The sequence below is a fragment of the Triticum aestivum genome, chromosome 1A (assembly GCF_018294505.1).
Source record: "Triticum aestivum cultivar Chinese Spring chromosome 1A, IWGSC CS RefSeq v2.1, whole genome shotgun sequence".
NCBI lineage: Eukaryota > Viridiplantae > Streptophyta > Magnoliopsida > Poales > Poaceae > Triticum > Triticum aestivum.
The window spans coordinates 350,784,703-350,856,791 of record NC_057794.1 but is presented as its reverse complement, the minus strand read 5'-3'; the positions used below and the strand labels follow the sequence as shown (position 1 = coordinate 350,856,791).

General features: G+C 45.1%; 1 long non-coding RNA gene across 1 annotated transcript; it reads left to right on the top strand.

Annotated features, from left to right (window-relative positions):
* The first annotated feature begins 19,192 nt into the window (after positions 1-19,192).
* LOC123127539 (uncharacterized) lies at positions 19,193-22,103 on the top strand. The gene is made up of 3 exons (XR_006462625.1): positions 19,193-19,540; positions 19,668-19,803; positions 21,765-22,103. It is a non-coding gene; the product is annotated as an uncharacterized lncRNA (long non-coding RNA).
* The last annotated feature ends 49,986 nt before the right edge of the window (positions 22,104-72,089 follow it).

Genomic DNA, 72,089 nt, shown 5'->3' with positions numbered 1-72,089 from the left:
AATCGAAGCTCTTCACTTGAACTTTCAGTTTGGATCTTTTCTTTTGGTTTTACCTTTGCATCTTATGATTTAGTGCTTATGTATGCTATTGTTTGTTCACGATAGAGTGTCGAGAGTGCGAGGCTTGCTACTAGGAATCTCTAGGGTTTTCTGATCGTCAGCAAGGCAAGTAACACTTTGATCATACTCCCTTTATTACCTAGTTTTTATGCATTAGTTTCAACCCTCAAACATTGCATGAGTAGGATTTCATAACATGCGGGTATTGGGAAGTAGTTGATGAGGTATGAACCTATTGTCTTATATTCAAACCTTGGGTGTTACTACGTTATGCTTATACTGCTATGCTATGCTTGTAGATGATACGTCTCCAACGTATCTATAATTTTTGATTGCTCCATGCTATATTATCTTCTGTTTTGGATGTTTATGGGCTTTATTATACACTTCTATATCATTTTTGGGACTAACCTATTAACCCAGAGCCCAGTGCCAGTTTCTGTTTTTTCCTTGATTTAGAGTATCGCAGAAAAGGAAAATCAAACAGAGTCCAATTGACCTAAAACTTCACGGAACTTATTTTTGGAAGGAAAGCAACCCGGGAGACTTGGAGTCCACGTAAGGGAAGCAACAAGAAGCCACGAGGCAAGGGGGCGCGCCCACCCCCTGGGCGCGCCCTCCACCCTCATGGGCCCCGCGTGGCTCCCCTGACGTACCTCTTCCTCCTATATATACCCATATACCCTAAAACGATCGGGTAGCACAATAGATCGGGAGTTCCACCGCCAGAAGCCTCCGTAGCCACCGAAAACCAATCTAGACCCGTTCCGGCACCCTGCCGGAGGGGGGAATCCCTCTCCGGTGGCCATCTTCATCATCCCGGTGCTCTCCATGACGAGGAGGGAGTAGTTCTCCCTCGGGGCTGAGGGTATGTACCAGTAGCTATGTGTTTGATCTCTCGCTCTCTCATGTTCTTGATTTGGCATGATCTTGATGTATCGCGAGCTTTGCTATTATAGTTGGATCTTATGTTTCTTCTCCCCCTCTACTCTCTTATAATGGATTGAGTTTCCCCTTTGAAGTTATCTTGTCGGATTGAGTCTTTAAAGATTTGAGAACACTTGATGTATGTCTTGCCGTGCGTATATGTGGTGACAATGGGATACCACGTGATTCACTTGATGTATGTTTTGGTGATCAACTTGCGGGTTCCGCCCATGAACCTATGCATAGGGGTTGGCACACGTTTTCGTCGTGATTCTCCGGTAGAAACTTTGGGGCACTCTTTGATGTTCTATGTGTTGGTTGAATAGATGAATCTGAGATTGTGTGATGCATATCATATAATCATACCCATGGATACTTGAGGTGACATTGGAGTATCTAGGTGACATTAGGGTTTTGGTTGATTTGTGTCTTAAGGTGTTATTCTAGTACGAACTCTAGGGCTGTTTGTGACACTTATAGGAATAGCCCAACAGATTGATTGGAAAGAGTAACTTTGAGGTGGTTTCGTACCCTACCATAATCTCTTCGTTCGTTCTCCGCTATTAGTGACTTCGGAGTGACTCTTTGTTGCATGTTGAGGGATAGTTATGTGATCCAATTATGTTATTATTGTTGAGAGGACTTGCGCTAGTGAAAGTATGAACCCTAGGCCTTGTTTCAACGCATTGCAATACCATTTACGCTCACTTTTATCATTATTTACCTTGCTGTTTTTGTAATTTCAGATTACAAATACCTTTATCTACTATCCATTTAGCACTTGTATCACCATCTCTTCGTCGAACTAGTGCACCTATACAATCTACCATTGTATTGGGTGTGTTGGGGACACAAGAGACTCTTTATTATTTGGTTGCAGGGTTGCTTGAGAGAGACCATCTTCATCCTACGCCTCCTACAGATTGATAAACCTTAGGTCATCCACTTGAGGGAAATTTTCTACTGTCCTACAAACCTCTGCACTTGGAGGCCCAACAACGTCTACAAGAAGAAGGTTGTGTAGTAGACATCAGTAGATGTGGTTTGGTTTGTTAGATTCATGGAAATTGTGAGAGATTTTATTAATTAAGGGAAACTTAAGGTGGCTACTTTAATACAAAACTGGGTGGATTGGTTGTGGGCACCTGGGGATATACCAGTGTTGTCCTAGGAGATCCCGGGGGAACCCGTGTGGTCATCCTATGGTTCGCCACCCAGGCTCAAAGGGACCATAATGTTATTCAGATGTAGGGGATTGTAGGTGTACCGGTCTATCTATCGGTTAAGGGGGACTCTTCGGAAAGACTGTGTCTCGATCATCCGTTTCTCGAACATCATGTAGTGTGAGAAAATCCAATGGAGGAGATCGAGTCTTGTGTGGAAAAGAGCGCAAACCTTTACAGAGTGTACAAACTAATCATGGTTAGCCGTGTCCCCAGTTATGGACGTCTTGAGTATCTGGTACATGAATTACTATGTTGATCTCATCACTTTACTTAATTAATTTGTTGGGTTATTAATTTTAATTTTGGGATTGAGTTGGGGGTACCTTCTCAATATTTTCAACAAACTTTGTAGTTAAATAAAATATATTCCTTTGTTGTAGGGAAAAACTAGCTTTATGCAAATGATAACCGTAGAGCCTCCACCAGCCATATATGCATGTAGTGATAGCTATTATTTTGTTCATTGTTCTATAGTGTTATCTTACCAGCATATTCCATGTGCTGACCTACATGGCTGCAACGTATCATGTTGTAGAATTTTCAGACGAAGAGTAAGGTGCGCTAGGTCGTTGTCATGCACTCAGTATTGCCGTGGAGTTGGATGGACTCATTTATCTTTGATGCTTCCGCAGTTATCTTATTTTAGATGGCCTTCGGCCATATTATTGTAACAAGTACTCTTTATGAGACACTCGATGTAATAAGTGTGTGATTGAACTCTGTTATAATTCCTCGAGTACTGTGTGTGTCAGCAATACCGATCCAGGGATGACACTTAAGCACAGAGAGTTGTCCATCTGAGGTCGGTTCGCTACAAGATGGTATCAGAGCACACGCTGACTGTAGGATGCGACCACTAGGATAAGCCATAGGATACTCTTCTCTACTCATTTATGACTCTTCTCCATTTCTAATCTATAGATGGCGGACCCAAGGAACAAGTTCACTCAACCGGATGACAACACCCCTTTCAGACGACACTTGAAGGAAGTCACTAGGTACCTGAGCATCGGCATACCAAGCTTCACCGGAACCTACACTGCCACTTTACTAGAAGAGGAGCGCTGGATGATTTGAGTTCATGTTCCAGGAAGGACATTCGCACCAGTTACCGAGCCCATCGAGTTTTCTTTTGATTCACCAACCTAGAATTTAGGAAAGAGCATGGCCGCCCACATCGCCATTGGACGCATCGGCAAGGTGTACAACAAGGATCTTAAGGACACCATCTACCAGATATGTGGACATCGAGATGAGCAATGGGAGATGATTTGCACCAGGAAGGATAAATCCATTGCAGCTTACATACAAGAGTTAAGTCAGCACATTCGTCTTCAGGAGAACCAAATGTGCGCCAATATGATAGACATGAAGAAGGTGATGACCCGGAACAAGGAGCTAGGAGAGGAGCTCAAGTCTACGCGCGATGGGTATGAAGAAGAAATTGCAGTACTACTGGAGAAGAATGAAGACCTGAAGAAGAATCTAGGAATATTCATGGGGGATCCTGAACCTGGCGAGGACATCCGTTTTGAAGACTACATCATACTAGACGACACAGACTCCGACACCGACAGTGATGATGATTATGAAGACGAAGCTGGAGCAGATATCATGGAGTCTTCCACCAATCAAAATTTCTAGTCGACCACCACATTTGAAGGAAATATGCCCTAGAGGCAATAATAAAGTTATTATTTATTTCCTTATATCATGATAAAAGTTTATTATTCATGCTAGAATTGTATTAACCGGAAACATAATACATGTGTGAATACATAGACAAACAGAGTGTCACTAGTATGCCTCTACTTGACTAGCTCGTTAATCAAAGATGGTTATGTTTCCTAACCATGGACAAAGAGTTGTTATTTGATTAACGGGATCACATCATTAGTTGAATGATCTGATTGACATGACCCATTCCATTAGCTTAGCACCCGATCGTTTAGTATGTTGCTATTGCTTTCTTCATGACTTATACATGTTCCTATGACTATGAGATTATGCAACTCCCGTTTGCCAGAGGAACACTTTGTGTGCTACCAAACGTCACAACATAATTGGGTGATTATAAAGGAGCTCTACAGGTGTCTCCAAAGGTACATGTTGGGTTGGCGTATTTCGAGATTAGGATTTGTCACTCCGATTGTCGGAGAGGTATCTCTGGGCCCTCTCGGTAATGCACATCACTTAATCCTTGCAAGCATTGCAACTAATGAGTTAGTTGCGGGATGATGTATTACAGAACGAGTAAAGAGACTTGCCGGTAACGAGATTGAACTAGGTATAGGATACCTACGATCGAATCTCGGGCAAGTAACATACCGATGACAAAGGGAACAACGTATGTTGTTATGCGGTCTGACCAATAAAAGATATTCGTAGAATATGGAGGAGCCAATATGAGCATCCAGGTTCCGCTATTGGTTATTGACCGGAGATGTGTCTCGGTCATGTATACATTGTTCTCGAACCCGTAGGGTCCGCACGCTTAAGGTTACGATGACAGTTATATTATGAGTTTATGAATTTTGATGTACCGAAGGTTGTTCGGAGTCCCGGATGTGATCACGGACATGACGAGGAGTCTCGAAATGGTCGAGACATAAATATTGATATATTGGAAGCCTATGTTTGGATATCGGAAGTGTTCCGGGTGAAATCGGGATTTTACCGGAGTACCGGGAGGTTACCGAAACCCCCCGGGAGGTATATGGGCCTTAGTGGGCCTTAGTGGAAGAGAGGAGAGGTGGCCAGAGATGGGCCGTGTGCCCCTCCCCCCTTGGTCCGAATTGGACAATGAGAGGGGGCCGGCCCCCCTTCCTCCTCTCTCTCCTCTTTCCCCCCTCCACGAATCCTATTCCAACTAGGAAAGGGGGAAGTCCTACCCCCAGAAGGAGTAGGACTCCTCCTGGCGCGCCACACCTTGGCCGGCCGGCCCCCCTCCCTTGAACCTTTATATACGGAGGCAGGGGCACCCCTAGAGACACAAGTTTATCCACGTGATCATATTCTTAGCCGTGTGCGGTGCCCCCTTCCACCATAGTTCTCGATAATATTGTAGCGGTGCTTAGGCGAAGCCCTGCGACAGTAGTACATCAAGATCGTCACCACGCGGTCATGCTGATGGAACTCTTCCCTAACACTTTGCTGGATCAGAGTTCGGGGATCGTCATCGAGCTGAACGTGTGCTAGAAATCGGAGGTGCCGTAGTTTCGGTGCTTGATCGGTCGGGCCGTGGAGACGTACGACTACATCAACCAAACGCTTCCGTTGTCGATCTACAAGGGTACGTAGATCACACTCTCCCCCTCTCCTTGCTATGCATCACCATGATCTTGCGTGAGCGTAGGAAAATTTTGAAATTACTACGAAACCCTACAGTGGCATCCAAGCCTAGGTTTTATATGTTGATGTTATATGCACGAGTAGAACACAAGTGAGTTGTGGGCGATATAAGTCATACTGGTTACCAGCATGTCACACTTTGGTTCAGCGGTATTGTTGGACGAAGCGGCCCGGACCGACATTATGCGTACGCTTACGCGAGACCGGTTCTCCCGACGTGCTTTGCACATAGGTGGCTTGCGGGTGACAGTTTCTCCAACTTTAGTTGAACCGAGTGTGGCTACGCCCGGTCCTTGCGCAGGTTAAAATAGCACCAACTTGACAAACTATCGTTGTGGTTTTGATGCGTAGGTAAGATTGGTTCTTGCTTAAGCCCGTAGCAGCCACGTAAAACATGCAACAACAAAGTAGAGGACGTCTAACTTGTTTTTGCAGGGCATGTTGTGATGTGATATGGTCAAGACATGATGCTAAATTTTATTGTATGAGATGATCATGTTTTGTAACCGAGTTATCGGCAACTGGCAGGAGCCATATGGTTGTCGCTTTATTGTATGCAATGCAATCGCGCTGTAATGCTTTACTTTATCACTAAGCGGTAGCGATAGTCGTGGAAGCATAAGATTGGCAAGATGACAATGATGCTACGATAGAGATCAAGGTGTCACGCCGGTGACGATGGTGATCATGACCGTGCTTCAGAGATGGAGATCACAAGCACAAGATGATGATGGCCATATCATATCACTTATATTGATTGCATGTGATGTTTATCTTTTATGCATATTATCTTGCTTTGATTGACGGTAGCATTATAAGATGTTCTCTCACTAAATTATCAAGAAGTGTTCTCCCTGAGTATGCACCGTTGCGAAAGTTCTTCGTGCTGAGACACCACGTGATGATCGGGTGTGATAGGCTCTACGTTCAAATACAACGGGTGCAAAATAGTTGCACACACGGAATACTCAGGTTATACTTGACGAGCCAAGCATATACAGATATGGCCTCGGAACACGGAGACCGAAAGGTCGAGCGTGAATCATATAGTAGATATGATCAACATAGTGATGTTCACCAATGAAACTACTCCATCTCACATGATGATCGGACATGGTTTAGTTGATTTGGATCACGTAATCACTTAGAGGATTAGAGGAATGTCTATCTAAGTGGGAGTTCTTTAAGTAATATGATTAATTGAACTTAAAATTATCATGAACTTAGTACCTGATAGTATCTTGCTTGTTTATGTATGATTGTAGATAAATGGCCCGTGCTGTTGTTCCGTTGAATTTTAATGCGTTCCTTGAGAAAGCAAAGTTGAAAGATGATGGTAGCAATTACACGGATTGGGTCCGTAACTTGAGGATTATCCTCATTGCTGCACAGAAGAATTACGTCCTGGAAGCACCGCTGGGTGCCAGGCCTACTGCTGGAGCAACACCAGATGTTATGAACGTCTGGCAGAGCAAAGCTGATGACTACTCGATAGTTCAGTGTGCCATGCTTTACGGCTTTGAACCGGGACTTCAACGATGTTTTGAACGTCATGGAGCATATGAGATGTTCCAGGAGTTGAAGTTAATATTTCAAGCAAATGTCCGGATTGAGAGATATGAAGTCTCCAACAAGTTCTATAGCTGCAAAATGGAGGAGAACAGTTCTGTCAGTGAGCATATACTCAAAATGTCTGGGTATAATAATCACTTGATTCAAATGGGAGTTAATCTTCCAGATGATTGCGTCATTGACAGAATTCTCCAATCACTGCCACCAAGCTACAAGAGCTTCGTGATGAACTACAATATGCAAGGGATGAATAAGACTATTCCCGAGCTCTTCGCAATGCTGAAAGTTGCGGAGGTAGAAATCAAAAAGGAGCATCAAGTGTTGATGGTCAACAAGACCAATAGTTTCAAGAAAAAGGGCAAAGGGAAGAAGAAGGGGAACTTCAAGAAGAACAGCAAGCAAGTTGCTGCTCAAGAGAAGAAACCCAAGTCTGGACCTAAGCCTGAAACTGAGTGCTTCTACTGCAAGCAGATTGGTCACTGGAAGCGGAACTGCCCCAAGTATTTGGCGGATAAGAAGGATGGAAAGGTGAACAAAGGTATATGTGATATACATGTTATTGATGTGTACCTTACTAATGCTCGCAGTAGCACCTGGGTATTTGATACTGGTTTTGTTGCTAATATTTGCAACTCGAAACAGGGACTACGGATTAAGCGAAGATTGGCTAAGGACGAGGTGACGATGCGCGTGGGAAACGGTTCCAAAGTCGATGTGATCGTAGTCGGCACGCTACCTCTACATCTACCTTCGGGATTAATATTAGACCTAAATAATTGTTATTTGGTGCCAGCGTTAAGCATGAACGTTATATCTGGATCTTGTTTGATGCGAGACGGTTATTCATTTAAATCGGAGAATAATGGTTGTTCTATTTATATGAGTAATATCTTTTATGGTCATGCACCCTTGAAGAGTGGTCTATTCTTATTGAATCTCGCTAGTAGTAACACACATATTCATAATGTTGAAGCCAAAAGATGCAGAGTTGATAATGATAGTGCAACTTATTTGTGGCACTACCATTTAGGTCATATCGGTGTAAAGCGCATGAAGAAACTCCATACTTATGGACTTTTGGAACCACTTGATTATGAATCACTTGGTACTTGCGAACCGTGCCTCATGGGCAAGATGACTAAAATGCCATTCTCCGGTACTATGGAGAGAGCAACAGATTTGTTGAAATCATACATACAAATGTATGTGGTCCGATGAATATTGAGGCTCGTGGCGGATATCGTTATTTTCTCACCTTCACAGATGACTTAAGCAGATATGGGTATATCTACTTAATGAAACATAAGTCTAAAATGTTTGAAAAGTTCAAAGAATTTCAGAGTGAAGTTGAAAATCATCGTAACAAGAAAAAAAGTTTCTACGATCTGATCGTGGAGGAGAATATTTGAGTTACGAGTTTGGTGTACATTTGAAACAATGCAGAATAGTTTCTCAACTCACGCCACCCGGAACACCACAGCGTAATGGTGTGTCCGAACGTCGTAATCGTACTTTACTAGATATGGTGCGATCTATGATGTCTCTTACTGATTTACCGCTATCGTTTTGGGGTTAGTCTTTGGATATGGCCGCATTCACGTTAAATAGGGCACCATCAAAATCCGTTGAGACGACGCCTTATGAACTATGGTTTGGCAAGAAACCAAAGTTGTCATTTCTGAAAGTGTGGGGCTGCGATGCTTATGTGAAAAAGCTTCAACCTGATAAGCTCGAACCCAAATCGGAGAAATGTGTCTTCATAGGATATCCAAAGGAGACTATTGGATACACCTTCTATCACAGATCCGAAGGCAAGACTTTTGTTGCTAAGTTTGGAAACTTTCTGGAGAATGAGTTTCTCTCGAAAGAAGTGAGTGGGAGGAAAGTAGAACTTGACCAGGTAACTGTACCTGCTCCCTTATTGGAAAGTAGTGCATCACAGAAAACTGTTTATGTGACACCTACACCAATTAGTGAGGAAGCTAATGATAATGATCATGAAACTTCAGAACAAGATACTACTGAACCTTGTAGATCAACCAGAGTGAGATCCGCACCAGAGTGGTACGGTAATCCTGTTCTGGAAGTCATTCTACTAGATCATGATGAACCTACGAACTATGAAGAAGCAATTGTGAGCCCAGATTCCGCAAAATGGCTTGAAGCCATGAAATCTGAGATGGGATCCATGTATGAGAACAAAGTATGGACTTTGGTTGACTTGCCCACTGATCGGCAAGCAATTGAGAATAAATGGATCTTCAAGAAGAAGACTAACGCCGACGGTAATATTGCTGTCTACAAAGCTCGACTTGTCACAAAAGGGTTTCGGCAAGTTCAAGGGATTGACTACGATGAGACCTTCTCACCTGTAGCGATGCTTAATACTGTCCGAATCATGTTAGCAATTGCCGCATTTTATGATTATGAAATTTGGCAGATGGATGTCAAAACTGCATTCCTGAATGGATTTCTGGAAGAAGAGTTCTATATGATGCAACCGGAAGGTTTTGTCGATCCAAAGGGAGCTAACAAAGTGTGCAAGCTCCAGTGATCCATTTATGGACTGGTGCAAGCCTCTCGGAGTTGGAATAAACGCTTTGATAGTGTGATCAAAGCATTTGGTTTTATACAGACTTTTGGAGAAGCCTGTATTTACAAGAAAGTGAGTGGGAGCTCTGTAGCATTTCTGATATTATATGTGGATGACATATTACTGATTGGAAATGATATAGAATTTCTGGATAGCATAAAGGGATACTTGAATAAGAGTTTTTCAATGAAAGACCTCGGTGAAGCTGCTTACATATTAGGCATAAAGATCTATAGAGATAGATCAAGATGTTTAATTGGACTTTCAAAAAGCACATACCTTGACAAGATTTTGAAGAAGTTCAAAATGGATCAAGCAAAGAAAGGGTTCTTGCCTATGTTACAAGGTGTGAAGTTGAGTCGGACTCAATGCCCGACCACTGCAGAAGATAGAGAGAAGATGAAAGATGTTCCCTATGCTTCAGCCATAGGCTCTATCATGTATGCAATGCTGTGTACCAGACCTGATGTGTGCCTTGCTACAAGTCTAGCAGGGAGGTACCAAAGTAATCCAGGAGTGGATCACTGGACAGCGGTCAAAAACATCCTGAAGTACCTGAAAAGGACTAAGGATATGTTTCTCGTATATGCAGGTGACAAAGAGCTCATCGTAAACGGTTACGTTGATGCAAGCTTCGACACTGGTCCGGACAATTCTAAATCGCAAACCGGATACGTATTTACATTAAACGGTGGAGCTGTCAGTTGGTGCAGTTCTAAACAAAGCGTCGTGGCGGGATCTACGTGTGAAGCACAATACATAGCTGCTTCAGAAGTAGCAAATGAAGGAGTCTGGATGAAGGAGTTCATATCCGATCTAGGTGTCGTACCTAGTGCATCGGGTCCAATGAAAATCTTTTGTGACAATACTGGTGCAATTGCCTTGGCGAAGGAATTCAGATTTCACAAGAGAACCAAGCACATCAAGAGACGCTTCAATTCCATCCGGGATCTAGTCCAGGTGGGAGACATAGAGATTTGCAAGATACATATGGATCTGAATGTTGCAGACCCATTGACTAAGCCTCTTCCACGAGCAAAACATGATCAGCACCAAGGCTCCATGGGTGTTAGAATCATTACTGTGTAATCTAGATTATTGACTCTAGTGCAAGTGGGAGACTGAAGGAAATATGCCCTAGAGGCAATAATAAAGTTATTATTTATTTCCTTATATCATGATAAAAGTTTATTATTCATGCTAGAATTGTATTAACCGGAAACATAATACATGTGTGAATACATAGACAAACAGAGTGTCACTAGTATGCCTCTACTTGACTAGCTCGTTAATCAAAGATGGTTATGTTTCCTAACCATGGACAAAGGGTTGTTATTTGATTAACGGGATCACATCATTAGTTGAATGATCTGATTGACATGACCCATTCCATTAGCTTAGCACCCGATCGTTTAGTATGTTGCTATTGCTTTCTTCATGACTTATACATGTTCCTATGACTATGAGATTATGCAACTCCCGTTTGCCAGAGGAACACTTTGTGTGCTACCAAACGTCACAACGTAACTGGGTGATTATAAAGGAGCTCTACAGGTGTCTCCAAAGGTACATGTTGGGTTGGCGTATTTCGAGATTAGGATTTGTCACTCCGATTGTCGGAGAGGTATCTCTGGGCCCTCTCGGTAATGCACATCACTTAAGCCTTGCAAGCATTGCAACTAATGAGTTAGTTGCGGGATGATGTATTACAGAACGAGTAAAGAGACTTGCCGGTAACGAGATTGAACTTGGTATAGGATACCGACGATCGAATCTCGGGCAAGTAACATACCGATGACAAAGGGAACAACGTATGTTGTTATGCGGTCTGACCGATAAAAGATCTTCGTAGAATATGTAGGAGCCAATATGAGCATCCAGGTTCCGCTATTGGTTATTGACTGGAGACGTGTCTCGGTCATGTCTACATTGTTCTCAAACCCATAGGGTCCGCACGCTTAAGGTTACGATGATAGTTATATTATGAGTTTATGCATTTTGATGTACCGAAGGTTGTTCGGAGTCTCGGATGTGATCACGGACATGACGAGGAGTCTCGAAATGGTTGAGACATAAAGATTGATATATTGGAAGCCTATGTTTGGATATCGGAAGTGTTCCGGGTGAAATCGGGATTTTACCGGAGTACCGGGAGGTTACCGGAACCCCCCGGGAGGTATATGGGCCTTAGTGGGCCTTAGTGGAAGAGAGGAGAGGTGGCCAGAGATGGGCCGCGCGCCCCTCCCCCCTTGGTCCGAATTGGACAAGGAGAGGGGGCCGGCCCCCCTTCCTCCTCTCTCTCCTCTCCCCCCCTCCACGAATCCTATTCCAACTAGGAAAGGGGGGGAGTCCTACTCCCAGAAGGAGTAGGACTCCTCCTGGTGCGCCACACCTTGGCCGGCCGGCCCCCCTCCCTTGAACCTTTATATACAGAGACAGGGCACCCCTAGAGACACAAGTTGATCCACGTGATCATATTCTTAGCCGTGTGTGGTGCCCCCTTCCACCATAGTCCTCGATAATATTGTAGTGGTGCTTAGGCGAAGCCCTGCGATAGTAGTACATCAAGATCGTCACCACACCGTCGTGCTGACAGAACTCTTCCCCGACACTTTGCTGGATCGGAGTCTGGGGATCGTCATCGAGTTGAACGTGTGCTAGAACTCGGAGGTGCCGTAGTTTCGGTGCTTGATCGGTCGGGCCGTGGAGACGTACGACTACATCAACAAACGTTTCCGTTGTCGATCTACAAGGGTACGTAGATCACACTCTCCCCCTCTCGTTGCTATGCATCACCATGATCTTGCGTGAGCGTAGGAAAATTTTGAAATTACTACGAAACCCTACAACATTATCATTAGTATTCTCCTAGGTATATATCAATAGTCCAAGCATTTTGCAACGGTAGCTTAGATTGATTGTATGATCTTGTCTAAATTGAATGGTGTGAAATGAATGTATTTGTCTCATGTGCATATGGGTAGTGATCTCTCTTTAGACCTCACTCTATTCTGTTCTCACCCCTCTAAACCTATCAGATGCCTCCGAGACGTGATCCCAGATTTGTTTTCCCACTTGAGCTCACTCAGTTGATCCAACAACAGAATGCCTTGATGCAGTTGCTAGTCCAGAACCAAGGCAACAACAACAACCCACCGCCACCACCTCCAGTGGACAACTTAGCCCGTTTTCCGAGGTTGAATCCACCGGTGTTCTCTAGTAGCACCGAGCCAATTGTTGCTGATGACTGGCTTCGCAAGATTGGAAGGGAGCTGACCACCGCAGGTTGCACTGATGCCGAGAAGGTGCATTTCGCCGCACATCAACTGGATGGACCCGCAACCTCATGGTGGGAGAATTACACAGCCACTTTCCCCGTAGCCAATGTCACTTGGGATTAGTTTCAGCAAGCATTCCATACTGCACATGTATCCCCACATTCCATACTGCACTTTCCCCCCTGCCTATTTTATGAGTATGATGAATAAGGTGTTCATGGAGTTCTTGGATAAGTTTTTTGTGGTGTTCATTGATGATATATTGGTGTACTCGAAGAATGAAGAAGAACACAATGAACATTTGCGCTTAGTTCTCGAGAAGCTCAGGGAACAACAGCTATACGCCAAGTTCAGCAAATGTGAGTTTTGGTTGAAAGAAGTTGGATTTCTCAGACATGTTATATCTGGAGAAGGTATAGCAGTAGACCCTACTAAGGTTCAGACTGTCACAGAGAGGTTGACACCCACCTCAGTTGGAGAAATACACAGTTTTCTTGGACTCGCAGGATATTACTGGAGATTCATTGAATTTTTTTCCAAGATTGTGAAGCCCATGACAGAGTTATTAAAGAAGGACACCAAGTTCAAATGGACCAAAGAATGTGAGGCCAGTTTTCAGGAGTTGAAGAAACGTTTAATTACGGCCCTACTGCTAATTCTTCTAGATATACACAAGGATTTACAAGTGTATTGCAACGCTTCTCGCCAGGGACTTGGAGGTGTACTTATGCAAGACGGAAGAGTTGTTTCATATGACTCATGTCAGCTTCGACCTGATGAGTTGAATTATGCCACGCATGATTTGGAATTAGCAGCCATAGTGCATGCGCTCAAGACCTGGAGACATTTTTTATTGGTAACCATTGTGATGTATACACGGATCATAAGAGTTTGAAGTATATCTTCACGCAGAAGGAGTTGAATCTCAGGCAGAGGAGATGGTTGGAGCTCATAAAGGATTATGATATGAAGCTGCATTATCATCCAGGAAAGGCCAATGTTGTAGCAGACGCGTTGAGCTGCAAATGTTATGTAAATACTCTCGTAACTAGAGGTTTACCACAGGAGTTAGCCGACGATCTCAGAGCACTTCAAACGGAGATAGTCCCAAGAGGGCAGCAACATTGGAGGTTCAGTCCACATTATTGGGAAAGATTCGAGAAGCCCAGAAGACTGATAAGGAGATTGCGGAGATAAAGGAGAAGATGAGTAAAGGAAAAGCCAAGGGTTTTCGTGAGGATGAGCACGAAACTTTATGGTTTGAAAATCGTATTTATGTGCTCATGACTCGCCATACTCGATTCACCCCAGAACACCAAGATGTTTTTGGATTGGAAGGAACGTTTCTGGTGGACATGTATGAAGAAGGATATTGCCGAGTATGTAGCAGTATGCGATGTTTGTCAGAGAGTGAAGGCAGAGCATCAGAAGCCAGCAGGATTACTACAGCCTATGCCGATACCCGAATGGAAGTGGGATAAGCTTGGCATGGATTTCATCACCGGATTACCCAGGACATGATCAGGTTATGATTCCATCTGGGTAGTAGTTGATTTCTTGACCAAAGTGGCTCATTTTATCCCCGTGAAAACCACTTATACGAGCGCGGAGTTGGCGAAGATATATATGACCAGGATCATATGTCTGCACGGAGTTCCGAGGACCATCGTATCAGATAGAGGAACACATTTTACCTCAAAGTTTTGGAATCAGTTGCACCAGACTTTGGGTACCAGGCTAGAGTTCAGTACAACCTTTCATTCACAGACAGATGGACATACCGAGAGAGTCAATCAGATTCTGGAGGACATGTTGAGAGCTTGTGCGCTAGATTATGGATCTAGTTGGGATGACAATTTTCCTTACGCAGAGTTCTCATATAACAACAGCTACCAGGCTAGTTTGAAGATGGCCCCTTTCGAAGCTTTGTATGGAAGGAGGTGCAGGACACCATTAATGTGGGATGAAGTTGAAGACCGTCAGTTTTTGGACCAGATTTGATCAAAGAGTCTGAAGAGAAGGTTAAGTTGATTCGTGAAAGACCGAAGGTAGCTCAGTCCAGACAGAAGAGTTATGCTGACACCAAACGCAAGGAGGTAGCCTATGAAATTGGAGACAGAGCATATCACCGTGTGTCACCGCTGCGAGGAGTTAAATGATTTTGAGTTAAAGGAAAGTTAGCGCCAAGATTTTTAGGACCATACCGAGTTTTGGAACGTACGGGAGAAGTGGCCTACAAGTTGGAGTTTCCCGAAGGTTTATCAGGAGTTCATGATGTGTTTCACGTTTCCTAGTTGAAGAAGTGCCATGCAGAGATGGCCGATATTCCTTTGAGAGACACAGTGCCCCTAGAAGCAATTCAGATGGAGAGTGACCTAACCTATGGGGAGAAACCCGTCAAGATTCTCGAGTTTGCCAGCCGAGTTACACGTAGCAAGGTCATCAAGCTTTGCAAAGTTCAGTGGAGCAACCATATCGAGGAAGAAGACACCTGGTAGCAAGAAGAAGACCTACGGAAAGACCACCAATACCAATTTGCTAGCCAACTCGAATCTCGAGGGCGAGATTCATCTTACGGGGGGTAGGTTTGTAACATCCCAATTTTCAATTTGGATGTTAATCATTAGGTCATCATATGCATCCATGTTTCTTTGCATTTTGAATTTGGTTTATTTGGCCATTTTGATCCAAGAGACCTTAAGCAACTCAAGGACCATGTGAGAGAGTTGGAGGTTTTCATAAAATTCCATTTTTGAATTTTCAAAAATTGGTGAACTAGATCAAGGTGATTTTTATTTGAAATTATGTTCCCAGTTATTTCAAAAATAAAAGAAATAAGGAGAGAAGATAATATGACTTCTTCAAAACAGAGGAAATAATAGAAATTCCATTTTAGATAAAAATATTTATTTTATTTGAATTTTTATTAGGATTTTATTTGGTTAAATTAGGAAAAAAAATTACATTTTAGCCCAGAAAAATGTTCATGTTGTCCTAAATATTAGTAGAGGACCGTGAAAGTTGTTTTTGGAATTTTAGGATTTTTATTTATTTTATTTTGAATTTTTTTGCTTCGCCGAAATTATTAAAAAAAATCTTTGGACCGACTGGGCCGAAGCCCAGCCGGCCCACGCGCACCGCCACCTTCCCCGAGCCGTGGCCGAGGCGGACTCACCGGAGTCCGGCGCCGCCACGCGCCCCGCGTTGCTCCTGCCCAAGTCGGCCTCACTCCCCCTCCTTAAAAGCCGCCACCCCGCCCCCCTCACCAAGCCGCCGCCGCCGCCCCACATCCCGCCGCCGCTTTGCGCCTCCGCCGCTGCTCGCTGCTCGCCGCCGCCCGCCGCCGCCTTCCCCGGGCCGTGGCCGAGGTGGACTCGCCGGAGTCCGGTGCCGCCACACGCCTCGCGTCGCCCCCTGCCCCAAGTCGGCCTCGCCCCTCCATAAAAGCTGCCACCCCATCCCCCTCACCTAGCCGCCGTCGCAGCCCCTCATCTCGCCGCCGCCGCAGTGCCGCCGCCACCGTCGCTGCTCTCCGCCGCCGCAGTCGCACGCCGCCCACGCCGACGACCGCGGCCCCACTCGCCGGAGTTCGCCGCTACCGCCGCCGTTCCCGATTCGTCGCCGGTTTTCGCCGAAAACCGCCAATCCGGTTCTTTAGTTTTTTTCGGTGTTTCTATTAGATCGGTTTTATTTTTGGGGTTCGTTAAATAGCGAACGTTCACCCAATTCATTTTATTAGCGAATGAATTCGTTCGTTAGTATCCGTTAGCAGACGTTCGTTCGTTTGGTTTTTCTTTTTAGTTTTATTTTTCAGCCAAGGACCTATCCGTAATTACTCTGATCGCAGATTAGTCCCTGATCTTCAAACCCTCACTACTTTTTGCTCGTATGTCCAAATCCAGTGAAACCAACGCCAAAATGTTCGTCTTATTCCCCTCTGTCCAGATAAACAACTTGAACATGATTTTGGAAATTTAAAATTTGGTTTCATGCAGATTTGAATTCGAACTTCTTTTAATCATAGTTTGAGTTTCGTAACTCCGATTTGATTGATTCCTTTTGCAAATCGAAGCTCTTCAGTTGAACTTTCAGCTTGGATCTTTTATCTTGGTTTTACCTTTGCGTCTTATGATTGAGTGCTTATGTATGATATTGTTTGTTCATGATAGAGTTTCCGCAGTGCAAGGCTTGCTACTATGAATCTCTAGGGTTTTCCAATCGTCAGCAAGGCAAGTAACACTTTGATCATACTCCCTTTATTACCCAGTGTTTATGCATTAGTTTCAATCCTCAAATATTGCATGAGTAGGATCTGATTTAACATGTGGGTATTGGGAAGTAGTTGATGAGGTAGGAACCTATTGTCCTTTGTTCAAACCTTGGGAGTTGCTACGCTATGATTATACTACTATGCTATGCTCATAGACGTGTTTTGGTTTGACAGAATTCATGACAGTTGTGAGAGATTATTGTTAACTAAGGTTTAACTTAAGGTGGCTACTTTAACACACATCTGAGTCGATTGGTTTGTGGGCACCTGGGGAATCCAGTGTTGTCCAAGGAGAATCCCAGGGTATCCGTGCGATTTTTCCTATGGTTTGCCACCCAGGCTCAAAGGGATCATTATGTTATTCATGCTGGAAACTTCCGTGTGCAGCCACATGCCATTATGGGCTCTGGCATAGTTGAGTAAGTTGTGGGAAACCTTTCCATGATGGGCTAGCAGATGTAGGGGATTGTAGGTGTACCGACCTATCTATCGGTTAAGGGGACCTCTTCGGAAAGACTGTGTATCGATCATCCGTTTCTCAAACATCATGTAGTGCGAGAAAATCCAACTGAGGAGATCGAGTCTTGTGGGGAAAAGTGCGCAAACCTCTGTAGAGTGTACAAACTAACCATGGTTAGCCGTGTCCCCGGTTATGGACGTCTTGAGTATCTGGTACTTGAACTACTATATTGATCTCATCACTTTACTTAATTAATTTGTCGGGTTATTAATTTTAATTTTGGGATTGAGTTGGGGGTACCTTCTCAATATTTTCGACAAACTTTGTAGTTAAATAAAATATTTTCCTTTGTTGTAGGGAAAAACTAGCTTTATGCAAATGATAACCGTAGAGCCTCCACCAGCCATATATACATGTAGTGATAGCTGTTATTTTTTTCATTGTTCTATAGTGTTATCTTGTCAGCATATTCCATGTGCCGACCTACACAGCTGCAACGTATCATGTTGCAGAATTTTTAGACGAAGGGTAAGGTGCGCTAGGTCGTTGTCATGCAGTCAGTATTGCCGTGGACTTGGATGGACTCATTTATCTTTGATGCTTAGTTATCTTATTTTAGATGGTCTTCAGCCATATTTTTGTAATTAGTACTCTTTATGAGACACTCGATGTAATAAGTGTGCGATTGAACTCTGTTATAATTCCTCGAGTACTGTGCGTGTCAGCAATACTGATCCAGGGATGAAACTTAAGCACAGAGACTTGACCGTCTGAGGTCGGGTCGCTACAGATGATATTTTTCAAGGCAAGTCGGCATCACGTCTGAGAGAAGTAGAGCGACTCCTGCCTGCATCTACTACTATTACTCCACAGATTGACCGCTATCCAGCATGCATCTAGTGTATTAAGTTCATGAAAAAAATGGAGTAACGCCTTAAGCACGATGACTTGATGTAGACAAGATAAACTCATGTATGAATAAACCCCATACTCTTACCCTTAATAGCAATGCTACATACGTGTCATGTCCCCTTCTGTCATTGGGATTGAGCACCGTAAGATCAAACCCATTACAAAGCACCTCTTCCACTACTAGGGAAAACCTTATACGCAGAAATTTATCAGTAGCGCGGTCTAAAAACGGGCGCTACTGCTAATTAGCAGCAGCATGGGGTATAAAAACCGTGTTACTACTAAGTTGATAGTAGCAGCGAGGGGTATAAACCCGCTATACTACTAAATGATCTTCATCATACCCCTGAAACAGGCCATAGTAGTAGCGAGGGGTATAAAACCCGCGCTACTACTAAGTAGGTAGCTATAGCGCAGGTAAGACCCCCACGCTATTACTAACTGTGTCCACTACTGCACCATCTACCCTGGCCCGATCCACTCCCACCCCACCACTAAAAAACTCTCTCACATCCCTAAAATAATCTCGCATGATCTCCTCGGTCCTCCCCACCTCGGCTCCTCTCCCCACGATCTCCTCGTCGCCGCCCCCACCCACGCCAGCCGGTTCCGGCGAGCACCGGCCGCGCGCAACACCCCACCTCCTCCTCCTCCCCCTCCCTTCCCCTTCCCCTTCCTCCTCCGCCCGCCCCTTCTCTCTCCTCCTTCCTCCCGGCGGCCGGCGATGGGCGCGGACGAGGAGGAGCACCAGTTCCCCGCGCGGAAGCGCGAGCGTGAGGAGGGGGAGGAGCCCATGGCCGCCTTCCCAAATCTACATCAGTCCGTCGAACAGCAGCGGCCGTGCTGTTCCTTCGCCGGCAAGATGTCTACCAATGGCGTCGAGATTAATGGGTACATTTTGTTCCCCTCTCCGGCAAACAGCCATTGGTAGAAACTGGCACAGATTTTAGGGATCTCTGACTGATTTGCCGGCTCCGTCGATTCACTGAATGTGTGCTGCGCCCGGGGCGAGGAGCAGTTCCTTCTTCCCAGCGGAGTCACAGGATTCATGAGCGTCCCAAACGACACAGTCTGTGCCACCGGCTATGCGCGACCGCCTGTGGATGCAGTGGTGGGCGAGGTGTCTCTGAAGCCACCAGCGGCTGGACGCGCAGGTTAGTGAAAATCAATCACCTCTACTTTCTTTGTATCTATTGTTCTGCAATCTCATATCTGGACCATATTTACGTTCTTAGTCACAGAAACATGTTGATTGGGGCCTGCGTGGTATATGTTGTTGTTGGGGTTCATGAATGAGTCATAGTATATTCGGATGTAGCGGTGAAGCAGTTTATTTCCATATTTGTTAGGTTCCTAGGCACGTAAAATCTTGGCAGTGAGCTATGGGGTTCCCTGTTGCTGAATTTGTTCATGAAGCATTAGTATTTGATTCAGGACTGCTTTGGCCGGTTTGATTAGTTTGAGAGAGAGTCTGTACTACTGATGTTTTTGCAAGGCACTTTTTTTGGTTGGACTGCATAGTGGATGCCAGCTGATTAGTCTAGATGATGCCGGGAGCTGCAATGGAGTGGGCTAAGATTGTTGGTGATGCAGTGGTCTCTTACTAGTCACTAAGATATCATTCCATAAGCTGTAATCAGTCATATCCAAAACACAAATTATTATCCCCACTTCTGTCCCTGTTTATTTTCTTGGATTTAAACAATGGATTGACCTCTTAGCCACCAATATATCATTCTGTAAGCTGTAATCAATAGTATCCAAATGGAATGGGACCTTCCTTTTATTTGAAACTTCCAAATCAAGGGTTTTCCTTGAAATATATTCACGGTGGTGTAAGTGATTTAGCTTTTGAACAGAAACTTTTACAAGGTTTTGGTTGCTTTGACAGTATGTTCTACTGTACATTATATTTCCATATCTATATAATTTAGTTTGAGAAAGTAACTTAAGGAGGTGTATCCCTTTTTATAATTCCTCTACACTACTCAATCACTATCTGCCTCTAATTATTATAGTGACATCACTTATGGGCGCGGAAACCATGATGCTCTTCTTTACTTGTTTTTTGAGGAAGCTGTAGCCTCCCGCATGCGCATGGTAGATTCAGTTGTGCAAGTGGGTAGTATCTTGATTTCCACTGGACATGTTGCCATGGAGCTGAAAACAATTGATGCTTTGCATAGGTTCATGGCCCTGCCATGTGCTTGCTCATGTCTATGTCCATGAGCAACAGCAAAATCAATCATTTAGTAGCATATCGTCTTAGACCTTAGTACTTGCCCTAGCAACTGGATATACCGGACTCTATAGTGCTAGTGCACTTTCATTTTTGTTAAATTTGTACACCCTGCCTGAGAAAACAGTAGCCGTCACTTAGCTTTTTGTTGGGTGCCTTATATAGGATGCGCTTCCTCTATTACCGGACGACATCCACTAGGTTGATGATCCTAAACAGCCTGGGAGAGTGAATGCTTCAATGCTCATCACATACGTGTATGTAGAGTCTGGACTAGTTCATAATCTGTTTTCAACATTTGTACTACTAGATAAGTAGTAATTCTGAACAACTTTGTGGCTTGCAAAAACCAGATTGCAAGTAATTCTGAACATCTTTGTAGCTTGCAAGAACATACTTGAAATCAGTTGACACATGACCCCCGTGACAGAAGGCACTGATTAATGCTAATGATTTAGTAACTACAATTTTTTTCTTTGCCTTGTCCCACTCAGCAATGTATTGTATTTGTCTTCCAAGACTGAACTTGGTGCCAAACATTGCGGCGCGAAGTAAACACATCACCCTGCCTGATGTGGTACTATATATAGCGAATAACCTAACAAGAAATCTGCTAACACACAAAGTAATTTAGTTCACATATGCATTTCTGTGTTTCTTTTGGAATTTATGTTTTTCTATGCATTTGCCAAAGCTATATATTTAGTTTGAATAAGAAGTGAGGAATTAAGCATATATATTCGGCATGAGCCCCTTTAAATTGCTAGATGATAAGGAATCTTAACTTAATGGGTCTTGTGAATTGTAATATACTATTTAGTTTAACTGATGCAATTTGCATACTAACAAGTTTTCACTTTCCGGACGTGGGTGCAGGGGTGATCGACGCTGACTAGCGTGGCCCAGTGGGTGTTGTGCTATTCAACCACTTGGAGGCGGACTTTGCTGTGAAGCACGGTGGCCACGTCGAACAGATGATCGTCCAGGTGATTTTGACACCGGAGGTCTTCGAGGTGGAGGTCCTCGACACCATCGTCCGGGGGAAGGAGGATTCGGGTACATTGGCTTCTGAACTCCGAGCCTCGGTAGATACATCTAGAGAAGTGATTTGTTTAGGTTGGTGGTGGACCACTAGGGGAGGTACTTCGATGATGGTTGTGTGTCTGATGTTAAATGGAATCCTGAGATGGTTCTGTGACGTTGGTTTGCTTTGCAATGGACGTATTACCATTCATGAATACCACATCTAACTTCTAATTTTTTTAATTCCTAAATTGTTATTAGTAGCATGGGGTAAAAGTGAGCGCTACTAGTAGTTAGGTTAGTAGTAGCGTGGGTGTTAGCTTAGTAGTAGCGCGGGTTTAGCCCACGCTACTAGTAATAGTTAGCTGTAGCGCCTTATTTGTAGCGCGGCTGTCCGTGCTGCTAATAGCCTAAAAACCCGCGCTACTGCTAGCCTTTTCCCTAGTAGTGTTCCCATGGCAAGATAAATCAATCTAGTTGGCCAAACCAAACTAATAAATCGAAGAAGAGATATGAAGCTATAGTAATCATGCATAAGAGAGTTCGGAGAAAACTCAAATAATATTCATTTATAGTTTTGATCATAAACTCACAATTCATTTGATCCCAACAAACACACTGCAAAAAGTAATTACATCAAATAGATCTCCAAGAACACCGAGGAGAACATTATATTGAAGATCAAATAGAGAGAAGAAGCCATCTAGCAGCTACTAACTATGGACCCATAGGTCCATGGTAAACTACTCACGCATCATCGGAAGGGCAGCAAGGATGATGTAGAGCCCCTCCGTGATCGGATCCCCCTTTGGCAAAATTGTCGAAAAAGGCCTCGAGATCGGATCTCGTGCTTACGAAACTTGCAGCGGCAGAAAAAGAATTTCATGGACTCCTCTATTGGTTTCACTATTTTAGAGAATTTATAGAAGCGGAGTTAGGTCAAACGGAGCCACGTGGGCCCCACAAGACACCAGGGCACACCATGGTGGCTTGTGGGCCCATGCCTCATCATCTGGTCTTCTCCCAAAGCTTCTAGTGTCTCTTTTGTCAAGAAGAAAAATCTCCAAAATGTTTCGTGGCATTTGGACTTCGTTTGGTACTGATATTCTGCAAAACCAAAAAAAAAGCAAAAAACGACAACTCGCACTGGACAACAAGTTAATAGGTTGTCCCAAGAAATGATATATAATTGCTTGAAAGTGTATATAAAACATCCAAGATTGATAATATAATAGCATGGAACAATCAAAAATCATAGTTACTCTTGAGATGTATCAGCAACCGATTTGTATCAAATACTCATGACATACAGTAAATTAACAAGTAGAATAACATTAACTTTGTATATCTTTTATACCTTTACTAGAAGAACCATTCTTCATATCCGCCAAGTACTTCTTGCAGTTGTGTTTCTATTGGCCCTTCTGTTTGCAGTAGAAACATTTAGTCTCCTTTGTGGCTCCGCCCTTGTTCTTGTGAGAGATGGTCTTACCGGCACTAGTATACTTCTTCTTGGACTTGCCCTTCTTCTTGATACTGGTGGTCTTGTTGACCATCAAAACTTGTTTGTTCTTCTCCATCCCAGCCTTCACGGTTTTGAGCATAGCAAACAACTTGTTTGCACTTTTCTCCATCCCGTTCATGTTGTAATTCATTATAAAACCATTGCAAGATGGGGGGAGTGAAGCAAGCACAATATCTGTATGGAGTGTTGGAGGAATTCCGAATTCTAGAGAAGCCAGTCTATCAAAATAGCCAGTGAGCTTCATTATATACTCACCCATTGAGGAACCCTCTAGCATCTTGCATTCAATCAAGGCCTTGGTTATTTTAAAACATTCGGTCCTTGCCCGCTTCTTGTACAAAAATTCTAGAGACCCAATTATGAATTGAGTAGTAGAATGTTCAAAACTTTTTTGTTGTCCAGGATCCATGCAAGTCAACATGAGACACTAGACTGACTCATAGTTATAACTACGAGTAGTGAAAGCATCTACAACTTATTTTGATGCATCCTTTGTAGGAGGATCACATAGGGGATGATCCAGCACATACTCCTTCTTTGCACTCCTGAGAACAAATCTCAGGTTCCGGATCCAATCTGCATAGTTTCCACCATTAGCAACCAACTTTTCTTTCTCTAACATAGGGTCTAAGTTGACCATATTGCGAGCCACTGATCTACAATGTAAACACAAATATATTTAGACATATTTCATAATTAATTATCGTACTAGTGTTTAAACAATTTTTAATATAAAGTACACTCCCACTCTAATCAGTATCTCTCATAGTTGATAGCGAGTGATTCAAGATCCTGATCTTATTCTTAGCCATTGATGTGGACATCACTGATGATGAGAATTTTGACCATCAGGAAAACTTTTGCTGATCATATCTCCATATGAATCTGGTTCATATTTTGATCCTTCGTGCTCTGAGCTAACTATTCAGCTAGAACTTCAAGACAATCGAGTTCTATCTGCATACATGGTTTGACCATCCCTATCTTACACCTCACATTCCGTTTGTACTCATGTGGACATGGTGCACTCTGGAATGCTACGTGTTATAGACAATTACAACACCGGGAAGAGCACCTTTTAAACTTTATATTTACTGTGATAGATCACCCTGATAATTGACTATTGCGTAATCAAAGGGTGCAAACAACAAAGCAATAAACATCTCAACAATTCATAATAGCATGATATGGTATAGCCCTGGGCGCCGAGAACGTCTCCATGGTCCTCCAAGGTCTTCATGAAGTTTTTCCTAGGAATCGTTGTCATGGCGACAATTTGAAAACTATCGCCATGGCACCGATTTTGTTCTCATGCAGCTGGTGAAGCTCCGGGTACTCCGTGCAACCTGTAGGTTGTCTCTACATCTATTACATTAAGGTGGAAATCCCATAGCTCGAGCCATCATGCCGTGACGTTAATGCCACTTAACATCACAACATATAACCATCTCATACATAAACTCATTATCATGACAAAGGCTATACCACATCATATGCAAACCAGCAAAACCAAGTTAGACGTCCTCTACTCAGTTTGTAAAATTTTAATTATGTGGTTGCTAGGGTTTCCAGATAACACTAACTACCTACATGCACAATCTAGGCGATGATTCTTGTTGCTAGATTAACTTTTGGGGTGTGTGAAAGAAGAGACTTAATTAAAAATCTCTGGCCACACTAAACTTTGTCAAATACACGTGACCCCCTAGAAGATCGTTCATCTTCATTGCTCTCTTGTGTACGCAACATTTCACTATTCTTGACTATGATGAAGCCCAAAGAACTGTTAGCAGATCATTGATAGACAGAGTCAAACAATTTTCAAAACTTTATACAAAGGTACATCATGCCGTCAATGAATTGAACCAAAGCAACACTCAAGGGAAGCATAGCAAGAACATCGAACCCTCACATAAAAATGTGATCTAGATCGAAACCTGGATCTATTCATATGGAACCGCTCATGATGCCACTGTTGTAAAGCATAGTAGAAAACAAAAAAATCGCCCTACGATCACCCAGGAACAATATGAAGATGCATATAGGGTTTGGATCAACGACCATTGCCGACTCCGGAGCATAGCGGAAGTAGATGAGTCGGTGTAGATCATACTAGGAGTCCCTCGAGATATTGTTGACGATCCCACGAACTGCCCTCGAATGGAAGACCGAAAGCACGACCTCTCTACTTGGTTGCAAGCGTACGGTCTTCACGATCCAGCCGAGCTTCACCGTCTAGACCTAATTGTCACCGGAGAATTAGAAGGAGGAAATTAGAACCACACTTGGCTTCTAATTATGAGGATTATAGGAACTAGGTCTAGCTCTAAGTAGTCAACTAGGACCAACTAGAACTAGAACTAGTTGAACTAGAGGAGGCTCTAAAACTTGTGTCATCAAAAGGGCCAACACCTCAATTATATATAGGTTAGAAGGGAGAGAGGGGATACCACCAAGGAGGGAAAGTCCCTCCTTGGGGCGTCGACCAAGGGGCAGGAGTTGGAATCCTCCTCTAGTCCAGTTCGGCCTTCCCCTTAGGAAGGGGGGGGGGCATCTCCACTTGGGCCTTTATCCCCCTAGTTGCCTTCCACCACTTGGCCTTTTAAGGCTCATTGATATTAAATTAAATATAAAAGCGTTCTAACAATTACTAGAGCCCCTTATTATTAATTTAACACATGCATAAACATTTTTCACCTATAAATTATTTATCGGTAATACTCGGTATTGCCGAAAAAACTCAAAAACCCTACCTGTCGTGGTTTTTTCACAGTAGATATCCGCGTGAAAGGACTTAGTCGTGAGTCCATCACCGCTAGGTGATTGGTTGAATGGGTTTGATCTAAATCGAGAAACAAGGGTTTACCCAGGTTCGGCCCCTCAAGGTGGAGGTAAAAGCCTACTCTTGCTTGATTGATACCGATGATGATCATCTCGATTAAAAGGGTGCCACTTGGCTAATTAACCTAGTACCCGGGAGCTTGTAAATTAGTCTTTCTACCTCAGGGGCTCCTCTTTATATACAGGTGGGGGCCCTGGGATTACAACAGAGTCCAGGTCGTACTATGATCCGTGACCTAGTATGTGATACGTTCATTTTGCATCATGTTTTTCCTACTGTTATTTATAATGTTTTTATGCATAATAATTCTTTTTGGAGTCATTCTAATGCCTTTTCTCTCATACTATGGAAGGTTTACACAAAGAGGGAGAATACCGACATCTGGAATTCTGGACCTAAAAAAGCAACGTCAGAGTTACCTATTCTGCACATCTCCAAATAAGCTGAAAATTTACAAAGAGTTGTTCTACAATATATGAAAAATATTGGAGCAAATAACTAGAGGCAATAATAAAGTTGTTATTTATATGCCCTAGAGGCAATAATAAAGTTGTTATTTATATTTCCTTATATCATGATAAATGTTTATTATTCATGCTAGAATTGTATTAACCGGAAACTTGATACATGTGTGAATACATAGACAAAACAAAGTGTCCCTAGTATGCCTCTACTTGACTAGCTCGTTAATCAAAGATGGTTAAGTTTCCTGACCATAGACATGTGTTGTCATTTGATGAATATGATCACATCATTAGGAGAATGATGTGATCGAAAAGACCCATCCGTTAGCTTAGCATAATGACCATTAAGTTTTATTGCTATTGCTTTCTTCATGACTTAAACATATTACTTTGACTATGAGATTATGCAACTCCCGAATACCAGAGGAACACCTTGTGTGCTATCAAATGCCACAACATAACTGGGTGATTATAAAGATGCTATACAGGTGTCTCCGAAGATGTTTGTTGGGTTGGCATAGATCAAGATTAGGATTTGTCACTCTGAGTATCGGAGAAGTATCTCTGGGCCCTCTCGGTAATGCACATCATGATAAGCCTTGCAAGCAATGTGATTAATGAGTTAGTTGCGGGATGATGCATTACAGAACAAGTAAAGAGACTTGTCTGTAATGGGATTGAACTAGGTATGAAGATACCGGAGATTGAATCTCGGGAAAGTAACATACCGATGACAAAGGGAATGACGTATGTTGTCATTGCGGTTTGACTGATAAAGATCTTCGTAGAATATGTGGGAACTAATATCAGCATCTAGGTTCCCCTGTTGGTTACTGATTGGAGATGTGTCTCGGTCATGTCTACATAGTTCTCGAACCCGTAGGGTCCGCACGCTTAACGTTCGATGGCGATTTGTATTATGAGTTATGTGTTTTGGTGACTGAAGATTGTTCGGAGTCTCGAATGAGATCAGGGACATGACGAGGAGTCTCGAAATGGTCGAGAGGTAAAGATTGATATATTGGACGATAGTATTCGGATACCATAATAGTTTCAGATATTTTTCGGAGTACCGAGGGGTTACCGGAACCCCCTGTTAAAGTAATGGGCCAACATGGGCCATAGGTGGAGAGAGAGGGGAGCCCACAAGGGGTGGCGCATTCCCCCCATGGGTAGTCCGAATTGGAGAAGGGGAGGGGGCGCGGCCCCCTTTCATTCTCCCTCTCCTTCCCCCCTTTCCCCCTCCGAAAGAAGGAGGGGGGGGGGGGCGACTAGGACTAGAGTCCAAGTCGGTTTCCCCCCCATGGCGTGCCCCTAGGGCACGCCTCCTCCCTCTCCTACTTTATATACGGGGGCAGGGGCACCCCAAGGCACATCAATTGTTCTCTTAGCCGTGTGTGGTGCCCTCTTCCATAGTTTATTCCTCCGGTCATATTGTCGTAGTGCTTAGGCGAAGCCCTGCACGGATCACATCACCATCATTGTCACCACACCGTCGTGCTGACGAAACTCTCCCTCGACACTTTGCTGGATCAAGAGTTCGAGGGACGTCATCGAGCTGGACGTGTGCAGAACTCGGAGGTTTCGTACATTCGGTGCTTGATCGGTTGGGTCGCGAAGATGTTCGACTACATCAACCGCGTTAAGCTAAAGCTTCCGCTTCCGGTCTACAAGGGTACATGGACACACTCTCCCCCTCTCATTGCTATGCATCTCCTAGATAGATCTTGCGTGGTCGTAGGAATTTTTTTGAAATTGCATGCTACGTTCCCCAACAGTGGCATGGGAGCCAAGTCTATGCGTAGATGATATGCACGAGTAGAACACAAAGAGTTGTGGGTGATCATAGTCATACTGCTTACCACCCAACGTCTTATTTTGATTCGGCGGTATTGTTGGATAAAGCGGCCTGGACCAACCTTACATGACCACGTTCATGAGACCGGTTCCACCGACAGACATGGAACTTGTTTTGCATAAAGGTGGCTGGCAGGTGTCTGTTTCTCCAACTTTATTTGAATCAAATTTGACAACGGCCGGTCCTTGTTGAAGGTTAAAACAACACACTTGATGAAAAATCATTGTGGTTTTGATGCGTTGGTAAGAACAGTTCTTACTAGAAGCACATAGCAGCCACGTAAAACTTGCAACAACAAAGTAGAGGACGTCTAACTTGTTTCTGCAGGGCATGTTGTGATGTGATATGGTCAAGACATGATGTGATATATTTTGATGTATGAGATGATCATGTTTTGTAAAAGTTATCGGCAACTGACAGGAGCCTTATGGTTGTTGCTTTATTGTATGAAATGCAATCGCCATGTAATTGCTTTAATTTATCACTCTGCGTTAGCAATAGTCGTAGAAGCAATAGTTGGAGAGACGATAACGACGCTATGATGGAGATCAAGGTGTCAAGCCGGTGACGATGGAGATCATGATGGTGATTTGGAGATGGAGATCAAAGGCACAAGATGATGATGGCCATATCATGTCACATATTTTGATTGGATGTGATCTTTATCTTTTATGCATCTTATTTTGCTTAGTACGGTGGTAGCATTATAATATGATCCCTCACTAAATTTCAAGGTAGAAGTGTTCTCCCTGAGTACGCACCATTGCGACAGTTCGTCATGCCGAGACACCACGTGATGATCGGGTGTCATAAGCTCAACGTTCACATACAACGACAAGACAGTTTTGCACGTGCGGAATACCCGGGTTAAATTTGATGAGCCTAGCATGTACAGACATGGCCTTAGAACACTGAGACCGAAAGGTCGAACGCGAATCATATAGTAGATATGATCAACATAGAGATTTTCACCATTGAAAACTACTCCATCTCACGTGATGGTCGGACATGGTTTAGTTGATATGGATCAAGTGATCATTTAGATGACTTGAGGGATGTCTATCTAAGTGGGAGTTCTTGAGTAATATGATTAATTGAACTTAAATTTATCATGAACTTAGTCTTGATAGTTTCTGCATCTCTATGTTGTAGATCAATGGCCCGTGCTACCGTTCGCTTGAATTTTAATGCAATCCTAGAGAAAGCTAAGTTGAAAGATGATGGTAGCAACTACACGGATTGGGTCCGTAACTTGAGAGTTATCCTCATTGCTGCACAGAAGAATTACGTCCTTGATGCACCGTTAGGTGCAAGGCCTGCTGCAGGAACAACTCCGGACATTATGAACGTCTGGCAAGCTAAATCTGATGACTACTCGATAGTTCAGTGTGCCATGGTTTACGGCTTAGAATCGGGACTTAAAAGACGTTTTGAACGTCATGGAGCATATGAGATGTTCCATGAGTTGAAGTTAATATTTCAAGCAAATGCCCGAGTTGAGAGATATGTAGTCTCCAACAAGTTCTATAGCTGCAAGATGGAGGATAATAGTTCTGTCAGTGAACACATACTCAGAATGTCAGGGTACCATGACCACTTGACACAGCTGGGAGTTAATCTTCCCGATGATAGTGTCATTGATAGAGTTCTTCAATCACTGCCACCAAGCTATAAAGGCTTCGTGATGAACTATAATATGCAGGGATGAACAAGACGATTCTCGAGCTCTTTGCAATGCTCAAGGCCGTGGAGGTAGAAATCAAGAAGGAGCATCAAGTGTTGATGGTTAACAAGACCACTAGTTTCAAGAAAAAGGGCAAAGGAAAGAAGGGGAACTTCGTGAAGAATAGCAAGCAAGTTGCCGCTGCCAGGAAGAAGCCCAAGTTTGGACTTAAGCCTGAAACCGAGTGCTTCTACTGCAAAGGGACTGGTCACTGGCAGCAGATCTGCCCCAAGTATTTGGCGGATAAGAAGGATGGCAAAGTGAAAGGTATATTTGATATACATGTTATTGATGCGTACCTTACTAATGCTCGCAGTAGCGCCTGGGTATTTGATACTGGTTCTGTTGCTCATATTTGCAACTCGAAACAGGGCCTACAAATTAAACGAAGATTGGCTAAGGACGAGGTGATGATGCGCGTCAGAAATGGTTCCAAGGTCGATGTGATCGTTGTCGGCATGCTACCTCTACATCTACCTTCGAGATTAGTTTTAGACTTGAATAATTGTTATTTGGTGCCGGCGTTGAGCATGAACATTATATCTAGATCTTGTTTGATGCGAGACAATTATTCATTTAAATCATAGGATAATGGTTGTTTTATTTATATTATTAATATATTTTATGGTCATGCACCTTTGAAGAGTGGTCTATTTTTGTTGAATCTCGATAGTAGTGATACACATATTCATAATGTTGAAGCCAAAAGATGCTGAGTTGATAATGATAGTGCAACTTATTTGTGGCACTGCTGTTTAGGTCATATTGGTGTAAAGCGCATGAAGAAACTCCATGCTGATGGTCTTTTGGAATCACTTGGTTATGAATCACTTAATGCTTGTGAACCATGCCTCATGGGCAAGATGACTAAGACTCTGTTTTCCGGAACAATGGAGAGAGCCACTGACTTATTGGAAATAATACATATTGATGTATGCGGTCCGATGAGTGTTGAGGCTCGCGGCTGGTATCGTTATTTTCGAACCTTCATAGATGATTTGAGCAGATATGGGTATATCTACTTGATGAAACATAAGTCTGAAACATTTGAAAAGTTCAAAGAATTTTAGAGTGAAGTGGAAAATCATCGTAACAAGAAAACAAAGTTTCTACGATCTGATCATGGAGGCGAATATTTGAGTTACGAGTTTGGTCTTCATTTAAAACAATGAGGAATAGTTTCACAACTCACGCCACCCGAAACACCACAGCGTAATGGTGTGTCCGAATGTCGTAACCGTACTTTTTTGAATATTTATTGTGGGGTAAAACCCCACAACCCTTTATTATATAAAAGAAGAAAAACAGTCAAACAATATACAAGCACCGAGAGAGTGCTAAAGTTCAAGAGAAAAGACCTACCTAAAACTTACCTATACTTACAAAAGGGCATTGACCCAAGCTATGGGTTGTCTTCTAATGCTATCACTAAGCCTATGAGCTAACAGAAGAATATCATGTACAGATTTACATCTCCAAGAGGCAAAATGAGCCTCCTCCCCTTTGAAGGTCCTTCCATTCCTTAAGTCTAGATGTTCCATGCTGTTGTGAGCATCACCTCAAAGAGGAAAGGATGGCCAAAACTAGTTTTAGCATTAAATATACATTCATGAATATCAGACCCCTGAGTCCAATCAATCTGGAGATAATTCCACACCCTACAGCTGAAGTTACACTGGAAAAACAGGTGTGCTCTATCTTCATGGACGTATGCATTACGCATAACACAAAGATTATCATCATTTGGTGACCTACAATGTCTTCTAACCAACATGTCCTTAGTGTTATGTCTATCAAAGAACAACAACTAGCCAAAAACATTAATTTTCATGGTGCATTTGCTCTTCCATAACCATTTGCATGGCAGAATAGTAGGCATATGGGAATACATGATAGTGTAAAAACCTTTCATCGAGAATGTCCCTAACTTAGAGGCCCAAACCCACTGGTCAGGGAGAAGAGGATCTCTCTGCAAGCTCAATAGCCAATCTTCCAAAATATTCAGCTCAGCAACATCTTCCTGGGAGATGGGAGGACAAAACATGGAGAAAAGATCCTGAGTTTGAAGCACATCCATGACCGAGACTTTATCATCCTTCAAAAAAGAGAACAACCTTGGAAGCCTCCTCACTAAAGGCATAGAAGAGCCAGCCAGATGCCATGCATCATGCCAAAACAAGGTTGTGTCACCCATGTTAATATGAACAGAAGCAACTGCTCTGTACATGTCATTCATCTTGAAAACATCCTTCCACCAAAAAGATCCAGTCATAACAATGGCCTTTGGCACTATGTTATCATAGTAAGAATCCCACACCAAAGAAACCCAAGGAACATCATGCTTGTTATAGAACTTATGTAGGTGTTTCATGAGAAGCCCTTGGTTTTGGATATTAAAATTGGGAATGCCCAATCCTCCCTTATCCTTTGGTCTGCATACCAAATCCCAAGCAGTGAGAGATTGTTTTGGTGTGTCTGAGTTACCTCTCCAAAGACACTGCCTAAAAATTCTATCCAATTGCTTGATGATTCCTGGGGGGATATGCAAAGTGCATAGGAAATATATTGGCATGGATGTTAAAACTGAAGTCAGCAGTTGCAACCTGGAGCCTTGGTTTAACATAGAGGAACTAGCAGATAACCTTCTCTCAATGTTATCCACTAGAGGGAGGAGATCCACAATTTTGGGCCAGTTGAATGCTGGAACACAGCCAACATGTTTTTGAGAGTCACCAATTTCTCATCAACAGCTGGCAAAATGATGATTGTGTCATCTGCATACTAGATGATAGGCTAGTTGAGGTCATGGGATGGGATTGGTAATGTCAAAGTTCCTTGAACCAACATGTGGTTAACCACAGACTGTAACAGATCAGCAGCAATAACAACAAGTAGTGGTGACAAAGGGTCTCCCTGCCTGACCCCACATTTGCATTGAAATTGCTTGCCTGGTATGCCATTTAACAGAACAGAAGATGTCTGAGATGATAAAATCTCCTTACCAATGCAATCCACTTGGTATCAAAACCCTTATGATGAAGAACCTGCAGAATTACCTCATGATCAACTGTATCAAAAGCCTTAGCAAAGTCTAGTTTCAGGATTATAATTGGGTTTTTTGACTGCTTGCATTGATGAATATACTCAAAAGCCCAGTCTAAACAATCTTGTATAGACCTGCTTTTCAAAAACCCATACTGGTTCTTGTGTATGCATTGCAAGATCACCTTCTGTAATCGATTAGCCAACAGTTTGTGAGGAATTTCAGACAAGTGTTGGTCAGTGAAATGGGTCTGAAATCATCTGGTCCCTCTAGTGAGATCATCTTGGGGATGAGAGTGATCAAAGAGCCATTTATGTTTTGCAAAGATAACTTCCCATCATAAAATGCCAGAATTAGCTGAAAAAAATCCTGCTCAATGATAGGCCAACATTTCTTAATAAACATACCATTGAAACCATCCGGGCCAGGTGCTCTGTCTATCTGGAGTTCCTTCAAAACCCTGTTAATTTCCTCCAGGGAAAATGGAGCTGAGAGTACCTCCAGTCCTTCAACCGGATGTAGTAATATCCTTATTAGATATGGTGTGATCTATGATGTCTCTTACCGATTTACCAATATCGTTTTGGGGTTATGCATTAGAGACAACTGCATTCACATTAAATAGGGCACCATCTAAATCCGTTGAGATGACACCATATGAACTTTGGTTTGGCAAGAATCTGGAACTGTCGTTTCTTAAAGTTTGGGGTTGCGATGCTTATGTGAAAAAGCTTCAGCCTGATAAGCTCGAACCCAAATCGGAGAAGTAAGTCTTCATAGGATACACAAAAGAAACTGTTGGGTACACCTTCTATCACAAATCTGAAGGCAAGATATTTGTTGCTAAGAATGGATCCTTTCTAGAGAAGGAGTTTCCCTCGAAATAAGTTAGTGGGACGAAAGTGGAACTTGATGAGGTAGTTGTACCTTGCCTGGAATTGGAAAGTAGTTCATCACAGAAATCAGTTCCAGTGATGCCTACACCAATTAGTGAGGAAGCTAATGATAATGATCATGAAACTTCAGATCTAGTTACTACCGAACCTCTTAGGTCAACCAGAGTACATTCTTGTTGGGGAATGCAGTATTTCAAAAAATTCCTATGATCACACAAGACCTATCTAGGAGATGCATAACAACGAGACGGGAGAGTGTGTCCATGTACCCTCGTAGACAGAAAGAGGAAGCGTTTAGTAATGCGGTTGATGTAGTCGAACGTCTTCACGATCCAACGATCCAAGTACCGAACGTACGACACCTCCGTGTTCTGCACACGTTCAGCCAAATGACGTCCCTTGAGCTCTTGATCCAATTGAGGACGAGGGAGATTTCCGTCAGCACGACGGCGTGGCGATGGTGATGATGAAGTTACCGACGGAGAGCTTCACCTAAGAACTGATAGTTCTCCAACGTATCTACTTCTCCTAACGCTTTTCCTCTTGTTTTGGACTCTAATTTGCATGATTTGAATGAAACTAACCCCGGACTGACGCTGTTTTCAGCAGAACTACCATGGTGTTGTTTTTGTGCAGAAATAAAAGTTCTCGAAATGGAACGAAACTTTGCGAGGACTTTTTATATAATATATAAGAATTTCTAGAGCCAAGACCTACTGGAGAGGGGACCCTGGGTGGGCACAACCCACCAGGGCATGCCCCCTCTCCTAGCACACCCAGGTGGGTTGTCCCCACCTGGTGGCCCCGCCGACCCTGAAACCAACGCTAGAAATTCCTATTTTTGGAAAAAAATCAGGGAGAAAGAATTATCACGATCCACGAGACAGAGCCGCCACCAAGCCATGTTCTTCCTCGGGAGGGCAGATTTGGAGTCCGTTTGGGGCTCCGGAGAGGGGGATCTTTGTTCTTCGTCATCACCAACCCTTCTCCATCGCCAATTCAATGATGCTCCTCACCAGGAGTGAGTAATTCCTTCATAGGCTCGCTGGTCGGTGAGGAGTTGGATGAGATTCATCATGTAATCGAGTTAGTTTTGTTAGGGCTTGATCCCTAGTATCCACTATATTCTTAGATTGATGTTGCTATGACTTTGCCATGCTTAATGATTGACACTTTAGATCTGAACCATTTATGCTATCATCATTATATCCATGTTCTAGATCCGATCTTGCAAGTTATAGCCACCGACTACGTGTTATGATCCGGCAACCCCGGAGTGACAACAACCGGGCCCACTCCCGGTGATGACCGTAGTTTGAGGAGTTCATGTATTCACTATGTGCTAATGCTTTGTTCTAGTTCTCTATTAAAAGGGGGCCTTAATATCCCTTAGTTTCCAATATGGACCCCACTGCCATGGGAGGGTAGGACAAAAGATGTCATGCAAGTTCTTTTAATAAAGCATGTATGACTATTTACAGAATACATGCCTACATTATATTGATGATCTGGAGCTAGTGCCATGTCACCCTAGGTTATAACTGTCACATGATGAATATCATCCAAGAAGTCACCGATCCAATGCCTACGAACTTTTCCATATTGTTTTTGCTAAGTTACTACTGCTATCATCACTGTTACACTTGCTACAAAATTACTGCTATCACTGTTACTGTTACTATTGCTGCTGTCACTACTATCAAAACTATCAAACTACTTTGCTACTGATCACCTTGCTGCAGATAAGTAATCTCCAGGTGTGGTTGAATTGACAACTCAGTTGCTAATACCTTCAAATATTCTTTGGCTCCCCTTGTGTCAAATCTATAAATTTGGGTTGAATACTGTACCCTCAAAAACTGTTGCGATCCCCTATATTTGTGGGTTATCAAGACCTTTTTCTGGCGCCGTTGCCGGGGAGCATAGCTATATTTGTTGAGTCGCTTGGGATTTTTATCATATTATCACTATGAAGAATTTGAACCATCCTAAGACTAAGATATTTCCCTCAAGGACGAGGGGAGGTAAGGAACTACCATCCAGTTCTGCTTTAGATTCACCTTCTGTTATGAATAAACTTGCAACACCACCACATGCTATTAACTCTGATATGTTGCAAGTTATTGATGATGCTACTTCTACTATGAATGATGCTAGTACCTTGCTTGATAATGATGATGTGCCACTTGGTGAATTTCTTGATAAACAAATTGCTAGACTAATACAACATGATGTTGTTGAATCTGATGATGAGCTTGAAACTAAAACTCCTGAAACACCTGCTAGAACTAGCCTTCCTAGATATGAATTACCTAAGGTACCAGAAGGTTATGTTATGAGTGAAGAAACAACTAGAGATATTCTTGCTTGTAATGATAGAGATGATCTAGAGAAATTATTACACAAGTATAAGGAAAAATCTCTAAATGCTAGAATGAAATGTGATCCTAAGTTTGCTACTTCACCTATGTTTATTGATGATAAGGATTATGGATGCTTTGTTGACCCAGAGTTAATTACTTTGGTTGAATCTGACCTCTCCATGGTTATGAAAATGAAACTGTTGTGGCACATCTTACTAAGTTGAATGACATAGCCACCCTTTCTACTCATGATGAGAAAACTCGCCATTACTTTATTCTCAAATTATTTCATTTCTCATTAAAGGGTGATGTGAAAGTTTGGTACAATACTCTTGCTCCTGGTTGTGTGCGTAGTCCCCAGGATATGATTTATTATGTACTGTTGGACAAGCTGAAGAATTATTGAATAACATATTGAAAAACTACGATGAATGGACTATTCCTGAACCACTGGCTAAACCCACTCCGAAGAAGAGGGGTATGTTATATCTCAGTCCTGAGGATATGCAAGAGGCAAATAGATCTATGAAGGAAAAAGGTATTGAAGCTAAGGATGTTAAAAATATACCTCCTATTGAAGAAATACATGGGCTTAGTACACCACCACTGCCTAAGTTGGTAGAGGTAAATTCTCTTATGAAGTTTAATGATAATGACAATCCTCACAATATGCATCCTAGTCAATGCCTCTATGAGTTTGAAAACTACATTAGAAAACAAGATCACTTCAATGCAAATGTTTTGAAACAATTGAAATATAATTCTGATATGATTGCTCGCTTGAGTAACTTGTTATTTAGAATCTCAAATGATGTTAGAGGTGTTGGAAAACATACTTCTATGGTTCAAACTCAATTAGAACAAGTTGCTAAATCTCAAGGAGAATTACTTGATGAAATGAATCATAATATGCATGACTTTGCTGTTAGAGTTGCAACTAGAGGAGGTAAAATGACTCAGGAACCACTTTATCCTGAGGGACACCCTAAAAGAATTGAACAAGATTCACAAAGAGCTAACACTAGTGCACCTAGTTCTTCTAGAAAGAAAAAGAAAAATAAAAATGATAGGACTTCACATGCTCCTAGTGAACCTGAAATAGAGAAACCTCCTGGTAATGATAATGAAATTTCTATCTCTGATGCTGAAACTCAATCTGGCAATGAACACTCACTTACTGATAATGAAAAAGTTAATGATGGGGTTCATGAAGACTCTCAACCAACCAATGATAAAGAACCAAATAACAATGTTGAGATAGAACCACCTTTTGGTCTTGATAACCCACAAGCTAAGAATAAAAGATATGACAAAAGAGACTTTGTTGCTAGAAAACACGGTAAAGAAAGATAACCGTGGGTTCAAAAACCTACGCCTTTTCTACCCAAGTCAACTAAAAAGAACGATGATGAGGAATTTGAACGCTTTGCTGAAATGCTGAGGCCAGTCTTTTTGCGTACTCGCTTGACTGATATCTTGAAAATGCCTCCTTATGAAAAGTATATGAAAGACATCATCACACATAAGAGAAAAATACTGGAAGCTGAAATCTCCACTATGCTTGCTCATTACACTTTTAAAGATGGAGTACCTAAAAAACTTGGAGATCCGGGAATGCCAACTATACCTTGCTCTATCAAAGAGAATTATGTGAAAACTGCTTTGTGTGACTTAGGAGCTGGTGTCAGTGTTATGCCTTTCTCTTTATATAAAAAACTTGATTTGAATAAACTCACACCTACTGAAATATCTTTGCAAATGGCTGATAAATCAACTGCCATACCTATCGGTATCTATGAGGATGTGCCCGTTGTTGTTGCTAATGTTACTATTTTGACTGACTTTGTTATACTTGAGATGCCCGAGGACGACAACATGTCGATTATCCTTGGTAGACCCTTCTTGAACACTGCAGGGGCTGTTATTGATTGCAATAAAAGCAAGGTCACTTTTCATATTAATGGCAATGAGCATACGGTGTACTTTCCGAAGAAACAATTCCAAGTGAATGGTGCTAATGTTATTGAAAAATCTCCGACAATCACTATTGGAAGTTTTCAAATACCTCTACCTACTGTCAAAAAGAAATATGAAATACTTATTGTTGGGGAAATGCATATCCCCATTGAGGTAACTTAGTGATTTACGAAAATTCTTCGGTTTCATGCTAATCGAAAGTGTTTGTTAATAAGACATGATCAACCTTATTAATGGATCATTTTTGAATGGTATGAAGCTGATGAATTTAGTAAGCACTACCTTCTGTCCTTACCTTTTGTTTTCTGTTTTTATTAGTTAAATAAAATAAAATGCCATGTTTTGTCTGTTTTTTGAATTTCCCGTGCAATAAAAAATGACTCAAAAATAAAAGTTCTCAGATTGCCCTGAAAATTTTACATGATTTTTTCTGAATATTTGAGAATTTTTGGTGAAATAAACATCAGAGGGAGGTGCGCCAGGTGGGCGCAACCCACCTGGGTGCGGCAGCACCCCCAACCGCGCCCTGGTGGGTTGTGGTCCCCGCGTGGGCCCCCTCACTTACTTCTTCATCCCACATCATCACTTACCTCCAGAAAAAAAATCTCCATTGCTCTCTCCCGTGTTCTTGAGCTCAAACCCATGGATTTCGATCTCTTTGCTCGAAGCTCCGTTTCTAAAACTGTTTGGGGGGATTGTTGCTTGGTATGTGACTCCACCGTTTGTCCAATTAGTTTTTGTTTAGTGATTTATATTTTGAATAATTAGTTACTCTTGGTGCTGCTGTAGATGTGCTTGCATGTTAAATTCTTAGTGTTCTAAGTGGTCTGAATGCTTGCTATGGCTTCTGTGTATCCCTATGAGTAGTTGCTATCAATCTCACAAAGTTTTGTCGACAAATTTTTGTCACTCCAAAATTTTTATTTTTTAGAAAATTGTATGCGGACATGAATATCTTGAGGAAGTTTGGCTCTAAGAAGAACTCCAAGGGTGTTATTGGGGAGTCGTCTAACAGTCTCCACCCCTAGAGGTTGGCGGAGGTACGACCGTGCGAATGGCAGCATACCCCATTCCTCGAAGATGCAGGAATCCTTCAAGAGTTCACACAATATGTTGCGAATGCCGGCCTCACCGACTTCATCGTAGATGAGTGTGACCAGCACCAAATCCTCACAAATATCTTTGTTCAGAGTTTTACTTTCCTGCCTAGGAACAATCCTCCTGAAGTGAGCTTTGATTTATATGTGGAAAAGCATCAGATACCACTTACTGAATTTTGTGATATATGCTTGATCCTTTCTGATGGGAGCTTAGCTGAGCCTAGGCCGGCTGGGTTTGAGGATTTTTATCGCACTTTGACAGTGGGAGATGAGAGAGGGGTGTCAGCCACTACGGCTGCTAGCATACACTTTCCTGCCGTACATTATTTTGCTTTACTTGTTGCTAAGTGTTGCTTGCTAGAAAGAAAGTAGGTGTGCTCAGTGCACCAGACTTTGCTGTTTTACGCCCAGCACTAGAGGGCGACAACACCCATAGCTGGGGAGCTATTGTGGCTCGCCCCTCCATCTTAATAAATCACAGGGTGAAATACATGGTGGGATTTTTGATACTCGTTTGGCGGCTCACTTTGAGGTTGAGATACGCCCTCATGATTACCCTTTGACCAAGGTCTACCTAGACAGGGCAGCCATGGTGCACCATCATTTTCTTGCACGAGATTATCCTGATATTAGTATTCCTTATAACCTGGTTTTTAGTGTTAAAACTCGTGATATTATTCCACTGCCTGCACCTGATTTGTTTGATTATGCTGCTAGGGGCGGATATAGGATCATGCCCGCGGACATCATCGCCTACCGGAACACTCAGGCTACTGCGGAAGCGGCATAGGAGGAGCCTTCGCAGTGGGATCAGTGGATGCCCGCTCCTCAGCACCCCTACTACCTGATACGTCTCCAACGTATCTATAATTTTTTATTGTTCCATGCTATTATATTATCTGTTTTGGTGTTTATGGGCTTTATTATACACTTTTATATTATTTTTGGGACTAACCTATTAACAAAGAGCCCAGTGCTAGTTTCTGTTTTTTCCTTGTTTTAGAGTATCGCAGAAAAGGAAAATCAAACGGAGTCCAATTGACCTGAAACTTTACGGAACTTATTTTTGGACCAGAAGAAGCGCACGGAGTATCGGAGATGCACCAGGAGAGTCCCGGGTTGCCCACGAGGGTGGGGGGCGCGCCTATCCCCCTGGGCGCGCCCCTGCCTCATGGACAGCCCGGAGGTCCACCGGCGTACTTCTTCCTCCCATATATACCCATATACCCTAAAAACTTCGGGGAGCACAATAGATCGGGAGTTCTGCCGCCAGAAGCCTCCGTAGCCACCAAAAACCAATCTAGACCCGTTCTGGCACCCTGCTGGAGGGGGAATCCCTCTCCGGTGGCCATCTTCATCATCCCAGTGCTCTCCATGACGAGGAGGGAGTAGTTCTCCCTCGGGGCTGAGGGTATGTACTAGTAGCTATGTGTTTGATCTCTCTCTCTCTCTCTCTCTCTCTCGTGTTCTTAAGGTGGTACGATCTTGATGTATCGCGAGCTTTGCTATTATAGTTGGATCTTATGATATTTCTCCCCCTCTACTCTCTTGTAATGAATTGAGTTTTCCCTTTGAAGTTATCTTATCGGATTGAGTCTTTAAGGATTTGAGAACACTTGATGTATGTCTTGCCATGCGTATCTGTGGTGACAATGGGATACCACGTGATTCACTTGATGTATGTTTTGGAGATCAACTTGCGGGTTCCGCCCATGAACCTATGCATAGGGGTTGGCACACGTTTTCGTCTTGACTCTCTCGTAGAAACTTTGGGGCACTCTTTGAGGTTCTATGTGTTGGTTGAATAGATGAATCTGAGATTGTGTGATGCATATCGTATAATCATACCCACGGATACTTGAGGTGACATTGGAGTATCTAGGTGACATTAGGGTTTTGGTTGATTTGTGTCTTAAGGTGTTATTCTAGTACGAACTCTAGGGCTGTTTGTGACACTTATAGGAATAGCCCAACGGATTGATTGGAAAGAATAACTTTGAGGTGGTTTCGTACCCTACCATAATCTCTTCGTTTGTTCTCCGATATTAGTGACTTTGGAGTGACTCTTTGTTGCATGTTGAGGGATAGTTATGTGATCCAATTATGTTATTATTGTTGAGGGAACTTGCACTAGTGAAATTATGAACCCTAGGCCTTGTTTCAATGCATTGCAATACCGTTTACGCTCACTTTTATCATTAGTTACCTTGCTGTTTTTATATTTTCAGATTACAAAAACCTTTATCTACCATCCATATACCACTTGTATCACCATCTCTTCGCCGAACTAGTGCACCTATACAATTTACCTTTGTATTGGGTGTCTTGGGGACACAAGAGACTCTTTGTTATTTGGTTGCAGGGTTGCTTGAGAGAGACCATCTTCATCCTACGCCTCCTACGGATTGATAAACCTTAGGTCATCCACTTGAGGGAAATTTTCTACTGTCCTACAAACCTCTACACTTGGAGGCCCAACAACGTCTACAAGAAGAAGGTTGTGTAGTAGACATCACTAGCCTCCAGGCTACTTATCGACTACCAAGTTAGGCCAAAAGCCTAAGATTGGGGGAGTACGTGTTTCCACTGACTTTACATTCATGTCTATTTATTCCATTTGTCGGTGTCCACACTTTTTCATTGTATCATCCATGCTTAGAATTATTTTCTTGCTTTCTTCTTGTGTGTTTGATAAACCTTAGAAAAACAAAAAAATTAGTTGTAGTTAATTTACTTTCTATGCATGCTTAGCTGTAGTATTAAATAGAAAACCCAAAAAGATTTGTTTGTTCTTCTTCTGCTTGTTGGGAGCTTTCCCGTGTAAATAGTTTTTCTCGTTTTTGTTTTTCCCTTATTTGCTTGTTCAAGAAAACCAAAAACCCCAAAAATATTTTAGTGTGTTTCTCTGAATTTCTTTTCTTTTTATTCGAGTCGTACCGAGGAGAAGACCACGATGAAAATGTTGAGTGGCTCTCAATTGAATAATTGTTGAACTAATAAAGAGCACTATCGGTGTCAAAACCAGCGAATCTCGGGTAGGGGGTCCCGAACTGTGCGTCTAGGCCGGATGGTAACAGGAGGCAAGGGACACGAAGTTTTACCCAGGTTCGGGCCCTCTTGATGGAGGTAAAACCCTACGTCCTGCTTGATTAATATTGATGATATGGGTAGTACAAGAGTAGATCTTCCACGAGATCGGAGAGGCTAAACCCTAGAAGCTAGCCTATGGTATGATTGTTGTTGTGTATGTTGTCCTACGGACTAAAACCCTCCGGTTTATATAGACACCGGATAGGGTTAGGGTTACACAAAGTCAGTTACAATGGTAGGAGATCTGCATATCCGTATCGCCAAGCTTGCCTTCCACGCCAAGGAAAGTCCCTTCCGGACACGGGACGAAGTCTTCAATCTTGTATCTTCATAGTCCAGGAGTCCGGCTGAAGGTATAGTCCGGCCATCCGGACACCCCCTAATCCAGGACTCCCTCAGTAGCCCCTAAACCAGGCTTCAATGACGACGAGTCCGGCGCGCAGATTGTCTTCGGCATTGCAAGGCGGGTTCCTCCTCCAAGTACTTCATAGAAGATTTTGAACACAAAGATAGTGTCCGGCTCTGCAAAATAAGTTTCCACATATTGCCATAGAGAGAATAATATTTACACCAATCTAATCTGCTGACGTATTCCGTAGCGTGACACACCACGGCCAAGCCTTTATCCGAGTCGTTTCATTATCCCACCTCAGCGCGTCATGCGAGGCGGTTTCCTTGGCACGTCTTGTTAAAGCAGAGATCGTGTCCCCTTATCCCGGGATTCTCATCAATACGGGCGTGGGTAACCCAACCGCGCCATTGATTACGGCGCTTGGAGATAAGCGAGTTTTACCAGGCTGGTGGGGACATGTAGTTGCGTCCACCCATATAAGGGGATAAGGATCCACCTTTTCACCTACGCCTTCTTCCTCCTTCGCCTATCCATTCTTGCGCACTCGAGCTCCAGCGCCCAAGTCCGCACTCCCCACCTCAACCTTCTCCAGCCATGTCCGGAGCGGGAGGCAAGTGGATGGTCTCCTCCGTCACGGAGGGACACATCAAAAAGCTGAGGAAGGCCGGATACCTGTCTAACGACATCGCGTACCGGCTTCCCGAAAAGGGGCAGCTCATCCCCACCCCTAGGCCCCATGAGAGGGTGGTGTTCCTCCCCCATTTCCTCCGCGGACTGGGCTTCCCTCTCCACCCATTTGTCCGGGGGCTCATGTTCTACTACGGCCTGGATTTCCACGATCTGGCCCCGAACTTTGTCCTCAACATCTCGGCGTTTATCGTCGTGTGCGAGGCTTTCCTCCGCATCCGCCCCCATTTCGGCCTATGGCTCAAGACTTTCAATGTCAAGCCGAAGGTGGTGCGCGGCAACCAGGCGGAGTGCGGAGGCGCCATGGTGGGCAAGATGGCCAACGTCCTATGGCTCGAGGGCTCCTTTGTGGAGACCCTGAAGGGGTGGCAATCGGGGTGGTTTTACATCACCGAGCCGCGCGACGCCGAATGGGTCGCACCCCCCGAGTTTCGATCCGGACCCCCTACGCGGCTCACCTCCTGGAAGGAGACGGGCCTGTCGTGGGGTAAGAAAGGAGAGCTGACCGGACTCCAAACATGCATCCAAACCCTGGTGGACAAGAAGCTCAAACTTGTCAACGTAGTCCAGGTTATGCTCATCCGCCTGATCCTCCCGTGTCAACAACGGGCTTTCAACCTGTGGGAGTTCGACCCGGCGCGGCACCAAACTCTGAGCAGGCTCTTCGACACGACGTACGAAGATGCCTGGAAGGTGCTTTTCAAGGGCGCCGAGGCTCCCGCATCCGCTACCGAGGATCGCGGATTCAGTGCGCAGCGTCACGCTCTGCGGTAAGCTGTTTTTTCCTTTTACAGGGTATCAGTTTTTCATAGTTTGACTCCATGCGGGATCTAAGCTCCCTTACCTTTGACAGGATTGGCAGGTGACGTCCGGACAGATCAACTGTCCGGCTCCTTTGCCCGAAGGCCCAGCGGACGCTCGCTTGGCGAAGCTGCTGGTTCCGGCACCCTATGTGGTGCCGGAGAAGAAGGCCGCGAAAAAGGCCACGGGGACTCGAAAGAGTGCCCGGCGCCAGGAGGTGTCGGATCCATCATCCGACGGTTCCGAGGCGCATTCCTCCCGTGAAGACGAGGAGGAAGAAGAAGAGACCTCTCCCCCTCCAGCGGGAGGAGAGAAGAAAAGGAAGGCCGCCCTCTCTGGGGAGGCCGGAGGGTCCAAGAAGGGGAAAACCCTTCCTCCGGACTACTCCACCGACGCCGACGACGGCGGAGAGGAGTGGCAGCCCAGGGCCAAGCCCCTGGCAAAATCGTAAGTATCCGGATACCAGAGTAATTCATAGTATTCGTTTATTGCACAGCTTTCCCTTACGTCGAATATGTTTATGCAGCCCACCCAAAGACCGGCTCGACGCGTCGTCGAGCGGCTCACTGGACTCGTCGGATGTGAACTCGCTTCCGACGGCTTCCTCCCCCCGCCCTACGGACGACACCGAAGTGTTGTCCCAACAGGTTCCAAGCCGGGAGGAGGTGGTCCTGGAGGCGCCGCAAGGCGACCTCCCGGACTCCAGGAGTAAAGGGGATGAAACCCCCCAGGGCTCCAAGTCCGGCTCTAGGCCGGACACCGCTCCGGAACCTTCAAAGGTTCCAGAGTCCGGCGGGGGACCTCCTTCCAAGAGGAGCAAGCCCACCGTGCCGGTGACCCCCGTCCAACCGGAGGCGCCGGACAATCTGTTGGAGGCGCTCCAAGGCGCCTCCATCGACGAGGAGCACCGCACCATTATGAGTGCGGTGGTCCAGAAGGTTCAGTCCGCCAAGAGCGGACTGACTGAAGCTTGTACTAGCCTTTTAACAGGCTTTGAGGTAAGTAAAGAATGTGTAAATAATATTACCGCATAGACAGTAGCCCCTGATGCTCTGTTTGGCGTTCGGGAAGAAAAGCCGAATAGAGGATCAAATAAAATTCGCAGGAGTCTAACAAAAATGAGTCAATATGCGTATGCAGGCTTCTCTGCTTGCGTCCGCCGCACTGACTGCGGAAGTGGACACGCTAAAGCAGAACCTCGAGCGGTCCGAGCAAGAGCTCGGGCGTGCCAAGAAGCAGCTCGAGGACAATGAAGGTAAGAAATACCTTGTTTTAAATATATATAAAAAGGTGCAATTGCAAAAAATGACAGGATTATCGTGGCTATTGTAGGGGCCACGTCTGAGGTGGCGACCCTTAAGCAAGCGCTGGTCGAGGCCGAGAAGAGGGCGGCCTCGGAGCGCACCGAGCGGGAGAAGTATGAGGCCGAGGTTGGCAAGGTACGGCAAGAGCTCCAGGCTCTCATGGAAAAACATGAGAGTTTGGAGCTTGACTCAAAGACGCGAGCGTCCGAGCTCGCGGTGGCTATTGAAAATGCCAAGTCTGCCAAGGCCGAATCCCAGAAGACCCTCCAGGAGTTGGATGAGGTGAAGAAGATAGCGGCGGGTAAGGCATTCTTTATGCAAAGCAAACACATAAACGTGAGTTACTTGTTACTTACCCGAATCCGGAGCTCTCCAGGAGCGTTCGCAGATCTTCCCCGGAGTGTGTCCGATGCCGCCGCATTCTATCGAGCCGAGGAGGGCAGCTCGACAGAGAAGGTGTTCTGGTCTCAGTATGCTGAGGCCGGACACCCCGTGCCCCTGAGCGACCAGCTGAAGCAACTGGTCGAGCTCCACAAGGCGGCCGAACAGGCCATGAAGGGCCTCATTGTTCGGCTGTGGCCTGGAGGGGCTCTGCCTGGGAGCTATTTCGGGCTGGTGCGGCGGCTGGTGGAGGCCTGTCCAAGGCTCGAAGTCATCAAGCGCTCCGTCTGCATTGAAGGTGCCCGTAGGGCCCTTGCCCGTGCTAAGGTGCACTGGGGCAAGCTGGATGCTGAGAAGCTTGTGAAGGACGGGCCACCGCCGGGGAAAGAGCATCGCAAGCCCGAGAATTACTATAAGGATGTTCTGAAGGGTGCCTGCCTTGTGGCGGATGAATGTTCTAGGGATGTAATTTTTGAGTGAAACTTGCTCGTTTTGTCCTGTGCGCTGAAAACTTGTTCATATGCGCTAAGCAATGCTGTTGGAATTTAAAATATTACCTTCTGTGCGGCTGTTTATCAATTCTGAGAGATGGCGAGTCGTCGGCTTCTGCCCCCGTGCCGCTAGTGCTGGGGTGTTCGGGGATAAACCTGAGCGCTCTTTTTCCCATGTTTGGGTCCTTCGAGGGAGGCGCTCAGCCCAACGAACAAGGCAATCGGACTATAATGCGTGAACACTCTCACTTAGCCATAGAATTCTATAATTTTAAATTTCGGCGAAGCCCCTGGTATTCGGAAGACCGAGTTCGGGGCGCTATCCACGCCTTGGCCGGACAGAGCCGGCTCCTCGCCCTAAGCGGCATAAGTCTTTAGGGACTCGAAAAACCTCTCGAACAGCGACCAGCTCTCGCTTCATCATGACAGTCAGTTTTAGCTTTCTCCACTGAGGTGCTCGACCCAGCTCAACTGGGGCACAATCGCAGTGGTTCTCCTAGTGCTACCTTAGCCGATATAGCGGAACGTAAGGCACCAAAACATAGGAGCCGGGCAAACCCAACTATTGACCCAAGACATGATTCGGAGCCGATGCATATAATGCTATAAGTTCGGGGTGCCGCACTTGTTAAAGTGTTCGGACTTCTCACACCATATTGAGGGGTACTAAAGCCCCTGGCGTATTTTGGCCGTACCAACGTGTACGGGTGCAACATGTCGTTAAGGAACATATATAAAGAAAAAAGGTAATGCAAAAATAGACGAAAGCTATGCATTGTTTATTAAAAAGGGCTGCGATCAAAGCAGAACGATACAAATAATGCGATAAGTGAAAGGTTGGACTAGTTAACATGTCCGTTCCAGGGGCAAGCTGCGGAATAGTATGCGGAACAGGTATACTGCTCGTGATAGAGACCACCTGGGAGTTCCGTAATGCGGCGTGGCTTGTCTGCTTCCCTGGTTCTTGCATCGTTTGTGCGGCAATTGAACTGCCGAACAGGCCTTCCGAAGGATGGAGTCCTGAAAGTAAGAGAAAATTAAAAAATCGGCAGCCCCTGGTACGGTTTAAGCCGTGTTTCGGGCGTGCCGTGATGGTGCCCCTCCCCCTGTACCCATGGTATCTCTAGAGCGTAGTTATGTACGCGAAGTACTGGCGTCGCCTTTTTGCGAGGGTTGGGGTTGGGGCCGCATTGCTACGCCTGCTCGGATCGTGCCAGGCGGTCTTGTTGTAGGTTACTCCGGGCGCGCTTGACGGTGTCCGGTCGTTTAGTGGCCGGACTGGAGAACTGCCTGGAGAGGCTGCTTTGTACTTCCGCTGCAAGGGCCGCCGTGTGCTCCTCCGTTCGGAGGGAGCGTTCGGTGTTTCCATTGACCGTAATTACTCCTCGAGGGCCTGGCATCTTGAGCTTAAGGTATGCGTAGTGCGGTACCGCATTGAACTTGGCGAATGCGGTTCGCCCGAGCAGTGCGTGATAACCACTGCGGAACGGGACTATGTCGAAGATTAACTCCTCGCTTCGGAAATTATCCGGAGATCCGAAGACCACTTCAAGTGTGACTGAGCCTGTACAGTTGGCCTCTACACCTGGTATTACGCCTTTAAAGGTCGTTTTGGTGGGCTTAATCCTCGAGGGATCTATGCCCATTTTCCGCACTGTATCCTGGTAAAGCAGGTTCAGGCTGCTGCCGCCGTCCATAAGGACTCTAGTGAGATGAAATCCGTCAATAATTGGGTCTAGAACCAATGCGGCGAATCCGCCATGACGGATGCTAGTGGGATGGTCCCTTCGATCAAAGGTGATCGGGCAGGAGGACCATGGGTTGAACTTTGGGGCGACTGGCTCTACCGCGTATACGTCCCTTAACGCGCGCTTCCGCTCCCTTTTGGGGACGTGGGTTGCGTATATCATGTTCACCGTCCGCACTTGTGGGGGAAAACCCTTCTGTCCACTGTTGTTCGGCGGCCGGGGCTCCTCGTCGTCATCGCTATGCAGCCCCTTGTCTTCATTTTCGGCGTTTAACTTGCCTGCCTGCTTGAACACCCAACAATCCCTGTTGGTGTGATTGGCCGGCTTTTCGGGGGTGCCATGTATCTGGCACAAGCGGTCGAGTATTCGGTCCAAACTGGACGGGCCCCTAGGATTCCTTTTGAATGGCTTTTTCCGCTGACCGGATTTAGAGCCTCTGAATCCGGCATTAACTGCCGTATCCTCAGCATTGTCGCCGTTAATGCGGCGCTTCTGCTTGTTGCGACGCGACCTGCCACTACTGTCCCTGGTGTCCGAATTACCAGGGTTCTTGGTCATATTGTTGCTACGAGCAAGCCAGCTGTCTTCTCCCGCGCAAAAGCGGGTCATGAGTGTCGTGAGTGCTGCCATAGATTTCGGCTTTTCCTGTCCAAGGTGCCGGGCCAGCCACTCGTCACGGATATTGTGCTTGAAGGCTGCTAGGGCCTCAGCGTCCGGACAGTCGACTATTTGATTTTTCTTTGTTAGGAACCGTGTCCAGAATTGCCTGGCCGATTCCTCTGGCTGCTGAATTACGTGACTTAGGTCATCGGCGTCTGGGGGTCGCACATAAGTGCCCTGGAAATTGTCGAGGAATGCGGCTTCCAGGTCCTCCCAACAACTGATTGATCCTGTTGGCAAGCTGTTAAGCCAATGCCGAGCTGGTCCTTTAAGCTTGAGTGGGAGGTATTTGATGGCGTGGAAATCATCGCCGCGGGCCATGTGGATATGAAGGAGATAATCCTCGATCCATACCGCAGGATCTGTTGTGCCATCATATGATTCGATGTTTACGGGTTTGAAACCCTCGGGGATTTGATGATCCATTATTTCGTCTGTGAAGCATAGTGGGTGTGCGGCGCCTCTGTACTGGGCTATATCATGACGTAGCTCCAATGAGCTTTGTCTACTGTGTTCGGCCCTGCCGAATTTGTGGCCGGCGTGACGGTTACCGTCTCGAGCCGTGGGGCGCCCCCGCGATCCGTAGATCGATCTTGTTTGCCTTGCCTTGTCCTCCAACATATCTCGTAAGTCCGGCGCATATTCCCGTGCCTTGGTACGGGGTGCGGCTTGAGTGGAGGGCCGAGAGGCCTCTCTGTCGCGGCCACGAGGTGGCCGGTCGGCCGCATCAAGTGCTTCCTCCTCTAATCGGGGTAGCAACCTGCGCTTTGGGTAGCTCTTGGAGGGGCGTTCGAGTTTATGCTCTTCGGCCGCAAGGACTTCAGTCCATCTGTCGACTAGCAAATCTTGATCAGCTCTAAGCTGTTGCTGTTTTTTCTTGAGGCTTCTTGCCGTGGCCATAAGCCTGCGTTGAAAACGCTCTTGCTCGACGGGATCCTCTGGCACGACGAATTCGTCGTCGTCGAGGCTTGCCTCGTCTTCGGAGGGAGGCATATAATTATCGTCCTCGACCTCTCTGTCTGCCGCTCTCTCATGAGGGCTGGTTTCTCCATCCTCCTGTGCTAAATCTTGCTGGAGGGGGTTTTCTTCGGCACTTTCCGGAGTATTATTATCTCCCGTGCTGGAATCACCGTATTTGTTTTGGCGGGATTTTGAGCGGCGCCGCTGACGCCGGCGCTTAGGCTGTTTCTTGGAGGGGTCGTCTTCCGCTGTTCCATCGCCATCTCCTTCTTTTGGGGTGTCCACCATGTATATGTCATATGACAGGGTGGCTTTCCAGGGCCTGGTAGGCACTGGTGCTTCATCATCTCCTTCCTCGGCGTCCATACCGTCGATGTCTTCGGAGTCGAAGTCGAGCATGTCGGTTAAGTCGTCGATAGTGGCTACAAAGTGGGTGGTGGGTGGGCTTTGAATTTCTTCATCGTCCGTACCCCGACCTTGCTGACCATAGTCCGGCCAGGGCTCTCCTGATAAAGAGAGAGACTTCAGTGTCTTCAGGATATCGCCAAAAGGCGAGTGCTGAAAGATGTCTGCGGCAGTAAACTCCATGATCGGCGCCCAATCGGATTCGATCGGCCGGGTCGCGGAGGGTTCGGCGTCCGGAGAGCAGTCCGGCTCCTTGGTGTCATGAGTCTCGCAGAGTACGGGGCTGGTGTTCGGCTCAATCGCCGTTGGGATCATAGCCCCCGAGGTGGCGTCCAACCGCCCATCCTCGATCGGCGCAGTTGGCTCCGAATTAAGGGTCGAAGCTGATGCAGGTGCGGCCTCTAGGGCACTGTTCGGTGTCAGAGCTAGATCATGCTCGTCGGGACAGTGCGGCACGCTCGGCAGTGGCTCAAATTCGTCGAAGATCAAGTCCCCGCGGATGTCAGCCGTGTAGTTTAAACTTCCAAATCTGACCTGACGGCCAGGGGCGTAGCTTTCGATCTGCTCCAGACGGCCAAGTGAATTGGCCCGCAGTGCGAAGCCGCCGAAGACAAAGATCTGTCCGGGGAGGAAGGTCTCACCCTGGACTGCATCGTTATTGATGATCATAGGAGCCATCGAGCCTGACGGCGACGACAAAGAGGAACTCTCAATGAAAGCACCAATGTCGGTGTCAAAACCGGCGGATCTCGGGTAGGGGGTCCCGAACTGTGCGTCTAGGCCGGATGGTAACAGGAGGCAAGGGACACGAAGTTTTACCCAGGTTCGGGCCCTCTCGATGGAGGTAAAACCCTACGTCCTGCTTGATTAATATTGATGATATGGGTAGTACAAGAGTAGATCTACCACGAGATCGGAGAGGCTAAACCCTAGAAGCTAGCCTATGGTATGATTGTTGTTGTGTATGTTGTCCTACGGACTAAAACCCTCCGGTTTATATAGACACTGGATAGGGTTAGGGTTACACAAAGTCGGTTACAATGGTAGGAGATCTACATATCCGTATCGCCAAGCTTGCCTTCCACGCCAAGGAAAGTCCCTCTCGGACACGGGACGAAGTCTTCAATCTTGTATCTTCATAGTCCAGGAGTCCGGCTGAAGGTATAGTCCGGCCATCCGGACACCCCCTAATCCAGGACTCCCTCAAGCACATTTTACCTTGTCTTCTCCCATTGAATAAAATGTTTTGGAGATTCTAGCTTAGTTCATGGCACTCTTGCACTATTATTATTTTCATTAGGTCGTGCAAGTGAAAGGCAATAATGACGACATTCGATGAACTGGCCGTGGCAGAGAGAAACTGGTATGAACTCGACTTGTTCTATCTATGTACATATGTTTAACCTAGCATCCATGATTCAGCCCATTATGATTAAACATGTTTTCAATGAAAATTAGAGATTATAGTTTCTCATGCCATGCATAAGTAGCTGGGAGTTGATAATGATTTATATTGGGTATCAACATAGCGTTAAAATGATTGTGATGTAGTATGATGATATGGTATCCTCCTCTGAATGTTCAAGTGGCTTGACTTGGTACATGTTCATGCATGTAGTTGAATCAAAACCAACATAGCCTCTATAATATTTATGTTCATGGTGTTCATATCCTACTCATGCTAGTGTCCAATGTTACTTATGCATAATGCATGGTTATGATCGTTGTTGCTCTCTTGCTGGTCGCTTCTCAATCTAATTGCTAGCCTTTGCCTGTACTAAGTGGGGATTCTGCTTGTACATCAAAAACCTTGAACCCAAAGTTATTCCAGATGAGTCCACCATATCTACCTATATGCGGTATTACCCTGCCGTCCTAAGTAAATTTACATGTGCCACCTCTAAAAAACTTCTAAAAATTATCCGTTTTGTGTGGCTAAATCGTTCATGGAACAACAGGAGGTGGTCGGTATCTTCCATGCTAAGCGGGTTATTCTCAGGTCGAGTATTTATTCACTCACCATCGCACAAGAAAAGGGCGGTAATAGGGATGCCCAGTCCCAAACTGCAAAATACAAAAAAGAGTTAACGCTTGAATAATCAATCAAAAACTCCCAATGGAGTCAAAACATTTACTTTTATCGCTTGGGAACCGCCGCTAGCCTGTTTAGCATGGGAGATATTGATAACTGATGGTCATGAAGTAAATGAGAAGGGTGCATGTCTCAAAGTATCATTTATCTCTGTTTTAAAAATTGAGCTCTCGCACCTCTGCAAATCACTGTTTCCCTCTACGAAGGGACTTTCCATTTACTTTTATGTTGTGTCATCACCTTCTAAAAACAAGTGCCAGAAACTGAGCAGAGCACAGTTGTCATAATTTATGCATTGTGTATAGCTAATGTTGGGTGCATCATGACAGGATCTTTTCTACCATGAATTACAATGTTCAGTCGCTGCTTGAACTTTGGAGGTTCTATGCATTTATGTTTTGCGGTCTCAGAAAGGGCTAGCGAGACACCACTATTGTTATATTATATCATGGTTGATTTGACAACGTGTTGTTGTTTGAGATATCTTATTATTGCTCGCTAGCTGATTATGTCATTGATATGAATCATTATAATCTTTAAGAGTTATTGTCGACATGGTTAGTTATAATGTTGGCTGAAAACCTGGGTGCTGTTTAAGCTTATTTATGCAAACAAGAGCAAAAGAGTTCATGAAAGTTTTTTCTTTTTCACTTTCAGTTTATCAACTGAATTGCTTGAGGACAAGCAAAGGTTTAAGCTTGGGGTCGTTGATACGTCTCCAACATATCTACTTTTCCTAACACTTTTCCTCCTGTTTTGGACTCTAATTTGCATGATTTGAATGAAACTAACCCTGGACTGACGCTGTTTTCAGCAGAACTACCATGGTGTTGTTTTTGTGCAGAAATAAAAGTTCTCGGAATGGAACGAAACTTTGTGAGGAATTTTTATATAATATATAAGAATTTCTGGAGCCAAGACCTACTGGAGAGGGGCCCCTGGGTGGGCACAACCCACCAGGGCGCGCACCCTCTCCTCGCGCGCAAAACTAATTCTTCCAATATAAAATATGAATTCCACCAGGTGGGTTGTCCCCACCTGGTGGCCCCACTGACCCTGAAACCAACACTATAAATTCCTATTTGTGGAGAAAAAGTCAGGGAGAAAGAATTATCGCGATCCATGAGACGGAGCCGTCGCCAAGCCCTGTTCTTCCTTGGGAGGGAAGATCTGGAGTCCGTTTGGGGCTCCGGAGAGGGGGGTCTTCGTTCTTTGTCATCACCAACCCTTCTCCATCGCCAATTCCATGATGCTCCCCACCGGGATTGAGTAATTCCTTCGTAGGCTCGCTGGTCAGTGAGGAGTTGGATGAGATTTATCATGTATCGAGTTAGTTTTGTTAGGGCTTGATTCCTAGTATCCACTATGTTCTTAGATTGATGTTGCTATGACTTTGCCATGCTTAATGCTTGAAACTTTGGGCCCGGGTGCCATGATTTTAGATCTGAATCGTTTGTGTTATCATCATTATATCCATGTTCTAGATCTGATCTTGCAAGTTATAGTCACCTACTACATGTTATGATCCGGCAACCCCGGAATGACAACAACCGGGCCCACTCCCGGTGATGACCATAGTTTGAGGAGTTCATGTATTCACTATGTGCTAATGCTTTGTTCCGGTTCTCAATGAAAAGGAGGCCTTAATATCCCTTAGTTTCCAATATGGACCCCGCTTCCACGGGAGGGTAGGACAAAGATGTCATGCAAGTTCTTTTAATAAAGGACGTATGACTATTGACGGAATACATGCCTACATTATATCGATGAACTGGAGCTAGTGCCGTGTCACCCTAGGTTATAACTGTCACATGATGAATATCATCCAACAACTCACCGATCCAATGCCTACGAACTTTTCCATATTGTTTCTGCTAAGTTACTACTACTATAATCACTGTTACACTTGCTACAAAATTACTGCTATCACTGTTACCGTTACTATTGCTGCTGTCACTACTATCAAAACTATCAAACTACTTTGCTACTGATCACTTTCCTGCAGATAATTAATCTCTAGGTGTGGTTTAATTGACAACTCAGCTTCTAATACCTTCAAATATTCTTTGGCTCCCCTTGTAACAAATCTATCAATTTGGGTTGAATACTCTACCCTAGAAAACTGTTGTGATCCCCTATACTTGTGGGTTATCAAGCACTACAACGATATGACCGAGGTGGTAAACTGTGTAGGGGGCATCGCACACGGCTAAGAGATGTCTGTTGTACCTTTGGGGCGCCCCCGCCTCCATATATAAGGGGGGGGGGGGGAGGAGGTGGCCGGCCTAAGGGGGCGCTCCAAAAGGGGGGAGTCCTACTTGGACTCCTAGTCCAAGTAGGATTCGCCCTCCCTCCTTCCTTCCACCAGGGAGGGAAAAGGGGAAGGGAGAGAGAGGGAGAAGGAAAGAGGGGGGCCAGCCCCCTCCCCTAGCCAATTCGGTTTGGGCAATGGGGGGCGCCCCTCTCACGTGGCCTTTCTCCTCTCCTCCAATAAGGCCCAATAGGCCCAATACTTCTCCCGGGGGGTTTCGGTAACCTCCCGGTACTCCGGAAAAATGCCCGAACCACTAGGAACCATTCTGATGTCTAGATGCAACCTTCCAATATATGAATCTTTACCTCTCGACCATTCTGAGACTCCTCTTCATGCGCGTGATCTCATCCGGGACTCCGAACAAACTTCGGTCATCAAATCACATCTCATAATACAAATCGTCATCGAACATTAAGCGTGTGGACCCTACGGGTTCGAGAACTATGTACACATGGGCGAGACACATCTCCGGTTAATAACCAATAGTGGAACCTGTATGCTCATATTGGCTCGTACATATTCTACGAAGATCTTTATCGGTCAAACCGCATAACAACATACGTCATTCCCTTCGTCATCGGTATGTTACTTGTCCGAGATTTGATCGTAAGTATCATCATACCTAGTTCAATCTCGTTACCGGCAAGTCTCTTTACTCATTCTGTAATGAATCATCCCGTAACTAACTCATTAGTCACATTGCTTGCAAGTGTTATAGTGATGTGCATTACCGAGAGGGCCTAGAGATACCTCTCTGACACACGGAGTGACAAATCCTAATCTTGATCTATGCCAACTCAACAAACACCATCGGAGACACCTGTAGAGCATCTTTATAATCACCAAGTTACGTTGTGACGTTTGATAGCACCCATGGTGTTCCTCCGGTATTCGGGAGTTACATAATCTCATAGTTAGAGGAACATGTATAAGTCATGAAGAAAGCAATAGCAATAAAACTAAACAATCATTATGCTAAGCTAACAGATGGGTCTTGTTCATCACATCATTCTCTAATGATGTGATACCGTTCATCAAATGACGTAACATGTCCATGGCTAAAAAACTTAACCATCTTTGATTAACGAGCTAGTCTTGTAGAGGCATATATACTAGGGACACTTAGTTTTGTCTATGTATTCACACATTTACTAAGTTTCCGGTTAATACAATTCTAGCATGAATAGTAAAAATTTATCATGATATAAGGAAATATAAATAACAATTTTATTATTGCCTCTAGGGCATATTTCCTTCAGTCTCCCACTTGCACTAGAGACAATAATCTAGATTACATAGTAATGATTCTAACACCCATGGAGTCTTGGTGATGATCATGTTTTGCTCATGAGAGAGGCTTAGTCAATGGGTCTGCAACATTCAGATCCGTATGTATCTTGCAAATCTCTATGTCTCCCTCCTTGACTTGATCGTGGATGGAATTGAAGCATCTCTTGATGTGTTTGGTTCTCTTGTGAAATCTGGATTCCTTCGCCAAGGCAATTGATCCAGTATTGTCACAAAAGATTTTCATTGGACTCGATGCACTAGGTATTACACCTAGATAGGATATAAACTCCTTCATCCAGACTTCGTCATTTGCTGCTTCCGAAGCAGCTATGTACTCCGCTTCACACGTAGATCCCGCCACGATGCTCTACTTGGAACTGCACCAACTGACAGCTCCACCATTCAATCTAAATAAGTACCCAGTTTGTGACCTAGAGTCATCCGGATTAGTGTCTTAGCTTGCATCGACGTAACCATTTACGACGAGCTCTTTGTCACCTCCATAAACGAGAAACATATCCTTAGTCCTTTTTTGGTATTTCAGGATGTTCTTCACTGCTGTCGAGTGATCCAGTCCTGGATTAGTTTGGTACCTCTCTGCTAAACTAATAGCAAGGCACACATCAGGTCTGGTACATAACATTGCATACATTATAGAACCTATGGCTGAGGCATATGGAATTTCTTTTATTTTCTCTCTATCTTCTAAAGTGGTAGGGCATTGAGTCTGACTCAACTTCACACCTTGTAACATAGGCAAGAACCCTTTCTTTGACTAATCCATTTTGAACTTCTTTAGAAGTTTATCAAGGTTTGTGCTTTGTGAAAGTCCAATTAAGCGTCTTGATCTATCTCTATAGATCTTGATGCCCAATATATAAGCAGCTTCACCAAGGTCTTTCATTGAAAAATTCTTATTCAAGTATCCTTTTATGCTATCCAGAAATTCTGTATTATTTCCAATCAACAATATGTCATCCACATATAATATTAGAAATGCTATAGAGCTCCCACTCACTTTCTTGTAAATACATGCTTCTCCAAAAGTCTGTATAAAACCATATGCTTTGATCACACTATCAAAGCATATATTCCAACTCCGAGAGGCTTGCACCAGTCCATAAATGGATCACTGGAGCTTGCACAATTTGTTAGCACCTTTAGGATCGACAAAACCTTCTGGTTGCATCATATACAACTCTTCTTTAAGATATCCATTAAGGAATGTGATATGTCTCCAATGTATCTATAATTTCTGATTGTTACATGCTATTATATTATCTGTTCTGGATGTTTAATGGGCTTTATTATACACTTTTATGTTATTTTTGGGACTAACCTACTAACCCAAGGCCCAGTGCAAATTGCTGTTTTTTTGCCTATTTCAGTGTTTCGCAGAAAAGGAATATCAAACGGAATGAAACCTTTGGGAGAGTTATTTTTGGAACAAACGTGATCCAGGGGACTTGGAGTAGACGTCAAGAAAGAAGCAAGGAGGCTACGAGGCAGGGAGGCGCGCCTGCCCCCTGGGCGTGCCCCCACCCTTGTGGGCCAAACGCAGCTCCACCGACCTACTTCTTCCTCCTATATATATATCCATATACCCCAAAAACATCCAGGAGCACCTCGAAACCCTATTTCCACTGCTGCAACCTTCTGCACCCAAGAGATCCCATCTTGGGGCCTTTTCTGGAGCTCCATCAGAGGGGGAATCAATCACGGAGGGCTTCTAGATCAACAACATAGACTCTCCGATGATGTGTGAGTAGTTTACCACAGACCTTCGGGTCCATAGTTATTAGCTAGATGGCTTCTTCTCTCTCTTTGGATCTCAATACATAGATCTCCTTGATCTTCTTGGAGATCTATTTGATGTAATTCTTTTTGCAGTGTGTTTGTCGAGATCCGATGAATTGTGGGTTTATGATCAAGTTTGTCTATGAACAATATTTGATTCTTCTCTGAAATCTTTTATGTATGATTTGTTATCTTTGCAAGTCTCTTCGAATTATCAGTTTGGTTTGGCCTACTAGATTGATCTTTCTTGCAATGGGAGAAGTGCTTAGCTTTGGGTTCAATCTTGCAGTGTCCTTTCCTAGTGATAGTAGAAGCAGCAAGGCACGTATTGTATTGTTGCCATCGAGGATAAAAAGATGGGGTTTATATCATATTGCTTGAGTTTATCCCTCTACATCATGTCATCTAGCCTAATGCATTACTCTGTTCTTATGAACTTAATACTATAGATGCATGCTGGATAGCGGTCGATGTGTGGAGTAATAGTAGTAGATGCATAATCGTTTCGGTCTACTTGTCGCAGACGTGATGCCTATATACATGATCATGCCTAGATATTCTCATAATTATGCACTTTTCTATCAATTGCTCGATAGTAATTTGTTCACCCACCGTAATACTTATTCTATCTTGAGAGAAGCCGCTAGTGAAACCTATGGCCCCCGGGTCTATTTTCTATCATATAAGTTTCCAATCTATTTTATTTTGCAATCTTTATTTTTCAATCTATATCATAAAAATACCAAAAGTATTTATCTTATTATCTCTATCAGATCTCACTCTCGTAAGTGACCGTGAAGGGATTGACAACCCCTTTATCACGTTGGTTGCGAGGTTCTTATTTGTTTGTGTAGGTGCGAGGTGACTTGCGTGTAGTCTCCTACTGGATTGATACCTTGGTTCTCAAAACTGAGGGAAATACTTACGCTACTTTGCTGCATCACCCTTTCCTCTTCAAGGGAAAACCAACGCAATGTTCAAGAGGTAGCAAGAAGGATTTCTGGCGCCGTTGCCAGGGAGATCTACGCACAAGTCAAGACATACCAAGTACCCATCACAAACTCTTATCCCTCGCATTACATTATTTGCCATTTGCCTCTCGTTTTCCTCTCCCCCACTTCTAAAATGATTTTCAAACACCTTAGCCTTTTCTTCGCCTTCTTCCCGTATGTATATTTGTTTGTGTTTCCATGCGCCTTCTATTTGCTTGCATCTTTGCTTGCTAAAAATCTGTTGATATGGATCCACTTAAAGTGTTCTACTTGGATCATCTTCAATCCTTATGCGCTCATGATGAAACCCCAACTAGCCTAGTTAATGGGAAATCTTTAGAAGAGCATGCTCATTTTGTGTGTCACCGTTTGTCTGAAAAAGGGAGACTCTTATGGGATCAAATAAACAGATTGTTGTGTTATTCTTGGAATCTTTGTGAAATTTGTGATTTTACTTGTTGCTCTAAGAACCCTAAAAAACACCTCCCCTACCTATGTGAGTTTAATGATAATGAAATCTTATCTTCTTATGCAAAGGGTGTTTATAGTTACTACGATATCGAACAAACTGAAGAATTTGTTGCTTTTAAGGGTGCTTATGTAGTTGCTTCTTTGATTGGAAAGTATGATATTACTCTCTACGAATTGGAAAATTTTGACATACTTAAATATTGCTATGAACATTGTTCAAGAACTCGGCCGAGTTACCATTTAAATGCCCATTTAATTGCTACTCAGTGCCTAACTGAGGCGAATAGCACATACTCGGTTCATTAAATGGCCAAGCCGATTAACTGGCATTTAATCGGTTGTCAGACGATTAGCTGGTTGTCAAACCGATTAATCGGTGATGGGTTGGGTAACTATTTGAGTATTTGTGGTCTATGAACCTTATTACCTAATACCTGTTATGCTATTTGTGTTGAACCTTGTGGTGAATTATTCCATGTTCACATGTGTGGCTGCTATTTATCTTGTTATGTGTGGCTGCATATTGCCAAGTTGTGTGGCTGTCATTTTAATTTATCTTATCATGTCTCATGTGTGGCTACTTGTTGTCACATGTATGGCTGTCGTTTACTCATTTATCTTGACAAGTTTAGAGCATATACAAATGCATATCTATCTTCTATCATCAATTCTGTAGGTTTGTTGCCTTTCGGTTTGGATGCATCATGACCAAACCGTCCAGGTAACAATTCTACCTATTGTGGGGCTGTTTTCTCATATTTTTGTATAAATGTATAATACGTACATGTGAGCATTGGATTATATGGTGTACAATACGTGAAAAACTAGTTACATGTTGCCAATATATTCTCATGTGCAGCCGATTAATGATCGACCGATTAATACAGTTAAATGGTTGATTAACCGATTAATCGCTAATCAGTAGTCGACCGAGCAGTTACCAGTTACCGAATTCCCGAACAATGGCTATGAAAACTATGCTCATAATGTCTATGTCAAAGAATTTATTGAAAAAATGACCGTTGCTTTGGAAGAAAATAATGATATGCAGGAGTCTATAGATAATTTTGATTCCGATGATTTGATTGAAATATCCCTTGATGAATATGATGCTTGCTATTCTTGTGGCCATGATGCCAATATTTATGAAGATGAATTTGCTATAGTTCCTTATGTTAAACATGAGGTCGTTGCTATTGCACCCACACTTGATAGTTTCTTCAATGAAAAGCATGATTGCAATGATGTTATTATAAATTCTATTAATGTCAATTGTGCTAATAATATGCAAAACCCTATGCTTGGGGATGCTAATTTTGCTATGTCCTCTACTTGTTTCAATGATCATGATTGGGGTGATTCTTCTTTTGATCTTGAAAATTTATTTAAGCCCCATGATGAATATGAGATTGATAATAATGTTTGCAATATTATTGAAAGTGGGTTTGGAAGAGTGTCAACTTTAGATCCCACATATTTGGAGAATGTTCAATCTTATTAAATTTTTGATAAAATTGGGTTTGGAGAGGTCATGACTTTAGTTAATGTTAATCCCACTATTTTGGAAGAGTGTCAACTTTGCATGCATGTGGATCGTGTTGAAAATATTTTATGTGATAGCTATTTTGTTGAATTTGCATATGATCCCATATGTAATTATTATGAGAGAGGAAAATATGGTTGTAGAAATTTTCATGTTACTAAATTAGCTCTCGTTATGTTGAGATTGTTATTTTTTCTCACTTCTTTCTTGCATATGCTAGTTTTTGCTTGTCTTGATAATTTAGTTGCCTATAAGATGCCTATGCATAGGAAGTATGTTAGACTTAGATGTGTTTTTCATATGCTATATGATGCTCTCTGTGTGCTTCAATTCTTGTCTTTCATGTGAGCATCATTGAAATCTCAATGCCTAGCTAGGGGCGTTAAACGATAGCGCTTGTCGGGAGGCAACCCAATTTTATTTTTGTTTCTTGATTTTTGGTTCTGTTTAGCAATAAATAATTCATCTAGCCTCTGTTTATATGTGGTTTTATGCTTTTAATTAGTGTTTGTTCCAAGTAGGACCTTTGGGAAGACTTGGGGGAAGTTTTTGCGATCTTGGTGTAAAAAACAGAAACTTTAGCACTCACGAGATTTGCTGCCATGTTTTACTGGAGAGTGCGATTAGGTTGATTCTTTTTGCAGTACCTTATTTCAGAATTCCTCACGTGCACCAGTTTATTTCAGAATTTTTGGGGTTACATAAGTATTAGAAACCTATAGATTACTACAGACTATTCTGTTTTTGACAGATTCTGTGTTTTGTGTGTTGTTTGCTTATTTTGATGAATCTATGGCTAGTATCGGAGTGTATGAACCATAGAGAAGTTGGAATACAGTAGGTTTAACACCAACATAAATAAAGAATGAGTTTATTGCAGTACCTTAAGTGGTGGTTTGTTTTCTTATACTAACGGAGCTCATGTGATTTTCTGTTGAGTTTTATGTTGTGAAGTTTTCATGTTTTGGGTAGAGATTTGATGGATTATGGAATAAGGAATGGCAAGAGCCTAAGCTTGGGGATGCCCAAGGAACCCCAAGGTAAATTCAAGGACAACCAAAAGCCTAAGCTTGGGGATGCCCCGGAAGGCATCCCCTCTTTCGTCTTCGTCCATCGGCAACTTTATTTGAGGCTATATTTTTATTCACCACATGATATGTGTTTTGCTTGGAGCATCTTGTATGATTTGAATCTTTGGTTTTTTGTTTACCACAATCATCCTTGCTGTACACACCTCTTGGGAGAGACACACATGAATCAGAATTTATTAGAATACTCTATGTTCTTCACTTATATCTTTCGAGCTAGATAATTTTGCTCTAGTGCTTCGCTTATATCTTTCAGAGCACGGTGGTGGTTTTATTTTATAGAAATTATCGATCTCTCATGCTTCACTTATACTATTTTGAGAGTCCTTTAGAACAACATGGTAATTTACTTTGGCTATAAAATTGGTCCTAATATGATAGGCATCCAAGATTGGTATAATAAAAACTTGCATAAAAAGTGCGTTGAATACTATGAGAAGTTGGATGCTTGATAATTGTTTTGAGATATAAAGATGGTAATATTAGAGTTGTGCTAGTTGAGTAGTTGTGAATTTGAGAAATACTTGTGTTGAAGATTGAAAGACCCATAGCATGCACGTATGGTAACCGTTGTGTTACAAATTTGAAACATGTGGTGTTCTTTGATTGTCTTCCTTATGAGTGGCGGTTGGGGATGAGCGATGGTCTTTTCCAACCAATCTATCCCCCTAGGAGCATGCGTGTAATGCTTGGTTTTTGATGACTTGCAGATTTTTGCAATAAGTATGTCAGTTCTTTATGACTAATGTTGAGTCCATGGATTACGCACTCTCACCTTTCCATCATTGCTAGCCTCTTCGGTACCGTGCATTGCCCTTTCTCACCTTGAGAGTTGGTGCAAACTTCTCCGGTGCATCCAAACTGCGTGATATGATACGCTCTATCACACATAAACCTCCTTATATCTTCCTCAAAACAGCCACCATACCTACCTATTATGGCATTTCCATAGCCATTCCGAGATATATTGCCATGCAACTTTCCACCGTCTCATTTATGACACACTTCATCATTGTCATATTGCCTTGCATGATCATGTAGTTGACATCGTATTTGTGGCAAAGCCACCATGCATAATTTATCATACATGTCACTCTTGATTCATTGCCCTTCCCGGTACACCGCCGGAGGCATTCACATAGAGTCATATTTTGTTCTAGTATCGAGTTGTAATAATTGAGTTGTAAATAAATAGAAGTGTGATGATCATCATTAATAGAGCATTTCCCCCAAAAAAGGGGAAGGCCAAAAAAATGCCCCAAAAAAGGAAAAAATAAATAAAAAGGGACAATGCTACTATCCTTTTTTCACACTTGTGCCTCTAAGTAGCACCATGATCTTTATGATAGAGAGTCTCTTGTTTGATCACTTTCATATAATAGTGGGAATTTTTCATTATAGAACTTGGATTGTATATTCCAACAACGGGCTTGCTCAAATGCCCTAGGTCTTCATGAGCAAGCAAGTTGGATGCACACCCACTTAGTTTCTTTTGTTGAGCTTTCATACATTTATAGCTCTAGTGCATCCGTTGCATGGCAATCCCTACTCCTTGCATTGACATCAATTGATGGGCATCTCCCTAGCCCATTGATTAGCTGTGTCAATGTGAGACTTTCTCCTTTTTTTGTCTTCTCCACATAACCCCTATCATTATATTCTATTCCACCCATAGTGCTATATCCATGGCTCACGCTCATGTATTGAGTGAAAGTTGAAAAAAGTTTGAGATTACCAAAGTATGAAACAATTGCTTGGCTTGTCATCAGGGTTGTGCATGATGAGAGCATTCTTGTGTGACAAAAATGGAGCATGACCAAACTATATGATTTTTGTAGGGACGAACTTTCTTTTGCCTTGTTATTTAGAGGAGACATGATTGCTGAGTTAGTATGCTTGAAGTATTATTGTTTTGATGTCAATATTAAACTTTTGTCTTGAATCTTTCGGATCTGAATATTCATGCCACAATAAAGAAAATTATATTAAGAATTATGCTAGGTAGCATTCCACATCAAAAATTCTGTTTTTATCATTTGCCTACTCGAGGACGAGCAAGAATTAAGCTTGGGGATGCTTGAGACGTCTCCAACGTATCTATAATTTTTTATTGTTCCATGCTATTATATGATGACCCACAAGTATAGGGGATCTATCGTAGTCCTTTCGATAAGTAAGAGTGTCGAACCCAACGAGGAGCAGAAGGAAATGATAAGCGGGTTTCAGCAAGGTATTCTCTGCAAGCATTGAAATTATCGGTAACTGATAGTTTTGTGATAAGGTTATTTGTAACGAGTAACAAGTAATAAAAGTAAATAAGGTGCAGAAAGATGGCCCAATCCTTTTTGTGGCAAAGGACAAGCCTGGACAAACTCTTATATGAAGGAAAGCGCTCCCGAGGACACATGGGAATTATCGTCAAGCTAGTTTTCATCACGCTCATATGATTCGTGTTCGGTACTTTGATAATTTGATATGTGGGTGGACCGGTGCTTGGGAGCTGTCCTTACTTGGACAAGCATCCCACTTATGATTAACCCCCATTGCAAGCATCCGCAACTACAACGCAAGTAGTAAGGTAAACCTAACCATAGCATGAAACATATGGATCCAAATCAGCCCCTTACGAAGCAATGCATAAACTAGGGTTTAAGCTTCTGTCACTCTAGCAACCCATCATCTACTTATTATTTCCCAATGCCTCCCTCTAGGCCCAAACAATGGTGAAGTGTCATGTAGTTGATGTTCACATGACACCACTAGAGGAATGACAACATAGATCTCATCAAAATATCGAACGAATACCAAATTCACATGACTACTAATAGCAAGACTTCTCCCATGTCCTCAGGAACAAACGTAACTACTCACAAAACATATTCATGTTCATAATCAGAGGGATATTAATATGCATAATGGATCTGAACATATGATCTTCCACCAAGTAAACCAACTAGCATCAACTACAAGGAGTAATCAACACTACTAGCAACCCACAGGTACCAATTTGAGGTTTGGATACAAGAGATGAACTAGGGTTTGAGATGAGACTGTGCTGGTGAAGATGTTGATGAAGATTGACCCCCTCCCAATGGGAGGATCGTTGGTGATGACGATGGTGATGATTTCCACCTCCCGGAGGGCAGTTTACCCAGCAGAACACCTCTGCCGGAGCCCTAGATTGGTTCCGCCAAGGTTCCGCCTCGTGGCGGCGGAGTCTCGTCCCGAAAGCTTTCTTATGATTTTTTTTCTCGATGAAAGACTCCATATAGCAGAAGATGGGCATCGGAGGACCACCAGGGGGCCCACGAGGCAGGGGGGCGCACCCCCACCCTCGTGGCTGGTGGGTGGCCCCCCTCTGGTACTTCTCGCGCTCCGTATTTTTTATATATTCTGGAAATATCTTCCGTGAAGTTTCAGGACTGTTGGAGCTGTGCAGAATAGGTCTCTAATATTTGCTCCTTGTTGGAGTAATGGGCCACGGGTAGGCCAACCCGAGCCCCACGACCTTTCAAGACATCGGGGCAGGCTGCGCCCCTCAAGACCACAGGGCGAAGAGCCGCCTCCTGGGAGTCTATGGCAAGGCGACTGACTGCCCGCTCACGGCCGAGTCCCAGGGATGACTTCCAGAGAAGCCGGCTTTGGGGAGTCGGTCGACGACTCCAATAAACCGTGACCTTATCGAGAGGGACGGGGCAGGGGCGTGGCTACAATAAAGCCCACTCCCCGCCCCTTACCAAGGGCAGGCATGGCTACAGCACGCCGTACTTGGGAAGATCTCCCCGCGGCGTGACACTGTTGCCCAGCCGGCCCTGACATCAGCACCACTACACCTATTCCTGCACCCATGACGGCTTGTCTGTATGGCCTAGAGGCAGCAGGGCCCACCAGCCAGCGAGACCTCGGGAGACGGCGGGGGCACCGCCAGTCGGACCCAACGGGAGTCGGCTCGGGGGAGTCGGTCGAGCCCTCCCCCGAGCCCACGCACCTTTAATCAAGAAGAGATGGGGAGTGGCCACAGTGATCGCCCGCCAGGCGGCGGGGCTGTTGCCACGACCCCATGACCAAACTTGCATCATCAGGAGCACGACTACAGTAATCAGCAGCCGGCAAGACCCGCCTGTGGCGGACGCGGCCTGTCGGCTCCGTACCAGGCCAATCGGCGGGCCCCAGCAGTCGGCGGAGAAGTCGAAGGTCGGAGACACTGATGGCTGGACCCGTGCCCAGTCACATTACCATTGTACCCCTGGGGGGTAGGCCTATATAAACCCCCCAGGGCACCCATGCAAAGGGTTGGATCCCAGTAGTTCTATACCTCACCAGATAGAGGGAGAGAGCTAGCCTTGCCCTCTCCTACCACCATACACAACTCAAGGAGAAACCGTGTAAATCCTTGACTATAGTGATCATGCGGAGACCCCGCAGAGCAGCAGTAGGGGTATTATCTCCCCAGAGAGCCCCGAAGCTGGGTAAGATTCGCTGGCGTGCATGTCTTCACCTCATCCCGTTTCTAGGCACCGGCGACGTTCTACTCGCCCCCACCATGATAAGCCATCCGTTGGCATATGTCGCACCAAACCCCTGACATTTGGCGCCCACCGTGGGGCCTGGTGCACCGCCGTCCCGAGATCTGTTCTGGACGGGAACCCTTTTTGTCCCTGGCGAGCGCAGCCAGCCAGGCACGCCAGACGAAGTTTGCGTCGACGCGCTGCGTGACGTGGAGATTGCCTGCGCAGCCAGCTCCTTGGCCGAACTTGTCGGCGAGGTCCGCCTCTCCGACGAACCTACGTCCGACGCAGGCGTAGGCGGCCCCGAAAACCTCCTTGCGGGCCATCTCGATCAACTCCACGTTTCCGGCGAGCCTGCCATAGACTTGGAGTCCGTAGGCTCCACCGACCCGATGCTGGTCGACTCCGACACCGTGTCGGTCGACGCTTTTCCCTCCAACATGGTGGTCTACGATGAACCTCTCCCCCACGCGGAGAGCGGTGGGAGCACCGTCACTGAGGTGCTGGTCATCAGTCATGACGAGTTCCCTGGTGGAAGGGCGCCCGACTCACTCGGCGCGGCGCTGCAAGACCTAGCTGTGCCCTTTCCAGAAGGTACTGACGCAGAGACGCTAGAAGCGCGCCGCCTTCAGCTTGTTGAAGGCGCGAAGAAGCTAGCCAGCATGAGACGCTTGTCAGAAGCTTACCAGCGGGAGATGGATCGCGCTGTTCGCGGCTCGCCGGCTCCGGCAGGGCCCAGCCGCCTTGGCGTGGTTCAACAGTGCGGCATAGCCATCGCCAGCCTATTTGGGGCTAGCCGCCCCGCGTATGCCACGCCAGCGGAGAACATTCGAGCCGCCCAGGCAGCGGCGGATGAGCTAGACAATTGCGAGGGAGAAGAGCGCCGCCTTATGATGGAGCGAGTCCAGCGGCTTCTTTACGCGGCCGCCGCGCAGAACGAGGCCGGCTGCTGCACGGAGGCACCACAGCGGCCAAACGACGACCCGCACCGAGATCAAGGCGCGACGTCTCGGACGCCGACTGGCGGTACCCGAGGAAGGAAGGACAAGGAGCCGGCTGTCAGCTAGAGTCGGACTCGGATTACCATAGAGCGCGACCGAGACGGCCGCCCGAGAGCAGTGGAACGACGGGACAACTGTCCGCCTCCCCCTCCCCGCATGGAGAGGCGAGTCTCCCTGCCGCCTGTTGACCATCCGACTCTCGGTGACCGCCTTGGCCGCCGAGAGGGAGTCGGGGAGAATGATGCCCGCCACCGGATCGACCGACTTCACCGATCCCTGGCGCTGGAAGAAGACGACGAGCTGGGTCCGCCTTGTTTCAGGCCCCGCGTTCGGGACGAGCCCTTTCCCAAAGGGTTCACGCTCCCAAGAGACACGCCCAAGTATACCGGCTCCGTGAAGCCGGAAGACTGTCTAGTCGACTACTCTACGGCTGTCAGCATAGCAAACGGCAACAAGCGTGTCGCCGTAAAGTATGTTCCGCTCATGCTTCAGGGCACGGCCCGGACATGGCTGAATAGCCTAAAGCCCCGCAGCATCAACAGCTGGGTCGACTTCACCGAAGCATTCGTTCGCAACTTCACCAGCACATACAAGCGTCCTCCCAAGCCTCGCCAGCTCTCCCTATGCGTGCAAGGTCCTGATGAGTTGACTCACGACTACCTCACGCGTTGGGCTGAGCTTCGGAACTCCTGCGAGGGCGTGCACGAGGTGCAGGCCATCGAGTACTTCACAGCCGGGTGCCGAGAAGGCACCCTCCTCAAGCACAAGCTCCTCTGCGACGAGCCAGAAACCCTCGACGAGTTGCTGATCATAGCAGACAAGTACGCTACGGCCGACTCCTCCATGAAGACGGAAATTCAAATCAGCACGACTGGCAAGGTAGCTCCTCAGGCTCCAAGAACTCGGGCAGCAGACGCCGGCCGGCGACAACAGCAGGGCGACCACAAGCGCAAGGCCCCGCAGCCGGCTTCCAGCAGCTGGCATGTCACGACCGTCGAAGCCCAGCAGCCAGAAGAGCAGCCTCCGCCCAAGCGACAGAAAGCGGCAAGCCGAACTGGTTGCCGGCCTTCTGCTATGAGCAGACCTTGGATGGACCTTGCAAGTTCCACAGCAGCGTGAAGCCATCAAATCACACCACCCGGAAGTGCCACTGGCTCACCAGGATCGCCAAGGGAGACGGCCTCCTGCCACCCCCGCCTGCTGGGCAGCCGCCTTCGCCTCCGCCCCAGCAGCCGGCAGTCAGGCCAGTCGGCACAGTACAAGACGAGTACCCTGAAGATCACGGAGCATATGTGGTGTTCACCAGTGTGGCTGACGATCGACGCAGCAGGCGGCTGCAGCGACAAGAGGTGAACACAGTAGCCTCAGAGACGCCAGAGTTCATGCACTGGTCAGAGAGGCCCATCAGCTGGAGCAGGGCTGACCACCCAGAAGTGATGCGAGTCCGGGCTCCTACGCCTTGGTCCTGGACGCCACCTTTGCCACGGACAAACAGGCCGCGCGTTTTTCACGAGTTCTGATAGATGGGGGCAGCAGCATCAACATCATGTACAAGGACACCATGGAGAAGTTAGGAATCAAGCAGAGACAACTTCAGAACAGCCGGACTGTGTTCCACGGCATTGTTCCTGGGCTTTCCTATTCACCAATCGGCAAGATCCTGATTGACGTCCTCTTTGGGGACAAAGATCACTTCCGAAGATAGTCTGTTTGGTTTGAGGTGGTAGACCTCGAGAGCCCGTACCATGCGCTACTTGGCCGGCCCGCCTTGGCCAAGTTCATGGTGGTCCCCCACTACTCCTACCTCAAGATGAAGATGCCCAGTTCCAGGGGAATTCTGACTGGTGATTGCGGCCGAGAAGCGACTCCTTGAGCAAGCTGTGGCGATGGCCGACAAGCAGCCGGGGATATCGCCCGACCCGAAGGAGTCGGAAGCCGAAGGTTCGTTCAAGCCGGCCAAAGAGACAAAGAAGATACCCTTGGATCCGGAGCACCCAGAGAGGTACGCCATCATAGGTGCAAACCTCGACAACAAATAGGAAGGCGAGCTCGTCGATTTCCTCCGTGAGAATCGGGACATCTTCGCGTGGTCTCCCAAAGACATGCCAGGTGTGCCGACGGAATTCGCCAAGCACAAGTTACACGTCCGATCTAATGCAAAGCCGTTCAGGCAGCCCCTGCGCCGCTTATCAGAAGAGAAGAGAAGAGTTGTCGGAGAAGAGGTAGCCCGACTCCTAGCAGCCAGCTTCATTATGGAAGTTTTCTTCCTAGAGTGGCTGGCAAATCCGGTCCTGGTGCTAAAGAAGAACAAGCAATGGCGAATGTGTATTGACTACACGAGCCTCAACAAGGCCTGCCCCAAGGACCCGTTTGCTCTGCCGAGAATTGATCAGGTGATAGACTCCACAGTCGGATGCGAGCTGTTGAGTTTCTTGGATGCGTACTCAGGATATCACCAGATCAAGCTGAACCTGGCTGATCGATTGAAGACCGCCTTCATCACGCCATTTGGAGCATTCTACTACCTCACCATGACGTTCGGCCTGAGGAATGCCGGCGCCACCTTTCAGCATTGCATGCAGAAGTGCCTCCTCAAGTAGCTTGGTAGGAACGCCCACATTTACGTGGACGACGTAGTGGTGAAGACAGAAAAGCGAGGAACATTGCTGGAAGACCTCAAGGAGACCTTTGAGAACCTGCTCCGATTCCAGATCAACCTCAACCCCGAGAAGTGTGTCTTCGGAGTACCAGCCGGCCAGCTGCTAGGTTTCCTGGTCTCTGAACGCGGCATAGAATGCAACCCAGTAAAAATCAAGGCCATCGAGAGAATGGAGGTACCTAGCCGACTGCTGGATGTGCAGAAGTTCACTGGCTGCTTGGCGTCCATCAGCCGATTCATCAGTCGGCTGGGCGAGAAAGCTCTCCCCTTATACCAACTCATGAAGAAGACCACTTTTTTTGAGTGGAACCATAAGGCGGACGAAGCTTTTCACCAGTTGAAGAAGATGCTGACTACTCCGCCCGTCCTGGCGGCTCCGACTCCCAAGGAACCTATGCTCCTGTACATCGCCGCCACCAGCCGAGTAGTCAGCACAGTCATTGTAGTAGAGCGCAAGGAGGAAGGCAAGGTGCTACCTATCCAGAGACCAGTATATTACCTGAGCGAGGTACTGTCGACATCCAAGCAGAACTACCCCCACTACCAGAAGATATGCTATGGCGTGCACTTTGCTGCCAAGAAATTGAAGCCTTACTTTCAAGAACATCCAATCACGGTGGTCTGCACGGCTCCACTTGCCGAGATCATCGACAGCCGTGATGCCTCTGGTCGAGTGGCCAAGTGGGCCATAGAGCTGGCCCCTTACACCATCTACTACCAGCCCCGCACCACTATCAAATCACAAGCACTGGCCGACTTCCTCGTCGACTGGGCCGAGACCAGTACCTGCCTCCAGCACCTGACTCCACCCATTGGCGGATGCACTTCGACGGCTCCAAGATGCACACCGGCTTGCGAGCCGGCGTCGTCCTCACCTTCCCCAAAGGCGACAATCTCAAATATGCACTAAAAATCCATTTTGCCGCCTCCAACAACGTGGCCGAGTACGAGGCGCTCATTCACGGGCTCCGGCTTGCCAAAGAACTTGGCATCCACCCGATCTTGTGCTATGACGACTCGGACTTAGTAGTCCAGCAGTCATCTGGCAACTGGGACGCCAAAGACGCAAACATGGCGAGCTACCGTTTCCTCGTGCAGCAACTCAGCGGGTATTTTGAAGGGTGCGAGTTCCTCCATGTGCCAAGAAACGACAATGACCAAGCAGACGCCTTGGCACGAATCGGCTCTACCCGCCAAGCAATACCATCTGGCGTCGCCCTTCAACGCCTTCTCAAGCCGTCTGTCAAGCCCTCACAAGAATCAGACTCCATCTTTGTGCCGGCTCCTCCCAAAGACGGCGGACCCGACTCCAGAGTTCCGGCAGTCGGAATGAGGACTTTGGCGGACGACTCCGAAGCTGCCACGGTCGAGCCCGGCCCGGGGACTGCGGTAACGAACTTGGAGATTCCAGAACTCGGCCCAAGGACCGAGCCAGTCGGCCTGGGGACTTCATCAGCCCAACAAGCGGTTGTTGACTCCAGCCCGCCGCCTCCCAGCCCAGCCGCCCTCGTCCAAGTCACAGTTCTGATAGTCGACGAAATAGCAGCACCCTCATGGGCCCAGCCCATCCTCAAATTTCTGGTGAACAAAGAGCTACCAACTGATGAAACCTCAGCTCGGCAAGTACAACGCCGGGCAGCAGCCTATACCATAATCAACAGAGAGCTGGTCAGGCACAGCGTCACTGGTGTCTACCAGCGCTGCGTAGAGCCAGAGCAAGGCCAGGCAATCCTCAAAGACATCCATCAAGGCG